Source organism: Vitis riparia, chromosome 11, assembly GCF_004353265.1.
Source record: "Vitis riparia cultivar Riparia Gloire de Montpellier isolate 1030 chromosome 11, EGFV_Vit.rip_1.0, whole genome shotgun sequence".
Lineage (NCBI taxonomy): Eukaryota > Viridiplantae > Streptophyta > Magnoliopsida > Vitales > Vitaceae > Vitis > Vitis riparia.
The window spans coordinates 10,712,182-10,783,996 of NC_048441.1; the positions used below are offsets into that span (position 1 = coordinate 10,712,182).

The 71,815-nt window shown below is 36.8% G+C and overlaps 1 protein-coding gene across 2 annotated transcripts; it reads right to left on the reverse strand.

The window, feature by feature from the left end:
* Window positions 1-4,452: 4,452 nt before the first annotated feature.
* On the reverse strand, window positions 4,453-53,426 carry LOC117925086 (DNA-directed RNA polymerase 3, chloroplastic). 2 transcript variants are annotated; one of them, XM_034843921.1, is made up of 19 exons: window positions 52,542-53,425; window positions 47,211-47,411; window positions 46,964-47,097; window positions 46,439-46,508; window positions 45,884-45,942; window positions 45,458-45,575; window positions 42,053-42,166; window positions 26,049-26,180; window positions 25,287-25,703; window positions 18,525-18,575; window positions 17,894-17,964; window positions 9,819-9,903; window positions 9,528-9,680; window positions 9,185-9,259; window positions 8,977-9,066; window positions 7,722-7,769; window positions 7,517-7,631; window positions 6,003-6,106; window positions 4,453-5,241 (listed from the first exon to the last, which is right to left on the reverse strand). In XM_034843921.1, exons 1-19 carry the CDS (start codon window positions 53,331-53,333, stop codon window positions 5,131-5,133), a joined length of 2,940 nt encoding a protein of 979 aa, XP_034699812.1. In that variant the 5' UTR covers window positions 53,334-53,425; the 3' UTR covers window positions 4,453-5,130. The 2 variants fall into 2 exon arrangements, 1 of the variants encoding a protein (XP_034699812.1); XR_004652939.1 differs by lacking the exons at window positions 7,517-7,631; window positions 7,722-7,769 and having other exon boundaries at window positions 5,153-5,241; window positions 52,542-53,426.
* Between the last annotated feature and the right edge of the window lie 18,389 nt (window positions 53,427-71,815).

The following is a 71,815-nucleotide window of genomic DNA, read 5'->3' on the forward strand; positions in this document are numbered from 1 at the left end:
CCGGATGTGAAATGTTGGCGCACGGAGTTCTTCCCCGGGTGGACTGAGCTATGCTGCGCAAGGGGGACCGTCTGCGTGTGCAAGGTGTAGGGACCCCTCTCCCGGATGACACGGAGTGCGCAAGGCTATCCGGATCAACTCCATCCAGATTTCCCAAGAGGACATGCGCCGCAATGCTATCCGAACTCCCTAAGAGGAAAGGCACACGGCACTCGTGAACATCACACCCGGACATGAGTATATCCTATCCGGATGTGTTGTCCGTATCATGTTCCGTTGCCATCCTGTCCGGACGCCCTATCCGGACATCTTTTACTCCTTGCATTTCAAATTTGCTTATGGCAAAGGACTTCAAAGCCTAGGTTCATCATGTTTCTGAGTTTTCCATTGCTTTGCCATGGATTCCAAAGAACTCTCCTCAATCTCTGATTGCTTTGGTGATCAAAAAGCTATCAAAACACCAAAACTTAACACAATTTGATTAGAATTGATTGCAAGGGTCCTTAATATGTTAATTAGGTTAAAAGGTGATAACTACTACTCAAAAGTGTTTATAAGAGTTAATTACAAGCTATGAAATAGCACTTTTTGAGTAGTAATCATGAGTGGACTTAAGTCGCTTGAGTAGTCCGCTTAAGTAGGCTCTACTGCTCGAGCGAGCTGACCTCGAGTGGGATTAACCGCTTGAGCGGCCCCTACTTCTTTTGAAAAATCATTTTAAAGCATTTTAAGTTTAAAAATGATACCATACCTTTTAATACCTCAAAGGAGCCTAGTATGCCATAAGCCAAACCTTTTTAAACATACTTGTGACTTCCCAGTTGGACGAACAACAACTCTTAATCTTCAATAGAGAGAAAATACTATCTAAAAAGACTTCTATGGTCAAACATAAAAAAGAACAAAATTGTCAACATTTACACAAGACTCAATATCCTAACAATCTTCCCCTTTGACAATTTTGTGACAAAACATTGTTATATAAACCCACCCAAACTCTCATGTTGGAATTTACATAACACACATTAACGCTCAATTAAAACTACACTAAGGGAACACTTTGCATCACTATGTAGTACTTGACTTCCAACCTTGTAAATTGCACACATACAGAAAACTATACCAAAGATAAAGCAGTGTGAGGGATAAAATAATGTCATGAAAGCAAAACAGGATAGTTGGAAGTTTTGCTTGATGCATTGTGAAAACACGAATGAGGAAAAAAACCCTGTAATGATCAAGGCACAAAGCAAAGCTTGAGAGGGAAATAGATATATGCAAATCCACTCAATAGAATAGAAGCTATATAAGATACAATATATCAAAAATAATGCCTACATGTCTATCTCCAACCAAAAAATAAGCGATGAAGATAATGGGAAGAAGCTTCTGTGGCTGAGATTAGTTCTAGAGAGATAGTCAATTCAAACAAAAATATTTTGCAGGAAACATCCGTGTTAGATTTCTCTTTAAACTCTAAAGCCATGCTTACTAAGATTGGTTTGGTTTACTCCAATATCTCTTTAATTTCCTCTGATATTTCAATTAAACTCCCTTAATGAATGAAGTTAAATTAAAAAAAATCAAAAATAAAAAATAACTAATTCCCCTTAAATTAAGGAGTTTCTTTTAAGCCTAAATTCATGCCAATGCTCACCCTATCTCCCTTATTTATAACTTTCCCTTTTTAAGTAAATTAAATATTCCATGATCTCTCCTTTTTTGTAATAAAAATGGCAAAGCAGTAAAAATATAAACACGAGAAAACACACAAGAAATAAAGAGAAATACAAGTATCATATTATGTATTCATAGTATATACTTAAGCATGCTCAAGCCACATTTGCATATGGTTTGAAGATGTAGACAAGGCTCCATTATACGAGCTCGAGAAGTAGAAGCGAAGTTGCATCATAAAGATACCCACATTTCATGAGCTACACTATAACTCAGGATTTGATGCATCATATCAATTCAGTGAGTAAAGAATAAATTCAACTCATCACCAATCAATTTTTGACACTATCAGGTGATATATTCTTGATTTACAACCATAGATCTAATTGTCGAGGTAGAGTTAGAATTTGGATTAGGAAGAAACCATGGAGGAGATGGTTGGGTTCCATCAAGAATATCATCAAACTCTCTTATAATCACCACACTAAACAATTGATTGCACCAAACGAGGAAGTTATAGCGATCGAGTTTGATTATGACAGCTTGACTAAGTGTTGGAAATGATTGATTCCTCATCTGAGAAATATTCAATCCAATAATCGGACCAGATCCAACAATTAGAGTAGCTCCAGAACCTTGCAATAGAGTCCAGTTGACTAACTGATCTTTCATTGTTAGAGGTTCTACCACAATGACAAGCTTGAAAGAAAGATGAAGATAAAGAAAGCAACTAAAATGAAGCAAGAAGTTTCTAGAAAAATCTTCTCAAATTTCACTCATTCTGTGAGAGATGATTCTATATTTATATGTATAAAAGTTTATTACAATTGATAGTTGTATAATAACCTTATAAATAACTAGCTAAGTACAAATTAGTGTTCTAACTAATTTGATTTATTCATAGTTGTCCAGTGCTTAACATACCTAAACTTACATCAATTTGAGTTGTAACAAACTATATGGTGAGCTTTCTCAAAAATGGGGACAATGTGTTAGCTTGACGGCCCTCCAAATCTCCAACAATAATATTTCTGGTAGGATGCCACCTGAGCTCGGAAAGATGATTCAATTATAGGTACTTAACCTTTCCCCAAATAACCTATTTGGGAATATTTCAAAAGAATTTGGTAGGCTGACATCATTATCGAACTTGGCTCTAGATAGCAAGAGACTCTCAGGCAGTGTTCTATTGGAGATGGGAGATGGGAATGTTATCCAAAAGTGGAAGAGCTTAACCTCGCCTCAAACAATTTAAGTGGCTTAATCCCTCAACAACTAGGGGAGTGCCGGAACCTTTTGCACATGAATAATTTAAGCAAGAATAAGTTGGGGATAGCATTCCTTTCGAGATTGGTAATTAATTTGCAGTATCTTCAAAATCTCTATCTCAGTCAAAATTTGCTGATAAAAGAGATAAGCCATAGTGTTTTCATCCCAATCACTTTCAGGGATATGATAAGATTGACATCTATTGATATACCCTACAACCAATAAAAGTTTTCTTTTCCAAACATCACAGCCTTTTGGAAGGCTCCATTAGAGGCATTGATAAGTAACAACAAAGGTTTGTGCGGTAATATCGGTCCTCTTTAGACATGCAAAGTTGGGGGAAAGAAGGGAAGCAAAGTACCGTTATCGATGGAGTCATGATGGGACTTCAACTCCAAACATTGCATTCGAGTGGGAGGATAAGGAACTGTCTAGAAGGCTAAGCTCTTTAGCTGCCAACAGGCTGAGTTGTTGCTGTGAAAAAAGTTCATTCAACCCAAGATGATGAGGAGATGGCTGATTTGAGAACTTTCAAAAGTGGGATTGAAGCTTTAGCAGACGTTGGACACCACCACATTGTGAAGCTTTGTGGTTTATGTTCATGGGTAGACCAGTCATGTTTGGTGTATGAGTTCATGGAAAGAGGAAGCCTGGGAAACATTCTATGCAAGGAAGAAGAAGAACGGAATTGTATTGGAATATGAGGCTAAATGTTGTTGAGGGTGTGGCTTGAGCTTTATCCCATATGCACCATGATTGCTCACCTCCCATAATTCATCCAGACATAAAGCAACAACGTTTTGTTGGATTCTGAGTATGAAGCTCATGTATCTGACTTCGGCACAGCCAGGCTTCTACTAATTGGACTTCATTTGCTGGCACTTTTGGATACACTGCTCCAGGTGATTTTTCTTTTGAGTTTTCCTTCTAAATTCATTATATGGTTGAAAAATGTACGCTATTTTTTTTTTTTTTAGCAGAATAGAGCGTGATCACTCCTTTTTTTGCAGAATTTGCTTAGCAAAGGTGGATAACAAAACTGATGTTTTATAGCTTTGGAGTGGCAACCTTGGAAGCAATAATGGAAGGCATCCTGGTGATCTTATCTATTACTATTGGCATCCGCGTCGTCATCATCCTCATCACCATCAACCCTCACCAGCTTCTGTCATCTGCTGTGGAGCAAGTAGCTGAGGAAGTAGTGCTCGGCATGAAGTTGGCATCTGCTTGCTTGCATGTTAATCCCCAATACTGGCCAGCCATGCAGCAAGCTTCAGGCACTCTCAACACGATGGCCACCATTGTCAAAACCATTTTCGATGATTACGCTGGGAGAACTGCTTGGTCATTAAGGTGAAGATCATCGAAAATGCTGCCTGCATTTTTATTTTGTTAATTTGGATAACCCATCTGCTTAACGTTGCAGTGATACTGCTATAATATAAATGTAAAACAGTTGTTATTGAAGCTAAAAGCATAAACCATCAACATTTGGAGGAGGCTCAATTGCTCAAATTCTATACAAGGATGAATTTATTATCTTGGCCTATTATGGCCAGTGCAATATTGTGCCAATCAACAATATAAATTACAGTCATGTCTTCGCTTTTATGCCCTATTAGATACAAAACCAACTGCCTATAAACGCTAAAAGAATGACTTCATTTGCACCATGAAGAAACAAAAATCTCCATCATGAATTATCAGCTCTTGGATCAAAAAACATTATTAAGCAGTCAAATATATTCAATTTATATGCTCCATCATTGACCTTTCTGAAACTCTCTAATCCAACATAAGCTTCCAAAATTCTGAAATCCTAATCAAAGAATTCGAGAATATATCCTCCTGTGAGTAGTTGAATAGATAGACAGGCCGGATGGTCGTGTTTATAAGGTTGAACCAGCCTTATGGTCTTGACCTTGTTCACCTCATAAAGATGGTTTCCAGAGTCCCCCTAGCATTGCATCCTTGCAGGAAATGCCCATGGCATTAAATTCTTTGCATTCTCCTCACTGGCATTTTTTATGGAAGAAATCTCAATCCACTGCATGCCCCTCACAAACTTTAAAAGTTCAATTATAGTTGAACTTATACTCCTAAAACACCTCAAAGCTTTGTGCGGGCCAAAAACAACAAGGCTTCTGAATAAGGCACATTGATGCTGCTATTGCTTTTGCTCGATCAATTGAAGAAGTATGGAGATTCAAGAACTTCTCTTAGGTCAAAGTTACCTCTATCTGGAAGCGGTGGAAATGTCAATGTTGGATGTGATGTCTGGAAACTTTCCAGCAACTGGGAATCAGAGACAGAAAATTATAAAAGGGTTAACAGACTTGATAAACAAAATCTTCAGACGAATTGAAATTTTGGGTATATAACACCAATCTTTAAGACAAAAAAGGAGTTTGGACTCGACTTCAAGGAAGAGCGACCTCAAGTTATATTTTTTTATGGACATTTTCAAGCTTTCCCTTCGTGAATAAAAATCTCATACTTAAAATAATTTCTATTAGCAAGTAAACATCAATTGGTAAAACCAATAAAAGATTCACATGCAACCTATACAAACAAATCTTACAATTTCAAACTAGGTTTCAGATCAGTCCCTAAAAATTTATAACCAATTTCATTGTCAACTTAATGCATGATAGAAGCAGGCACCAACTACTTTCTAAGAGAAGTTGAACAAGTCATTTTCTAAGTCAACAAAAAAATTATACTAATTAAGTTGCTTTGTGTAAATGTTGTACATTTACCTTCGTATTTGGAAAAAAAAAAAATGAAAATAGACACATTGGACCCAACAAAGCAATTTGTTGCCATTCAAAAACATTTCTTACTGGAGTGACCTTGTTTCTCTTTTTTTTTTTTTTTTTTCCTGGTTTTGCAAGGAATTTAACTTGGAACCTCCCCCATCCTAAGCCTAACCCCTTGCCACTTGAGCCAAGCCTCAAAGGCACACTTCTTCAGGTGCCATTCAACACATCCAAAAGAAATTCTAAATTTACAGGCTCTCACATTAATATAGGGAAAGAAGGTTGCAATACACTTACATTTTCAAGTATTGGCATACTGTAAAGCTCTACAAATTTTTCCCGAAGTATCCGATTCATCTTGTCAACATCACATGCATGTGTCCAGAAGGAGTCATGCACCCCTGCACAGAGATTTTGTAGGACGAGGATGTGAGAATTGTGTTCTAAAAAGTTTAATTTTTCATATAGTCCTGTGCTCGATCTTATCAAGAGAAGAATAAGGAAAGAAACACATAATAAGCAAAATCAAAGTTTCAAAACCGTCCAAGTGAAAACTACAGAGTCTGAAAAATCTCCTTCCTGCTCAAACTGGAGCTATTAATGGTACTTGAATCATATATTTTGTAGTACATTTTCTACCATATGACAGGGTGTCAATGTGCATTTCAAATGTGAATTAAAACTGTGACATTATAAATTGTTTCTATCATAGATATTCTATGTACTTCTACTCTCATTGAAAATAGAAAACTGTCACTATTGTGGGTAACATTTATTATACTTAATCCTGTCAAGAAGACAGATGCAGTTACATCTTTCAAGAGAAGAAAGTTGACTTAAGTCAAGGGAACAACAGCACTCACTGCAACTCTATGACCATATATGACTTAAGTTGGATGCAATCCTGTCAAAACTTCACTAATCTATACCACTATTGAAAATGAGGATAGCTGAAAACATTTGCTTGACAAAATCCAATCCCCATCCCCCCTCCTCTCCCCCAAGCCCCCCTCCCCCCCACCATATCTATGCAAACAAATTTGAAAAGACCCAATACCCAAGGTCCCTCAAAAATGGAGAGTCAAAGGTTCTACTTGCATTTTTGCTACACACCTATTGTCAATATTTCTCCAACTTGCCTATTATAAAAAAAATCCAGATACTCAAGTACTAAAATAAAATTCTGTCCTCTTCAATATGTAAATATAGAATTTTCAAATTTCTACCATTTGGAAACATTTGCATGAATGAGATTAGTTCCATATCAAGATTAGTTGCATAGAGTTGATTTTTGTCCAGCAATTCCTCTCTTCAACTCATCAAATGATGAATTCAAGCTCACTACAACCAATAAACTATTTTCAACACAATCAACTAGGGCTTCAAAAAAAGTTTTGAGTTTCATTGACCACCCATAACACATAAGTAGTAATAAGAAAATTTTAACCAATCATTTGTTTCATATTGTTCTTTTATTATTATCTTTGTTTGTTTCTTTGATCTTAAAAAAAAAAATAATTTAAATTTAAAAAAAAAAAAAAAAAAAAAACTATTGTGCCATCATTGGGCTTGAGAACTTTTACAGAAGTCAAGACAATATGGATCAAATCAAAAAAATAAAGACACCACTCCAACTGCAGAATCTCTGGCAAGCTCACTCCAGAAACAAATATCAATATTTTAACCTGCAATTGAATTGGTTTGTCAAGTTCAACTAAGCTATTATCAAAAGCTAAATCGACTCATCCAAGTTCTGATAATTGTTTCAGTAGTCAAATTGATTTAATCTAATATGGACTGGCAAGACAAACCTGCAAAACACAAACCAGCATCCCTGCAGGCAACAGCGGTCATCATCATGTGTGAACCATCAAGTGAGTGAACAAAATTTGGTGGAAATGCAGTTCTCTGTTTCCTAATCACAACCTGGAGTTGGCATATGAAAGAAAAATTCTAGGTAACTGCAAGTGTTAGAAAAAGACACAAGCTGAATCTAAGACAAAGACGTAAGCTCACCACGCTACCCTCTCGCTGCAAGGCCAAAACTTGTAGAGAAGTTCTTATCTGCAAGGCCAATATGGAAGTAACTACACTGTTACCACACTATTTAATAAGGAAATAGACACAGTGCCAACAGGGTCTAACTCTGATTTAAGTAAGTTTCAGCCTACTGCAAGCTGCTTGCTGAAAAGGCTACAAATAAGTTATGAAATCCTTATCAAGAAAGGGGCTTCTTTGCTTTTATTATTTCTCTTTTTTATTTTATTTTATTTTATTTATTTATACCTTTTGCAAATCACAGTACTCTACAAATATGTAATCTGTGTATGAATCAGGAAACTTATTTCTAACCTATAACAGAATATTTTAAGATGATTGACATATGTAGGAGTACAAATCAAATTATTTTTCTACACAAGTCAGAAAGTTCAGGTTGCTATCATGCTGCGCATTTATTAAATTTTCTAATGGTAGCAGGTTTATCATGCCACTCATCGTGCCTCTACCACACGGCATGTACCCATCCAGATTGGGTTGGACATTGATGCTGATATTCTAGCACTATTGAAAGGTCTGATAGTGGCATCTTATTTTAATATTAGGAACCCCATTGTCAAAGAGGAATCCAGTTGTCATTTCTTGGGCTTATTCAGAGAGTGGATGCCTTTGGTAACTTGACGGTTGGTTGAGGATTCAGGCTCTTTCTAGGGGCATTTTTTTCATCCCATAGTTAGAAGCCTAAATCATATAATCAGGTGATCGCTGGCTCAGGTAAGATAGAGCTATTACCATTGGAGGACTCCTGATCCCCTTGATTTTGAGTTTGTGTTCATTATGTGATTCTTAGTTGGTTTGACTGTAATGTAGCTTGTCTCTCTCTCTTGCTTCATCTTTTCTAGGAAGGATATTTAATCCTTCTTTATGCGTCCTTTTGGATTTTTTTATAATATTGGCTAAGAAAATTTCTCAGTGCAGAAAGGCAAGGATAAAAATGGATTTCAACAGACAATCTCCTATTAAAAACCCAACCATGAAAACTTTTTCATCAACCATTGTCAGTTTCCTTGGCTTGCCAAAAAGAACTTGAAAATACATGACTAATTGTGATCATTAACTGCTAATCTAAAAGTTAAGTGCATAATCACATTATCAGGAAGAATACTAAGAAAGGTTGTTACTCCTCATATCCCACGACCCCATCTCAAGTTGTTAGTTTTATCAGGATGTTTAAATCATGAATCTATCTGTGATAATAAATTCAAACACTCACAAGATGCCGTTCACTTTTGCAGTAGGGTTGAATGACAGGAAGACCTAGAGGAGTTGTCCACTGCACTGGTTGGTTTTCTGAAGCAATAACCTGTAGAATGTCCATATTCCAAAAATTCAATACTTGCATAAAAAGGTTCCACATTGACCAATCATAATAGGACACTCAATTTAATTTATTGCACAATATGCAACAAAAAAAACATTACTTTTGCACATTCACCAAGCCAAGCCATAATGTCACGTGCAGCTTGGAATATCTCTCCAAGAGCAGCCAACGTCACCTATGGAAAAAGGGAAAATTTTGAATGGGAAAAAAAATAAATAAAAGAGAGAGAGAGAAGAAGAAGAAGAAGAAGAAGAAGATTCAAATGTAAAATTACATATGGATACAAATGGTCAAATGGTCAAATGGGAGCATTTTCCAATATATATACTTGGTCATTTAATTCCTGATCCATAACCTAAATATAATCATTTTGATTTTAAAGCAGCTAATACACTGTCAAATCCAATGATCTAATGCTTGTTACCTAGTGGCTTGTCACTTACTTTAGCAGCATAGCAAGCTGCAGTGAATAGAAGCCGCTCATCAGTAATAAGACCCTTCTCCGCCAATCTTCTTTTGATTTGCTCACGTGCACCAATATAGGTAACACCATACACAGAAGTCATCACTGTCTGTTTTACTAATTTCCGATCCACCTGAAAGCTTACCAAACCTTTAATCATCAATGGAGAGAAATTGAAAAGGAAAAAAAACTGTCAAGTTATTAACTAAAATGTTCATTCAATAATGACAAGGTGTGATATTGGACTCCAGAATAACATAGGATAACCAACCTGACCAATTAAAACCTTGGCTAATAAAGCTTTTGGATCAGTTGCAGGGTCCTTGTTGCTATCCCTTTTCATGATTTCATGAACCCTGCCCAAAAATTAAAAAATACAAAATACATTAACAATCCTTTTTTGACTCACTTAGTACAAATGGAGGAGTGGGGAACAGAAAGGGGAAGGACAGAGAGATGGGCTTCTGAGCAGAAAGTCCATCAACTATCAAATAGAATTATGTGTCACAATGTGTGAATTTTACAAATTGACCTGGACATTCATCTTTTTGGACTGATTCACTGAAATGCCCTAAACTTTCAAAAGCCATCTCTTATGCACAACATGGAAACTAAAGTTACTCTTAAGAAAACATAAATCCAAAATAAGGCAAAACAAATAAACAAACAAGTCAATATAAATATAAATAAATAAATATTATATATAGAGAGAGTCAGTTTAAGTTTCATAATAAAACCTTTCTTAGTAAAGAACCTCCAAAAATCCAAAAAGGAAATAAATCCTCCCCATGTTCAAGAGATTTTAAACTTTATCAGGGATATTAGCGTTTGTCCCTTGGACTTCTAGAACTCAACTTCGCTCAACGAAGGGTGATTAACAGGATCTGTTCCATTGACCAGCCTGCCTGTTTAGTTCCTTTTTCCCTGCTATATTTCTCTTTCAGCTGCCTTGGGAGGAAATTTCTAGTTTCATACTATTTCTCCTCCAAACATAATTGTTATTTATTAAAAATATAGACACGAGTAGGAAGAGAAACTAATGTTTGATTTTCCATGTGGAGTTACCTAAATATCAAGAGCACTCAAGTTCTCTTTTAAAAGAAATTCACCTGTTCACTTTTAGGCACTCGTGTTTTCATTGAATAAATAATTTTCTAATTATCAGTGCAAGAAAAGAAAACCAGATACTAGTTTGTCATCAAAGTGATGAGAACATGTGTTATATGGCCCCTTCAAAATGCATCAAGTGTTCATGTAAAAATATGATGAGACACCAGTATGTGTCTTCTAAGTAATGGTATATGTCATACATGCATATTTATATGTGTCTTCTAAGTATGGTATTTGTCATACATGCATATTTGCTTATTGTTAGACCAGTACCACATCAAGAGAAGAGCATGATGCTAATTCACAAAATTTCAATAAAATTTATTCTCAAGATTTTTCTATTTTACATAAACATAAATTTGAAATGTGATATACATTATGAGCCCAAATATTAATAACTCAAGCTTTTATGAAAATTGGTAGTTCAACATAGCGTCAAAGCTTTGGTTAATCGGAGGTCTCGATTTAAACTCCTCCCCAATATTTATTTGTCTAATCATCTGTAATCATAAATTTGTAATATGCCTAGATCTATTTTTGTCTATGCCTTCAATATGCAGACATGGGAGCCGCATATGAGAAGGGTATTGAAGCATGATAAACATTGTGGACCCAAACTCTAATTGCTTAAACTTGTTGGAAAATTGGTAGATCAACAATAAATTCAAGGAAACAACATATTACCCACATTAATAATGCTATGTATCATAAACACGTTTTTTCTCCCCTGGGCATCAAACAAAAGAAAATTGGAAAGATCTTGATTCTCAAGAAAAACTAGACTACACCTCAACATTCCAACAATGTCTTAGCATCCTAATATTCCAGGATTAAAAACAAATCATACCGACAAGTGTTCTACACCATGTAACTTGTCCAGAAAATAGTCATGAATTTCCAGACACTCAATACCTACCTAACTCCAGGAAAAGGTTGTATAAAGTTTGTTCTAAAAAAGAATTTATGACAGCTTGCAAAGTAACTTATACGCTCAAAGCTACAGAAAGTATTAACAGTTCTTACCACTATTGGAGTGTGCACCAGATCCTTAATTTCCTTAATTTTCTCCTATGCTTTCTTACTTCGATCAAGGAAAATCAAGAATACAGGCCAATCATAAATATTTAGGGTTTGTTTAGCAACATTCTCAAAAACAATTCTCAAAATTCAGTTTTTAAAAACAATTCTTTCTCAGTTATTTTCATGAGCAAATTTCTGTTCGTAAACTAAAATAATAAAAAAAACCGTTTTCTCAATCTATTCTTCGTGAAGTCATTGTCCAATCATGTACAATCCAAAAATTTCCAGCCTATTCTCTGTGTTCTAATTACTTCTCAAAACACTATACCAAAAAATACATGAAACCACCTCCAATTTGTTCTTAAAAAAGAATTTATAACAGCTAGCAAAGTAAATGTGCACACTCAAAGCTACAGAAAAGTATTAGCAGTTCTTGCCACTATTAAAGTGTGCACCAGATCCATAATTTCCTTAATTTTCTCCTATGCTTTCTTAATTCGATCAAGGAAAATCAAGAATATAGGCCAATTGTAAATATTAGGGTCCGTTTTGGCAACATTCTTGAAAAAAATTTCAAAAATCAATTTTTATTCTTTCTCAGTTATTTTTAGGAACAAAATTCTGTTTGTAAACTTTTTTTTTTTATGTAAGTAAAATAAAAGTATAGGTATTAGAAGGATGCACCAACACAGCATTCCAAAGTACACATGAAATGTACAACAATCGCCAAAAAGGCACAACCAAGAGAAAAAAGGGACTATAAAGCTGTTTGTAAACTAAAATATGAACAATGGTTTCCTCAACCTATTCTTCGTGTAGTCATTGTGCTTTTCTGTATAATATAAAATTTCCAGCCTATTCTTTGTGTTCTAATTACTTTTAATTACTTCTCAAAACACTATAAAAAATACATGAAGACACCTCCAACTTGTTCTTTGAAATTACCCTGTTTTTAGAATAAATTCTTAAAAAACTATTTTCAGTTAAAATTTACCAAAGATGTTTTAGAAGTTGCAAATCTGTTTCTGTTCTAAAGAATTGAAAACCTTTTTAAAAACAGTTTCCAAATATGTATTTAGTTTCATTTTTTTGTTTATATCCCAAGTTGTATATATTCCTTTCTAATTACCAAAATCAATGAGAATATTTTTCACCCAATTTTCTCCTATATTTTCTTAATTGTGATTTGATGTGCTAATTGTTAATTTTGTACAATATTTTCTAGTTGCCTATTCTATTTAGGAAAGCTTAGATTAAGGAGAATCAAAATATATGTCAATTATAAACATTAAGTTTCCTTTTTCTTTTTGACCCTAAGTTGTATATATTCCTTTGTAATTACCAAAATTAATAAAAATGTTTTTCACCCAATTTCCTCTTGCTCTTGAACAACCACCACAGCAAGGGAAAGATGTGAACCATCATTTAACCAAGTCTGATTTCTACAAAGATGCTAACAAAAGTAGAGCTCAAAGATCAAGTGATTTTTTTTTTTGATAAGTAAAGGATATGCATTAAAAAAGCAAATCGCCGCAAAGCATACAGGAAGTATACAAGGCAGCTAAGGCCTCAAAAAACAAAGACAAAAAGAATCACCTCCCTTTAAGTGGAAGCTATCCACTCTAGGAAGCCTATAAGGGAGAACGCCTCCTCACCTACATACAATTTGGCCCAACTCCACAAATTACAAACAAAAAAATTCTTTAACTTTTGAATGTTCAACATCCCCCCCCCCCCCCCCCCCCCTCTAAATGCTAATCTATTCCTCTCCTTCCACACCGTCCAAAAAATACACAACGGAATGACATCCCATATCTTTTTCCTTTTCTTTCCCACAAACGATCCCCTCCAACTAGCTAAAATCTCCTTTACAGTTTCTAGAAAAACCCATTTCACATCAACTAAACCAAAAACAATATCCCATAAAGCTCTAACCACTGTACAATGTATAAGGATATGATTTACACTTTCTTCCTCACATCCACACAAGAAACAACGATTTGGAAGTTGTAGTCCTCTTCTTTGAAGTCTATCCAAAGTAAGCACCTTCCCCCATGTCGCCTCCCACGCAAAAAAAGCAACTTTAGTTGGCACCCTTGCCACCCAAATGCTTCTTGAAGGAAAACCTATATCATCAGACTTCGTCAACAAACTATAAGCTTCCTTGACCCTAAACTGACCACTTCTTCCTTGCCTCCATAGAACTGAGTCTTCCTCCAAAGAGGGTTTATAACCCCTCAATATGTGGAGAAAATCCCCAACCAAATCCAACTCCCAATCATTGAAGTCCCAAAGATCAAGTGATTTAATGTCAGATGATCATAGACACACAAAAGGGCTATTACCACGAGCACAAAGAGGACATCAATTTATTGTAAGTGATTTCAGATATTTAATATAAATGATCCATTATTAAATCATGACACTCAGTTTTTAGATGTTTTATGATTCGACCTTGGAAGGATAATGTTTATCCCAACTCTTGTCTGCATACAAACTATGCATGTGTGAAGGCACATGTAAAGAAAAACCATCAAGAGATTTTCGAGTGGCTAGTTTCAAACCCAAGGGAGTTAGTTGAGGCATGACAATGCCAAAGTACGGGCTTGAGTATGTAGACCAACAACCAGAAAGCTAGTTGAAGTCATGTGCTTGGTTGATTCTGTTTGATGTGGGGTTTCTTTCCAAGTTGCTGTATAGTCTTTTTCCCAACATTGAAAAGATCTTACACCCCGCCCTAAGAACTCCAAACTAAATCTACAAATTTTTCCTTTCTTTCTTTCCATCTCTTGATAAATAAATAAATAAACAAAGATTATTAATCAAAGACCTCAGAAGTCTTAGTGTAGCAACCATTAGGCCTAAATCATCATAATATTGCAGTTCTCAATTTGTATGCTCCTAGCATCAGGACTATGGAAAGAAAATCCATTGACAATCTTCACTAAGAACAAATCCTCCACTGGAACCAAGAATATCCAATAAAGAAATGCAATTGCCTGAAATGCTTTGATATATGTTTTTGTAGGAAATCTAGGAGATATTTTCTTCTATTCAAATATTTTCATTTCATTTAAGTAATAAATCTGATTATAACAAATTCTAGGAATTAGTAGCTATTTAAAAAAAAAAAAAAATTATTGTTTAGAGTTTAAATTTATTTTATCCTGTTTTTTAGGTGTTAGGTTGTTAGCTGAGTTAGAAAAAGTCTTCTAGGCTCTAGGCAGCAGAATTGTTGGCTATTCTCTAGCTATCTATTTAAATAGTTGTAATCTCCAGCTTTGTAATCAATTTGAATTTCAAAAAGTTGAGAAACCAGTTCGGTTTCATGGTATCAGAGCTCAAATACTTGATCTGAGCAAACCTAATGATGGCTAAGACAGCCATGACTGGTGCAATAGGAGATGACAACTCTGGTGCAATAGGAAACAACACCACCGTTTCTACCCATTTCAGTTTTTCCAGAAACTCCATAAAATAACCCACAACTGCCCAGTTTTGTTCAGCCACCAGTTCTGTGCCTATTTAGCCACCAATTCTACCCAGCATTGTTCAATAGCAACCACCATCCTTGCCTATAGTTCCAGTACCAGTACATCCCATCTTAGGGGGAGATAATAAATCACTAATGGAAGCAACACAACCTCCACATTCAACCGAACTGTATGTCTGGTCCACGAGGCAAAAACTAAAAGAAGTAGATGCCCTCACACTTCCGACACTTGAAACAACGGAACCATTGGCTGTTCCAAACCCAAGTAAATTAGATTCTCAAAAAACCAATGATTTGAATCTTCCTATTACACTTCAAAAAGGAGTTAGAAGCTGTACTTCTCATCCTATTTTTTATTTTGTTTCACTTCACCGATTGTCACCTTCATTCCATGCTTTTACTTCTCCCCTTTCCTATAATAGTATTCCAAAGAATTTACTGGAGGCTATGGCTATCCTGGAATGGAAGAATGTTGTCTTTGAAGAAATGTGAGCTTTGAATCAAAATGAAACATAGGAAATAGAAGATTTTCCGAGAGGAAAGTAGTCTATGGGTTGTACATGGGTGTTTACAATCAAGTATAAGTTTGATGGCTCGATTGATCAATATAAGGTGCTTCTCATGGCAAAAGGTTTCAATCAAACCTATGGCATAGACAACTTGGAGACCTTTAAACCTGTCGCAAAGCTAAACACTATCTGTATCTTACTCTCATTAGAAGCCAATTTGGATAGGCCATTGCAATAGCTAGACATTAAAAATGCATTCTTAAATGGCGATTTGGAGGAAGAAGTGTATATAGATCTACCTCCTAGTTTCAAAGGAAAAAACCCAAACCAAGCGTGTAGGTTGAAGAAGGCTCTCTACAGTCTTAAGCAGTCTTCTAGAGCGTGGTTTAATAGACTTTCCAAAGTTCTAAAATGATATAACTTCCTTTAGAGCCAATTAGATCACACAATGTTCTACAAACACTCAAAAGATGGGAAGGTAACAATTTTGGTAGTGTATGTGGATGACATGATTCTAAAAGGTGATGATGTAGCTGAAATGGAGGCACCAAAGAAGATTCTTGCAAAAGAATTTGAAGTCAAAGATTTTTGATCCTTGAGATCTTTTTTAGGAACGGGGGTTGTTAGAAATAAAAATGACATTTCAATGTCACAAAGGAAGTACGCACTCGACCTACTAAAGAAGACCGAAATGCTCAAATGTAAACCTTGTGAAACCCCAATGGACTCAAATCAGAAGCTAGGAGCAGTAGACAAAGGAGATCCGATTGACAAGGGAAGCTTCCAACGATTGGTAGGGAAGTTGATATACCCTTCACACACACAACCTGATGTTGCTTTTGTCATTAATACTATCAACCAATATGCATTCACCTCGTGAATCTCACTTAGAGGTTGCATATAGAATTCTAAAGGACTTAAAAGGAACTCCTGAAAAGGGAATTTACTTTGGGAATAGTGATGACAAAAGAATCAAAGCATATACAGATGCATATACAGATGTGAACTAGGCTGGTTCAGTAGAAGATAGGCGGTCCACATCTGGCTCTTGTTCATTTGTTTGGGGAAATTTAGTCACTTAGAAGAGTAAAAAACAAAATGTGGTGGCAAGGAGTAGGCGCTGAGGCAGAATTCAGGGCAATAGCTCATGGAATGTGCGAAATCATGTGGATTAAAAAGGTTTTGGAAGAATTGAAGATCTCTGCAAAAGGTCCAGCTATAATGTATAGTGATAACAAGACTGCAATCAGCATCTCGCATAATCCAATTCACCATGATAGAACAAAGCATTTCGAGGTTTATCATCACTTCATTAAAGAAAAGATTGAGTAAGTTGTGATTTGCATGACTTATGTGCCAACTAAAAGCCAAGTAGCTAATGCCTTGACCAAGGGACTGCTGAGAGTCAGCTTTGAGACAAACATAGACAAGCTAGGCATGACAAACATTTATGCACTAGCTTGAGGAGGAGCGTAGGAAATTTAGGAGATATTTTCCATTATTCAAATATTTCTATTTCATTTAAATAATACATCTGATTATATCATATTAAAATAGTTAGGTTTTTTTTTATTTAACTCTAAATAGAACTTTAATGGTTCATGGTGTTAAGTATTAGGTTATTTGTTTTTGTAATATTTTATTTCTAATAAGCATTAAAAAGTAAAGAAAAATCAACATATTGCTTTTCCCATTTAGAAAAAGTCAAATATTTTAGTTTTTCCTATTCAGCAAAAAGTTTATAATAAGTCATAAGAAAGTAGAAAAATAAACAACTTAAAGTTTGAAAGCAAATTGCTTTCAGCAAAAAGCTAAAAAAACAAACACCCTCTTAGTTCCTATTTTTTAAAATTATTGTTTAGAGTTTAAATTTAAATCTTGTATCCTGTTTTTTAGGTGTCAGGTTGTTAGCTGAGTTTGAATAAGTCTCCTAGTTTGTAGGCAGCAGAATTGTCAGGTCGTAACTGAGTTTGAATAAGTCTCCTAGTTTCTAGGCAGTAGAATTGTTAGCTATTCTCTAGCTATCTATTTAAATAGTTGTAATCTCCAGCTTTGTAATCAATTTGAATTCAAAAAATTGAGAAACCAGTTCGGCTTCAGTTTTTTATTAGGTTTATCCATGAAGAAGTTGAAAAGGAAAACAAGTGCTTCAATCACAATTCAAATGGACATGATCACAACGAATGAGTTCCATCCTCACAAAAGAAATTATACCTAGCAGCAATTTCTGAATAAACGTCGGCAGGTTTCTCTCCAGCAACCAAGTTCACAGCGGATGCTTCCAACTGACAAACACAGCCATCAAAAGAAAGAAAACATTAATGTACTCTAAATCCATTGAATATATATATATATATATTGCATTGTTCAAACTCAATAATGTGAAGTTCATACCATTAAGAAACAAATTCCATGAAAAAAAAAAAAAACAAAGTTAAGAAATGAATACATTGCATATTGCATAGTAACTGTGGAAAATAAATCTCACTATATGCACTTTCAGTAAGTATAAAATGAAAATATCAGAGTCAAGTACTTCGAGCTTTTAAAGATCAACTCAAGTTCTATCCTGCAGGTAATTAATTCATGTTAGTTTCAGAGTGTGCCTGCCAGATGGCTAAAGGAAATAACCCCCTACAACATTGCTAGTGCATCAGAGGCTGAGAATATTGCAATATGAAATTTTAACAGACTAAAGGACATTATGTCATAACTGTCACATCAAAAATAGATCCCAGACTATTTTTTCTGAGAAAATATGTAAACAAGAAAATAAAAACAGTAATGATGTGAAGATAAGTCATCCTTCAGAGCAGAAACAAAGAAAAGTAAACAGAGAACATACACTGTTTCTTCCCAGCGCTGCATAGTGCTGTAGGCCATTGCATGAACCATCCTAAAACAGCACAAACTCAACGTTAGAAATAAACAAAGATGGAAAAGGGACACAGATTCATGTATAAACAAGTAAAGAGATCTATAACTAAGCAGAGCAATAAGAGAGAGAGAGAGAGAGAGAGAGAGTGATCGAAAGGGACAGCAATGACGGAGCAATCTCCTGTGTGATTGCAGACCCGATGGTGAAAGGGTACAAATGTTTTGGGAGAAAAAACTAGTGAAGAAATGAGGAACCCCATTGAAAGTTGAGCCTCAACAATGTCTAGAATACTGAGGATTATGAGAAAGTTGAGCTTGAATAATGTCTAGAATATTGAGGATTATGAGATCAAGGAAAGGGATCATATCTAGATTGTTTTTCGAACTCTGGGAATTGGAGGCCTACCAGAGGGAGTTGTTTTCAAGTCTTTGAATAAGTTGTTTTTAAGATTTTGGAGGCCGAGTGTAGGGATTGACTTTGTGGCTTTCAAGGAGCCTTTTCCAAAACAGGAAACTTCTGCTGCCCTTTCTTGGTTGGGCCACAGTCTGATGGTTTTCCTATGTCATTTTGGAAGAATCATTGGTATACTATATCAAGAGGAAAGTTTCATGCCATTTTGGAATAGAGTATAGGTACTTCTAAGAGAAGTCGCATCTTACCATTTTGGTATTAGTCCCCAAGAAGGGGGGACTGGAAAGCATGAAAGATTTTGAATCCATTGGCCAAATCGCCCCCCACCGCCCACCCACCCCCCAACAAACACAGACACAGGTATCTTACTGTTTTGGTATTAGTCCCCACGAGGGGAGGACTGGAAAGCATGAAAGATTTTGAATCCATTGGCCAAATTGGGGGCACACACACACATATATTTATTATAGTAATCCATTCAAGATTTATCAGTATTGATCAAATATATTATGTTTCAAACAAATGGCTATTGAAATAACAAGACATTGTTGGTGAGAGTGCTCTAAGCTGTTTTGTTGGTAGGTAAGGGAGATCTATGAATTTTAGGTTTGAAATATTTAGGCAAAAAGGCCAAAATAATCCTCACTTCGGAACAAGAACCTCTATTTTTAAAAAATTTGTAAATGCTTTAAGTGGTACATCCCTTTGGCTCGCTTTTCAATTTTCTTATTAATAGGATCCCAATAGGTTTCTTCCAAAGTTCTAGAGGCTTGAGACAAGATGACCCTTTTCCCCTTATCTCTTCATTATGGCAATGAAGGTGTTATCTTGCATTCTGAAGAGGCCTAAGGAATGGGGCTTTATTGAGGGATTCTTGACCAATGAAAGAGGAGGAGAACTTACAGAAGTGTCTCATCTTTTACATGTTGATGACTATACGATTCCATCAAGAAGCATATTGTGTGCTTAAGTAGGACTTTCATGTGTGTTGAGACGATCTTGAGTTTAAAAATAAATTTGGAGAAAAGTGAGTTAATTCCAATTGAGGAGGATGTTGATTCTGGGGATTTAGAAAGGGTGTCGAGCTATAGAGCAGGTTCTCTACAAACCACCTATTTAGGACTCCCATTAGGAGCCCCATTCAAATCATTGTGAGTTTAAGATGTGATGGAGGAAAGATTTCAAAAATGCCTCACTATATGTAAGATACAATGCTTATCTAAAGGAGAGAGATTGACTTTGATAAAGAGCATCCTTTCAAGCTCACTCATTTACTTCTTGTCTTTATTTGTCATTCCTCAAAAAATGAATTTAAAATTGGAAAAGATTCAAAAGGATTTCTTTCTGGGGAGGGGGGTGGAAGGAGAGGTTCAGAGAAAGGTTCATCTAGTAAACTAATTGGCAGTCTACATTGAAAAAAAAACAAAGGATTGAGCTTGCATATCAAAAATTTGTCAACTCTAAACAAGGTCCTCCTTGGAAAATGGTGTTAGAGATTCACAATTGATAATGAGACCTCTCGAAACAAGTGATTTAGGAAAGTATAGGGAGGAAGAAGGGGATTGGTGTTCTAGAGCATCAAGGGAAGGATATCTAGTGGGTGAGAGGAGTTTAATAAAACAATGGGAAATGGTAAGAGGGTGAAATTTTGGAAGGACAAGTGGTCTGGTGATAACTCCCCAGAAAAGGCTTTTCCCAAGTTGTCTCTATAGTCTTTGCTAAAGATACCTAGGCAGGCCATTTATGGGAGCAGACTAGGGAAGGTGGCTATTGGAATCCTTTGTTCACAAGACAAAATAATGACTAGGAGCTAAGAGGTAAAAGGTTTTTTTAGGAGTTTTCAAGGGTACACAATTAGAAAGGATGACAAGGACATCATGATTTGGTAAGCATCAAAGAGCAGCAAATTTACAGTTAAATCCTTTTACTCCTCAACAAATTGTGGAATGGAGGCATTTCCATCTTGAATTGTACATAATCTTTCAATTTCGATGAAGGTTAACTTTTTTGTTTCGAAATATTTATGGGAAAAAAAATACTAACTCTGAATCAGCAAAAAAGGAGTTAGAGATTGCCAAGTAGGTTTCATTTATGTAAAGGTGAGGAAAAAATGGTGGATCTTATCTTTCTTCATTGTTCCAAAGCAACCATACTATGGCGGCTAATTTTTGCTTTGTTTAGTGTTTAATGGGTGATACTCTCCTCAATCAATGATGTCCTTCTTAGCTAGCGCAACTCCTTTGTGGGGAAAAAGAGGAAGAAAACGTGGAGAGTAGCTCTTTTGTGTTTATTTTGGACCTTATAGAAGGAGAGAAGTAGGAGAGCTTTTGAAGCGAAAAGTTGGATCAAACAATTAAAAATCTTTTATGTATATGTTTCTAGAATGGGTTAGGGGTGCACATAGGAGATAGTTCCTTGTCATTGTTTGATTTTATTGTTTGGTTGAGATGTAAATAAGGTGAGGGAGTTGTTTTTTGTGTTCCCCTCTGCTTTTTTTGGCCTTTGTCTACTTGTATACATCATGCATGATTTTATATGCCCTTTTAGTTGCCGCTTAATATAATTAATATTACCTATCAAAAAGAAAAAAAAAAAAAAAAAAAAAAAACTCAAATACATAAAAACACTCCCTTTTTCTTCTCATAAAAGTGCTTTGATGTGAAATAGGTATTAAAAATTTAATGGAGGGTATTTTTGTCTGAAAATGATTATTTTCTCTATTTTCAAAATGTGAGACATTTATCTGATTTAAAGAATATTCCATCCCTTTTAATAGATATCCCTTGAGGATTTATGATGAGATTGAGGTGGAGGGAATGTAGAGATTTCTCATTCACTTTTTCCTAGTAGTAACCTTCTCTTTTTCAGTGCTACTTTTCAATAATTGATGTTTTTGAGATAGAGTTTTCTTTGGTTTGCATCAATGTTGGGATGGAATATCAATTTGGAGAAGTTCTTAGTATATATGGAAAAGAGGAGATGCCAAAAACAGTGCCTCAGTGGAAAAGTAGTATACATAGAAGTAGGAAAGCTACCTTCCATATACTTAAATCTCCCTTTCTATGCTTTGTTCAGTTCATCAGTTGTGTAGGATGCAATGAATAGGAGAATCCATGACAGACTTTCTTCTTCACAGTGGCACTAATTGTCTAAGGTTGAAAGATTAACTCTTCTAAATTGTACAGTATCTAACTTACCTATTTATTACATGTCCCTTTTTGTTATCCCTGGAATGGTGTATCTGGGGCTTCAAAAGATTCAGCATGACTTTTTCCAGGTGGTTAGTGCGCTTTAAAAGAAAACTTATTTACCAAACTGTAATTTGTTTGCTTTGATAAAGAAGAGAGAGCTAGGTCTTAAAAATTTGTCTTGCTCAACAACGCCCTACTTGGAAAATGGGTTGGAGATTTACAATCAACCAAGATAGATTTGTGGAGATGTGCTATCCTAGGTAAAATTTGAGAAAAGGATGGATGGTTGATGTACTAAGGAGGGAAGGGGGGAATTTTGAGTGAGGTTGTGGAAAGCAATAAGGAGAGCCCACAATGGATTTTATTAAGGAACCTTCCTAGCAATGAGTAATGACAAGAGAATAAAGTTTTGGAAAGAAGCCTGATTTTGTGATTTCATGTTTGGTGCCTCTTTTCCCTATCACTTCTCCATTTTTTGCCACAAAGATGCATAGCTTGTTCTTCTTGTTTTTAAGTTTGGTGGCTATGGGCATTGAAATATTTTCTTTTTGAGGCATTTTCATGAAAAGTGTAGAATCTTTCCTTAAGCAAATCCAAGAGGTGGTGGTGATTAAGAATTGTAAGAGTAGGTTGGTTTGGAGGGGTGCTCCCCCACACCCCACCTCTCCTACCCCTCCCTCCTCTGACAACAAAACTCCCATGCCAACTCAAGAACATATTGCTTACTGTCGAACCCAAAGCAGCACTGAACCATGACATGGTTACAATAGATGTAGAATTTTAGGTTGTCTGGTAGGGAGCTCCAATTGTTTTTGTTGATATAATGAAGCCTGTAAGATAGGTTTTTCACCATTCTATTTCAGATTTTCTTACTTTATTTTCTTTTCTTGTATACCCATGTGCAATTGCATTGCATCCTCTTCTGGAACTCTTGTGGATTTCTTCAATCATAAAAAATTTCTAAAAATATATCCTAATATATTGAATATCGCAATGGAATTTAGGTCCCTCCACCAATCATGGATCCTTTCTTTCAATATCCACTAAGTGTGTCCTTAAGCATAGGTTGAGGCCTTAGTCTACTCCAAGTCCTTAAAAATCCAAGGTGTCTCAATCCAGATAATATGATGCACAAAGCAACCATATGAATGATTTTTGTCAGAGGGAACCTCAGATATTTTTTCCAAACAGCCAAAAACGCAATAATTGCTTACACCAGATACAATTTTTCAAATGTGATAAGGCTATCAATGGAGTCGATATACACCCTAATAATGGAATCTAGATAATGTTGAAGTTATTGACTTGGACCCATATTCTATATGTCTATGCTATAGTTGCCACAAGTAGTAAGATTGAGATTAGAGAAAATTCAAAGGGATTTTCTTTGGGGTGGGGGTTGGAGAAGAAGCCTTATCTTGTGAAGTGGTCCATTGTTTGTTCAGATAAAAAAAAAAGGGTGGCTTGGTTGTTAGATGCCTCTCTAAACTCAATAAAGCCCTCTTAGGTAAATGGAGTTGGCGTTTTGTGGAAGAAAAGGGGACCCTTTGGAATCAAGTTATTAGCAGGAAGTATGAGGTAGAAGAAGGGGGGTGCGAGAAGTAAGGGAGGGGTATGGTGTGGGGCTTTGGAAGGAAATTAGAAAGGAATGGCCTTTTATGAAAAACAATTTTGTATTTTCTATAGGGGATGGAAGAAGAGTGAGATTTTGGGAGGATAGGTGGTGTGGTGATGAGGCTCTAAGTCATTCTTTCCCTTCTTTGTGTGCTTTGGTGACTTCTAAAGAGGCGTGGGTGGCAGAGGTTTGGGATGCTACGGGGGAGGACGGGGGCTGGAATCCACGCTTTTCTAGGCGTTTTAACGATTGGGAGATGGAGATGGTGGAGAGATTCATATTCTCATTGCAAGGGAAGAGGGGTTATCAATTTGGAGGATAAGATGCGGTGGAAGAAGGCTAAGGATGGTAATTTTTCTGTGAAATCCTTTTATAGAGCCATGGAGGGCAGCAGCACAATCCCGTTCCCAAAAAGCATCATTTGGAGCCCTTGTGTTCCTACTAAGGTCAATTTTTTTTGCTTGGGAAGCCACTTGAGGTAAAGCTCTAATGTTGGACCAGCTAAAAAAGAGGGGCTGGTCTCTTCCAAATAGATGTTACCTTTGTGGTATTGCTGAAGAGACTGTTGATCATCTTCTAATTCATTGCACCAAGGCTAGGGCATTATGGGAGTTGTTATTTAACCTTTTTGGTGTGATGTGGGTTCTTCCATCGTCAATGAAAGAGATCCTTCTTAGGTGGCATGGTGTGTTCGTGGGCAAGAAGTGAGTAAAGGTGTGGAAAGCAGCCTCTTTGTGCCTTTTTTGGACAGTTTGGAAGGAAAGAAATAGGGTTGTTTTTTAAATGAGGATTTTTCGATCCAAATGTTGAAATATTCTTTTGTTTGTAATTTGTGGTATTGATCTAAGGTGGTGTTTGTTTTTTTGGCTTTTTGCTGAAAGCAATTTAGTTTTAGAATTTAGGTTGTTTGTTTTTCTACTTTTTCATGACTTATTATAAACTTTTTACTAAATAGAAAAAGTCAAAATATATAGCTTTTTCTAAATAGAAAAAATAACATATTGGTTTTTTTTACTTTTTAATACTTAATAGAAATAAAATATTACAAAAACAAACAACCTAATATTTAACACTATTAAGCATTAAGGTTCTATTTAGAATTAAGTAAAAAAAAACAAACACCACCTAAGTTGTGTATAGCTGAAGGGCCTAATTCTTTACTTAACTTTTTTGAGTGGTTGGGCTATAGATGAGGGCAGGTCAGTTTTTTGTATCCCTCTTTCTTTTGTTTTCACCTATAGGCGTCTATTGTAAACTTCCTATATGCTTTGGGTTAGCCGTTGGGCGCCATGTTTTTATTAATATACTTTTTTTGTGCCTTTGCCTATCAAAAAAAATAAATAAAAAGGGAAAAAGCACATCTGTACTTGTCCTTAATTCATAACATTTGATATTTTTTCCTGAAAAATAAGAACTCCATCCTTGAAGAAAACCAGACAAGATCCTCAGCATGCATACATGAGAAAATATAATTCTGCCAATCCAATCCAATGCACCTAATTAAACACTTACCTGATGAATTGGCAGGTGGGAGATGACAGTATGGGGTGATGAGCTTCTTAAGGCTTCTGAAAGATTAATACAAGCAGCTAAGCACTGAAAAGGATCTTCAGCAGTTAACCACCAGCGATTTCCATTCAAAGGGTTGTCTGCTGAATCAAATACATCATCCAGATGGTTATCAACAAATGCCAGGCGCCCATCATACGAAAGCTTTTCAACACCACCTGCATAAAGGTTTGCTAATTGTATTTTCAGCCAACGTAACCCAGACTTCCCTAATGGCCTTCCTTCAGCAAACTCAAGAACTCCTCGACAGAGATCAGAACTCAGATGATTCAAATGTGGATGCATTGGGTACGCACGGCCTCGAAAATCAAGATTGTGGGGATAATAAAAGCCTTCTTCATCTTTCATTTTTCGAGCCACCTGTTCAAAATGAGTCTGCTTAGCACTGAAGCTTACAAATGAACAAAGTTCTTCGAGACTTCCAGTCATGGCAATGCATAATCAAATCTGCATTAGGAAATCTGCAGATTACCTAGGTAACCACAACAGCCTTGACTTAACAGAGCCTCTCCAATATTTCATTTGAGCTAATGAATCCTCAAATCCAGGCTTAATCATAAGCTACACATTAATCCATGGTAATTAATCCATGACTTGACAAGTCAATTTACGGATGAACCCATGAGTGAATCAATTCAAGGAGCTTCTCAATGTTTCACTATATGAACAAGCTATAAAATGATCTGAGAGGGAAAGGGATCGTACAGAAAGCTTAATTTCAGTATCACATCGTAGAGAATGCCTCTCCTGGTTAATCTTCTTTGCCTTCCTAGCATTCCATTTCCAGTTCTGAATTTCTGTTAAATCCTCTGTGGATGGCTTCTCTGGTAAAGGAACCTACGATCCATCAGAAAATCAATTAAGGAAGATGATTCATCAAGCAACACATAAACAAAAGCAAAACCTAAAATCTCCAGATACAAAATTAGCCTAATAACAGCAAGTTTAGACTGACAAACCCCAGGAATTCTACCTAGCAAGCAATTGACTGAACCAGTCCAGGCCTATAGCATGCATTTAGATAATATAACATACATTTTAGAGAAAAAAAATTATCAGGTAACATTCAGTGCAGCATAAATAGTATCTAGCAAAGGGTATCTCAGAAGTAAAAGCCATCAAATGGAATGCTCTCTCTTGGGTTCCTTTTTCAACGAGTCAAGCTACAGACTAGATAGCTGAGCAAGGAGTAAAACATTTGGTTTCTTTTATTGGACACTTTTTTCCTCCTTCAGTATGCAGAGCATTTGTAGTGTGGGTATATTGCTTTGTCTACTTATAGTCCCTTTTTATAGGAAAACAACGATTATATTAAAATCGCCCAACAAACAGATGCACAAAAATATACACAGGTACATAAAGGCACAAACAAAAAAGGAGAAAAAAAAAAAAAAAAAACTAGTTCCAAAGTGGCATACAAATGCTTCCCAAAGAACTTATTATTGTACAAGTTCATCTAGACCAACTTATCTTTCCCCTCTATATCAACTGCATTTCCTTGCAACTTTAAAAATAAATCCCCAACTTTATCCACTTCCCAATCATTCAAAGGTCATGAGAAACAAAGGTTCCAATGACTTGTCTCCCCATGCTAAACCCAAAGATTCGCCACCTAAGCCTCTTCTACAACAACAAAGGCATATAAAGAGGGAAAGAAAACGTTCAACAGTTCATCCCCACACCATTTATCCTGCACCCTCCTCCCATTACCCACCACAAAAGAAAAATGACCCAAGTAAGTATTCCATTCCTTCCTAATGGATTTCCAAAGCCTGACTCCATACCCAACTCTAACTTCACCAGTCCACCGCCCACCCTCTTCCTCTCCATATTTGCTACTAATCACTCATGCCCAAAAGGCACCTCTTTCAATGGCATACCTCCAACTCCATTTCCACAAAAGTGCCTCATTTAACAAAGACAAACATCAAATCCCTAGCCCACCCTTACTCTTCTCTAAACACACAGTGCACCACTTCACAAGATGTATCTTTTTCTCCAACCCTCCGCCTCCCCATGGGAAATCCCTATGAATTTTCTCCAACCTTAATATGACTATCCTCGAAATACTTTTTAAAGACAAAATAAATGGGAATGCCAGATAAAGTGTTCCTGATGAGAGTTAGCCTCCCCACTTTACAGATGAGTAGTCATTTCCATAAAAAGAGTCTTCTATGAAACCTCTCTTCCAATCCATCCCAAACTGACACCGATCTAAACGGAGCACCCAAAGGCAATCCTACATAGGTAGAAGGAAGTGTGCCTACTTTGATATTTAGAAGCCTCACAAAAAACAAGAGTATCATCAGCAAACAACAAACAGGACAACTCTTCCCCATCACTATCTCTCCCTTACACCTTCACCCCCAAATAAAAAAACCTTCCCACTAATTTCTATCTTGGTTCTTGAATCCTACTTTAAGCCACATATTTTCAAATCTAAAAGGTTTGTGCCCCTCTTACAAACAAAGCTCCTTAATAATCTTCGAGAAATGCTTCATTGTTGATGAAAATCTCAAAACAATTCCTCCTTTCCCTAGTAAATCTAACACTATTTAAGTCCCCTCCAACACACCAAGAATCATTCCAAAGTCCCTATATAAACCCTAATTCCGCTTAGAATTCCTCTCTCCCCTCTTTGGTCCAGCTCATACATCCCTGAGAACACCTAGACAAAGCTAGCTTGTCGTTTCTAAACCAATGAGAATATTTTTTTAGATAGGTAAACATACAGAAAAATAAATTAGAATAAAGGGAGCCTTAAGGCTAACCCAAAGTATACAGGGGTATACAAGAGGCACCAAAAGCAAGAACAAAAAGAAGAGGGGATACAAAAAATCACCAGCCCTCAACTAGAACCCAACCAATCAAAAAAGCTGATTAAAGTAATAGGTCCTTCATCTACAATCGACTTAGTCCAAAACCAAAAATTACATACAAAAGAATTTTTCATCCTATGAATTGAAAGCTCCTCATTTTCAAAAGCAATTCTATTTATTTCCTTCCAAACCACCCAAAAAAGACATAAGGGGACAGTCATTCACACCTTACTACGCTTCTTGCCCAAGTTGATACCACGCCAACCAAGAAGGTTATCTCTAACCGAATAAGGAAGGACCCACATTATGTCAAAAAGAGCAAACAATAACTCCCATAAAACTCTTGCCTTAGTGCAATGAATTAGAATATGATCAAGAGACTCTTCTTCCACACAACAAAGGAAGCATCTATTAGCTAAAGTCCACCCCCTCTTTTTAAGTTGATCCAAAGTTAACACCTTACCTCAAAAGGCTTCCCAAGCAAAAAAAAAACTCACTTTAGTAGGAACACAAGGGCTCCAAATGATGCTCTTTGGAAACTGAACAGCACTTCTAGAATCTAGAGCACTATAAGAGATTTGACAGAAAAAATCCCGTCCTTAGTCTCTTTCCACAACACCCTATCTTCCAAATTATGATTAAGCCTCCTTCCTTGTATTGTCACAAGAAACCTCTCCATCTCCTCCACCTTCCAATCATTGAAAGGCCTAGAGAACCTAGGGTTCCAAACCCCTTCCTCTCCCGATGAGTCACACAACTCCACTAACCAAGCCTCTTTAGAAGCCGCTAAGGCATACAAGGAGGGGAAAGAATCAGAAAGAGCAAAGTTGCTACACCATTTTTCTTTCCAAAATTTCACTCTTCTTCCATCTCCCACAGAAAATACAACTTTGTTTTGCAAAAGAGCCCCTTCCTTCCTAATTTCCTTCCAAAATCCTACACCAAACCCCTCCCTCACTTCCCTAGTACACCACCCCCCTTCTTCCTCCCCAAACTTCCTACTAATAACATGCTTCCAAAGAGTCTCTCTTTCATTCACAAAGCACCGGTTCCACTTACATAAAAGGGCCTTATTGAAAGTAGAAAGACGTCTAACTCCCAAACCGCCCTTTCTTTTGTCCAAACAGACAGTATCCCACTTTCCAATGAGAAACTAAAAAGACTCTCACTACCATTTCAATTAATTCCAAAACTTTGTTGTCCCAAAACACTAAAATCTCATCCATCATTCCCCTAGCTTCCATAACCACCCATTTCGAGAATCTTTCCACTCCTAAGCTCCTCACCATCTACTCTAACATTTGTTATACCTTTGTTTCTTGCAAACAAATAAGGTCATTTGTGATCTGATCAGGGATTTAACCATGTTTCATTTTTCCCCACTATTGACCTTACATTCCAAGATAGGATTTGTAGTTCCATAGGCAAACATTAGCTAGCTCCCAATTGTTCTTCCCAATCCTCTTTTTCTATGATGAAGACTTATAATTAACTTTCAAATCTCCCTTTTCAATCCAAATCGAGAGACTAGCTTCCTTCTTTTCCTCAAGCTTAACTCTACTTTTTTTTTCTAAACTCCATCTTCCTCATAACGGCTAAAATTTCTCTTCAAAACTATCAACTTGCACTCCCATAAACTTGCTAAAGCATGCCAACTTGTAGAAAAAATATCCCTCAGAGTCGAGCAACAAGGATGAGTCTCCTTTGTTAGGATCATCTCCTTTACTTCCTCACACGAAGGTCTTCTCAAAGCATTTTCTAGAAAGACTGTCGAGTTCCATCTTGCAAAATCATATTCAATGGCCCACTCCGGCTAACAATAAGCGCTCAACCTTAAGCGCTCCTTTTGCTTCTCTCTGGCTAACCATCCACCCCTAAAATTGGATGCTCATCCTTAAGAAGAGAAGAAGAAAGAGCTCCTTGATGCAATCATTAATAGAGAATTGATAGCAAGTTTAAATACTCAAAGGTTTACATGGGAAAAGTTTGTTACTAAATTAGAAGTCAAAAGGCTAGTCATTTTTATTTTTGTTTACTAGAACCATGATAAATGGATGTATAAAAGCTACCAAGACTTTTTTTTTTTTTTTTTGATAGGTAAAGATAATTCATTAAAAAGAGACGCCAAATAAGCGACTCAAGGTATACAGAACTATGCAAGGTATACAAACCTAAACACCCACCACTAAAAAGGCTAAAGAAAAAGAAAGAGACCTAAAATGTCACCTAGCCCAAAAACAACCTTAAGAGGATCCCAACCAATCAATAAAATTAACTATAGTTAGAGGGCAATCAACTATAAACAACTTAGCCTCAGACCAAAGAGAGGAAAGAAAGGAATATTTCAATCTTTGGATTGACAACTCGTCATCCTTAAATGTCAATCTATTTCTCGTCTTCCACACCGTCCAAAATACATGAAGAGGAGCAGCTCTCCACACCTTCTTGCACTTTTTGCCCACAAATGAACCATGCCAGCTAAGAAGAGTCTCTCTAACTGAGGAGGGCAACACCCAAGACACCCCAACCAAGGTAAAGAGTAACTCCCATAAGGCCCTTGTTTTTGACCAGTGAAGAAGCAAATGATCTATGGTCTCCTCATTCTCAAGGCACATAAAGCATCTATTTGCCAAGGACCATCCTCTTTTCTGAACAAGGTCTAGGGTTAAAGCTTTACCCCATGTTGCCTCCCACACAAAGAAACTGATTTTGGGTTGTACCCACCCATTCCAAATACAACTAGAAGGAAACAAAAAAGGGCAGTCCGCTTCTAAAGCGAGGTAGAGAGACTTTGCCGAAAATTTGCCGCTCTTTGTTTCAGTCCAAACCACTATATCCTCTACATCTCCAAGCACTCTCTTCCCGTGAAGATGCTCCAAAAATCCTTCCGCCTCCTCCACCTCCCAATCATTTAGAGCTCTTGAAAAACAGGGGCTCCAACCCCCATCGACCAAGGGATCCCAAACATCCGCCACCCAAGCTTCCTTTTCAGTAGACAAGGCAAAGAGGGAAGGAAAAGACTCACACAAGGGGAAGTCCCCACACCATCTATCCCTCCAAAAGCTCACCCTCCTCCCATTGCCAACTCTAAAAGAGATTCTAGCGCCCACCAACTTCCAATCCATCCTTATTCCTTTCCAAAGCCCCACACCATGTGCCTCTCTCACTTCCCGAGAACTCCAACCCCCTCTATCTTCCCCATACTTTCTTCGAATCACTTGATTCCACAAAGCATCTCTCTCATTTTCGAATCGCCAATTCCATTTGGAAATGAGAGCCTTATTGAGAATGGAAAGACATTTGACCCCTAATCCCCCTTTCTTTTTACTTAAGCACACCACCTTCCATCTTACTAAGTGTGGTTTTCGCTCCAAGTTGCCACCACCCCAAAGGAAGTCTCTTTGGATTTGCTCTAGTCTTCATCTAACTGAACTTGGTAGCTTCAGCAAGGACATAAAGTAAATAGGGAGATTCGACAAAGTACTTCGGATTAGTGTTGCTCTCCCCCCCCCCCCCCCCCCCCTTGATAAGTATTGTCTCTTCCACATGGCCAATCTTTACGGAATCGCTCTTCCACTCCATCCCACACTGATACTGTCTTAAACAGAGCACCCAAGGGCAGGCCCAGATAAGTAGACAGGAGGCTACCCACTCTACAACCAAAGTCCAAGGCAAGATCATCAATATTCTCTACCCTCACTACTAGAATGAGTTCACTCTTCTCCAAGTTAATTCTCAATCCTGAAACAGCCTCAAACCACATAAGCAACCAGCTTAGGTAAGTCAGTTGGTCTTGAGAAGCTTGGCAAAACACCAAGGTGTCATCAGCAAACAGCAAGTGGGAAATCTGAACCCCTTCTCCGTTCCTACCCTTCACTTTACAACCCGGCATAAAATCTCCATCTACAGCCCTTTTAAGAAATGAGCTAAAAACCTCCATGGCTATCACAAAAAGATAAGGCGATAGAAGGTCACCTCGTCTCAATCCCCTTGAGCTTTGGAAGAAACCCTTAGACGTTCCATTAATCAACACAGAGAAACTTACAATGGATATGCACCACTTAATCCACCCTATCCATTTCTCTCCAAAGCCCATTTTCTGCATAACTGTAAAAAGGAAAGACTAGTCCACATTGTCATATGCCTTCTCTATGTCAAGTTTGCACATAAAACCATTCTCATTATTCTTCAGAATCAAGTCAATGGCTTCATTAGCTATTAGCACTGCACCTAGAATTTGTCTACCCTCCACAAAGGCCCCTTGAGCCTTAGAAACTACCTTTCCAACCACTTTTTTAAGTCTATTGGCTAAAACCTTAGCCAACCACTTGTACAGGCTTCCCACTAAGCTTATGGGCCTAAAATCCCTCAAATCTTCAGCCCCCACTTTTTTGGGATTAAAACCAGAAAAGTTATGTTTAGGCTTTTAACAAATTTGTTGTGATCATGGAACTCCCTGAAAAAACTCATCACATCCTCTTTCACAAAGTCCCAAGCAAACTTCTAGAAACCAATCAGGCCCCGGGGCTTTATCCCCACTACAACCCAACAGTGCGCCATGCACCTCCTCCTCCGTGAACTGCGCCTCCAAAGCATCAACATCCAGATTCTGCAATGTTTCGTACTATAGCCCGGATAAAGGAGGGCGCCAGTCCCCTAGAATGGACAGCAAAGATCTAAAGGCATTCACTATTCCTTCGCTAATCCCATTCTCCTCTGAATGCCAAACACCATTAATCCTAATTTGGTCCACATTGTTTCTTCTTCTGTGAGCGTTTGTCATCCTATGGAAAAATCTCGTATTTCTGCCACCCTCTTTCAGCCACACTTCTCTAGATTTTTGTCTCCAAGTCATCTCTTCTAATAAAACCCATTTTTTGTATTCTTTCCTCGCTTCTCTTCTAGCATCCATCTCTTCCAAGGACAATTTGTTAGTCTTCTCCTTTGCATCCCAAAACTACAACTGATCCAAAGCCAAATTCTTCCTATATTCCACCCTTCCAAAGACATCTCTGTTCCACTCCTTCAGTTTAGACTTTCCAACCTCTAGTTTTTCGGCCAGAATAAAGCTTGCAGAACCATTAAAACTGTCCCCCTCCCACCAAGCCTTCAACAGCTCCTTAAACCCCTCCACTTTGAGTCACATATTCTCAAATCTGAAGAGAGATGGTCCTCTTCTCAACCCCCCTCCTTCTAACAGAATTGGGAAGTGGTTAGACATTGGTCTCGGGAGGACACATTGCCTTTGTTAGATAATGTATAGTTATTTAGGTTATTTACTTTTCCTTTTCCTTTTCTTTCCTTACTGTATTGTGGGTCCCACTAGCATGTATATATATACCCAAGTCCAATGTGTATTCTTCACAGTTTTTCAATAACAATAATTAGGGATTCTCCCTTCTTTCTCTCTCTCTTCACATGGTATCAGAGCCAAGGGAGGAAAAAACCCTAATTATTTCCGGTTTATCCGTGAATCCATTCTGGGAAATCTTTTAGTGACCGTGTTTCATTCCGGTCACCCTTCCCATCTCCTAAAGCTTTCCGATCAACCGTATCACCGTCAGAAAACCTTCACCGCTGTCAGAAAACCCTCACCGCCGACCACTTTTTCGGTGACCTTTTTCCGGCAACATCCTTTTCCGACACCGACCATACCATCATGTGCGCAAGGAGGAGGTCTTCAACTTTTCTCAAAGCACCAGAGGAAGAATCCCATCCACGCGCCGGCCACGCGTGTCTCTTCTCCGGCGGCCTGAATCTCACGCGCCGGCGCGTGAGAGCGCGTGGGTCACTTTCCGGCCACACACTTCCACCTCCAGCCTCGCCTGACACCGTCTAGCCACCCTCCATCTTTGCTTGTGTCATTCAAGCCCTGAAAGTGCATTTTTTTGGTTTTTTTGTCTCCGTCGGCCCTCTAAACAGCCTTTCCAGCAACCTCCGGTGACTTCCTCTCCACCCTGAGCCCTGCAGGTGTCTTAAGAAGTCCGCGATAAGCCGTATTAGGGCTCTCTTCGATCCAAACGTATTTCATTCACCAGATAAGTAGATATGGCTACTAAAAGTTCCATCCTTGGATGATGTGTTTGCTCGCCTCCTCCATATCTCCTCCACTCAGACTTTACCATTTGATAACACTTCAGATTCTTCTGTGTTAGTTTCTCAAACTAACTCTCGAGGAGGACGCAGTGGTAACCGAGGTAGAGGCCAACGTCCTCATTGCACCTATTGCAATAAGCTTGGCCACACTCGTGATCGGTGTTATCAGTTACATGGGCGGCCTCCCCACACTGCCCACGTGGCCCAATCATCTGATCCTCAGTCGCCTCAGTCTCCCAGTTCCTCCACATCTCAGGGTATTTTCCTCACTGCAGTGAGTATGACGACTATCTCCGCTATCAGGCCACCAAGTCAGCTTCTGTTGCCCAAACTGGTAATGCTTCTGCTTGTCTTACCCACACATCTTCTTTTGGACCTTGGATTCTAGATTCTGGAGCTTCTGATCACATATCTGGTAATAAGGATCTTTTCTCTTCTATTACTACTACCTCTACCCTACCTACTGTTACTTTAGCTAATGGTTCCCAAACTATGGCTAAAGGTTTTGGTTTCACTCATCCTCTCCCTTCTCTACCTCTCCATTCTGTCTTTTATGCCCCTGAGTGTCCTTTTAATCTTATTTCCATCAGCAAAATAACTCGCACTCTTTACTGTTCTATCACTTTCTCTGATAAATTTGTGACCTTGCAGGACCGGAGTACGAGGAAGACGATTGGCATAGGACGTGAGTCTCAAGGCCTCTATCACCTCACCTCGTCTTCACCTGCAGTTTGCATTTCCACTGATGCTCCCCTCCTCATCCACAGTCGCCCAGGCCACCATAGTCTATCCAAGTTTCAGAAAATGGTCCCTAGTTTTTCATCTTTGTCTTCGCTTGCGTTTGAGTCCTATCGGCTTGGGAAACATACTCATGTCTCGTTCCCAAAGCGTTTGAATAATCGGGCAAAGTCTCCTTCTGAACTTGTCCACACTGATGTTTGGGGTCCTTGTCGGACCGTGTCTACTTTAAGATTTCAATATTTTGTCACTTTCATTGATGACTATTCTTGATGTACTTGGTTATTTTTAATGAAAAATCGAGCTGAGTTATTCTCTATTTTCCAAAAATTTTATGCTGAAATCCAAACCCAGTTCAATATTTCTATTCGTGTGTTGCGCAGTGACAATGCCAGGGAATATTTTTCTGCACCATTTACTTCATTTATGTCCCAACATGGGATCATTCATCAGTCTTCTTGTGCTCATACTCCTCAACAAAATGGGATAGCTGAACGCAAGAATCGACATCTTGTTGAGACAGCTCGTACTCTCCTTCTACATAGTCATGTTCCTTTTCGTTTTTGGGGGGACGCTGTTCTTACAGCATGTTATTTGATTAATCGTATGCCCTCATCTGTATTACACGATCAGATTCCTCATTCCCTTCTTTTCCCTGACCAACCACTTTATTTCCTTCCTCCTCGTGTTTTTGGTTGTACTTGCTTTGTTCATATTCTCACTCCTGGACAGGACAAACTTTCTGCTAGAGCCACAAAATGCATCTTCTAGGATATTCCAGACTTCAAAAGGGTTATCGTTGTTATTCCTCTGAGACTCATCGCTACTTTCTCTCCGTTGATGTCACTTTCTTTGAGGACTCACCGTTCTTCTCCACCTCTGAGTCTCTTCCTGTTTCTAAAGTCGTACCCTTTCCCATTATCTCCCCACCTGATGCAGTGCCTTCTCTCCCACTTCAGGTTCATCTTCGTCGTCATCGTGTCGCTGTTCCTCCTTCTTTGGCCGAGGTACCTGCTAACTCACCTCCTATCCCTTCGGCTTCTTCTGCCCTGGCTCTGCCTCTTTCTGCTGACTTACCCATTGCTCTTCGGAAAGGTAATCGATCTACTCGTAATCCTCATCCCATTTATAATTTTTTGAGTTACCATCGATTATCTTCACCCTATTCTGCATTTGTTTCTGCTATATCTTCTGTTTCTCTTCCCAAGAGCACCCCTAAGGCTCTTTCCCATCCAGGCTGGCGATAGGCAATGGTAAATGAAATGGTTGCTTTACACTCTAATGGCACTTGGGATCTTGTTGTTTTACCCTCTGGTAAATCTACAGTTGGTTGTCGTTGGGTCTACATAGTTAAGGTTGGCCCTGATGGTCAGGTTGATCGCCTTAAGGCCCGCTTAGTTGCTAAAGGCTATACTCAGGTTTATGGTTCTGATTATGGTAACACTTTCTCTCCTGTTGTCAAGATAGCTTTTGTTCGTCTATTGCTCTCCATGGCTGCTATGCGTTCTTGGCCTCTTTATCAGTTAGATATTAAAAATGCTTTCCTTCATGGGGATCTTGCTAAGGAAGTTTATATGGAGCAACCACCTGGTTTTGTTGCTCAGGGGGAGTCTGGTTTAGTGTGCAGGTTACGCCGTTCTCTATATGGCTTGAAACAATCTCCTCGAGCATGGTTTAGCCGTTTTAGTTCTGTTGTTCAAGAGTTTGGCATGTTCCGCAGTACAGCAGACCATTCCGTTTTCTATCATCATAACTCTTCGGGGCAGTGTATTTATCTGGTAGTTTATGTGGACGACATCGTCATTACAGGCAGTGATCAGAATGGTATTCAGAACCTAAAGCAACACCTTTTCACCCACTTTCAGACTAAAGACTTGGGGAAACTCAAGTATTTCTTAGGGATTAAGATAGCTCAATCCAGTTCCGGTGTGGTTCTTTCCCAAAGGAAGTATGCTTTAGACATCTTGGAAGAAACCAGTATGTTAGACTGTAAACCGGTAGACACTCCTATGAATCCAAATGTCAAACTTATACCAGGACAGGGGGAGCCTTTAGAAGATCCTAGGAGATATCGGCGACTTGTAGGTAAACTGAACTACCTCACCATTACTCGTCCAGACATTTCTTTTCCTTTAAGTGTTGTTAGTCAATTCCTACAGTCACCATGTGATAGCCATTGGGATGCTGTAATCCGCATTCTTCGATATATCAAAAGCACACCAAGCCAAAGTGTGTTGTACGATAACAGAGGTCATACCCAAGTTGTTGGTTACACAGATGCAGATTGGGCTGGCTCACCCACAGATAGACGTTCCACTTCCGGGTATTGTGTTTTTATTGGAGGTAACCTAATATCTTGGAAGAGTAAGAAACAAGATGTAGTGGCCAGATCTAGTGCTGAAGCTGAGTATCGAGCTATGGCTCTGGCAACATGTGAACTCATATGGCTGAAACATCTTCTTCGAGAGTTGAGATTTGGAAAGGATGAACAGATGAAGCTCATCTGTGACAACCAAGCCGTTTTGCATATTGCATCCAATCCAGTCTTCCATGAAAGGACCAAACACATTGAAGTTGACTGTCACTTCATTAGAGAGAAGATCGCATCAGGATATATGGCGACTAGTTTTGTCAATTCAAATGATCAACTAGCAGATATTTTTACTAAATCTCTCATAGGTCCTAGAATTAAATACATTTGTAACAAGCTTGGTGCATATAACATATATGCTCTAGCTTGAGGGGGAGTGTTAGATAATGTATAGTTATTTAGGTTATTTACTTTTCCTTTTCCTTTTCTTTCTTTACTGTATTGTGGGTCCCACTAGCATGTATATATATACCCAAGTCCAATGTGTATTTTTCACAGTTTTTCAATAACAATAATTAGGGATTCTCCCTTCTTTCTCTCTCTCTTCACAGCCTTGAACCACTAAAACGGTAATCCCACTCTTCATTGACCAAAAATCGATCTATCCTTGAGAAAGACCGGTTATTCACCCCTCCACTCCAAGTAAAAGGACCCCCTATCAGGGGCAAATCCTTTAGTTGTAAATCTTCTATCACATCTAAGAATCTTCTCATGTCTGAATTTAAGCTCCTTCCTCTACTGCGCCCCCCCTCCTCCTCCTCCTCCAAGATAATTCACAGTCCATTCCAGCTTTCTCAACTCCCTTTCGAACTTTGAAGATTCCAATTTTCTCTTTTTCCTACCTTCCAGCTTCCCCTTCTAAACTTTCCTTTCTTTCATTCTTCTAAGCAGAAACAAGATCTTTCCTTCAAAGCCCTCCGTCGGCATTCCGAGGCATCAGCTAAACTTAGCCAAACAACTCGACTACCAACTCAGCTCACCCCCTTCGTCCCCTTCCTCCATAATCTCATGAGGAGCCCTATCCAAAACAACCTCCGTCCCCTCCTCGGTCCTCTCGTTTGCCAACCCCGACAACCCGGAGACCTCCGCCTCCCTACCATCCGCCAATATCATTCTAAGAGGACCCAACTCTATTCCCCCAACTATTTCTGAACCACAACCCCGACTGCAACCCCCCTCTGTGGCGTCAAACAACCCATTCGGCCCAGAAAGAGAAGAAGAAGAAGAGAAAACTCGCTTCCCCAACGAGAAAAGAGGTCAAGAAAGAGAACCTATGTACCTAGACGCCTTCTCCATCAAAGTTTCGTCGGTGAGCATTTTAGACTTTGGCGTCGGAGGAGACGAACCCTGCTAGAGTCCAAAATCAACCCCGTCTGGACACCCACAGATCTCCTCTCGGCAACCCCCATAAGCCCTAGCCTCAAAAGAGTCTTCAACAGTGGGTTGTCCCACCACAATTGGGCCTTATGAGAGTCCAAAGTGGGTCGGCCCACTTCCACGCAGCTCTTTAAATGCATATTTGGTAATGGGCCTGCTTGGGACAACCCACCATCCTCCAGGGAACCTAAATAGCCCTCCTCAATGGGCCTCCTCTGGAGATTTGTCTCCAGCCTGAATGATATTGGGCTTAAGTGTGATGGCCCACAAACATCTATGCTTCCAAGAAGGCCCTCCACGATGGGCCTCCTCTTCACTACCAACTCCACGTCCCAACCCAAAATTCTCTTAGCTTTAGTTGTAGGCCCAGTTTTTGAATTATTCCCCCAACCAGACTGCTGCCATCTTTTGGACTTGTCTACCTCTACTCCTCTTGTCGACATCAAGTCAGAAAGAGGAGCATCCATGTCTATCCTACAGAGATTTTCACCATCTTCAGATGGCACAGCCACCTTTGCAGGTTGTCCATTTGACTGCATTTGCTTCACCACGCAGCCAGCGCATGAAGTCCCCCCTTCTTCTTCCCTAGCCTCTTGCTCCTTCCCCGACTCATTTCTGATCGCCAAAAGCACTTCGGACACCCTTGGCAGCACCTCCCACCACAGCTGAATAGCAAAACAAGTAGTGCCGATTACCACTTGCAGGGAACTTAGCCATTCCGTCCCCTCCGACTTCACTAGTAATCTAGCCCATTGGAGCTCCTTTAAAGCAACAGTGCTTTCATCCACTGCAACGAAGCCCCCACAGCAGTCTCCAATCTTCTTAAAAACTTCCCGGCTCCAAAGGTGCAATGGTAATCCCATCACTCTCACCCAAACTTCCTTAAGATGTTCACAACTTTGAGAACAACCCACTTTTGGGTCCCACCTTTCCAAGTGCAGAATCGAATCCTTAAAACATCGGAAACCTCTTAATAACACTTGGTCTGCCTCTGATTTATTCTCAAACTCAATCAAAATAAAAGGGCCCCCCATTCTCGCGAACTTTACTCCTTTGAGTTTCCAATGACTTTTTCCCCAGCTTTCTAGATCACACAGGTGTGGAACTGAAACCAAAGCTTCTCCCCATCTCCTAACAAGGCATCGGTCCAGCAGCTCCCTTCCTCTTGACACGTCTTCTTCTCCAAGTTGTAGCCAATGCTGCTTCCCTTAGCCTTCTCACTCTTGAAACTCCTCTTGTATTCACCGCATCAACGTATGATTTTTCTTTCTTCCCCTTCCCCTTCGAATCCCCATCTCTACTCTCAGTCTTAGAGGATTCAGAAACTTCCCTGGGCTCATCACGTGTCGATATTCCAAGTGAGCGAAGTTTATCAGCCAACAAAGCCCAACCTTCCAAGAAACATTTTCCTTATGGGAACACTAAACAATGTCTCTTTGCATCCGAGTCAACCACTGAACACAATAAAAATCTGCCAGCCTCATTTGCTCGACATTCAAGTTTGAACCTCCTACCTCCATCCTCCCAGCTTTTGACGAATCTCTGCCCAAACTCCCCCCTATAGTTAGCCTCCACTCCCTTCAACAGCCAACACAAGCTGGAACTTCCAAACCTTATCCACAAAGTGAATCCTCTGCTTCTTTCCACAATGATCCCCTTTAGTTTCTTCCCAAGCACATCCACAGAAATTTCAAAAGACTTGGAGTCTACTGCAAACCAGCAACTCCCTCCTCTTTTCCCCATCCAAGTGATTTTTTGCTACCAAGTCTATTTTGAATACCATCAAAAGGTAGTTGAGGGCTAGCATTATAAAAGGGAATAATGTACTCATTGTAAGGACTTTTAGTTTACTTTCCTTATGCAAAGGGTTTTCCCTAGATTTCTTCTTAAAGAAATCTTGGCTCTAATGGCATTTGTAGTAACTTGGTTGTAGTCTACCTAAATAGCAATTATGTTAGTTTTTCAATTTCCATCACTTCTCAACAAGGAAAAAAAGGGAAGAGGCATACTTGAATCTAGACACTTTAGCCAAGAGAGCCTCATCCACGATGGACCGTCTCCCCTAAGATGCCTTAACATGCAAACCACTCCCCCACCTCTCAGATTAAGGGTAGAGGACTCCTCAAACAAACAAGGCCCAACCCACTAAATCCTTCCTCTCTTTTAAGGCTTTCAAGACCTAACCTGACAAAGCCCATCTCTCCACTTTAAGCTTGTCCTAGCCCATATCACTTTATAAGCCCCCTTCTCCATCCATAGGCCTACTTCATTATAATCCTCATTTTGGGTAGGGCCATAGTTTTAAAAAACACACCTAGGCTCAAGGTGCCACCACTCCCTAGTTATAGTACCTTGTTTGCCAAGATATGCGCCTTATTGAAAAGGCACGACTTCTCAACTTTACTCTTCCTTTTTAAACACTTTTATTCTTGAAATTTCTAATTATATACTGAAATTATAATTTCATTAATTTTTTATTGAATGCTTCTTTTAAATGTTTTGGACCTTAAATTTTTTATTGATCAAATTAGATTTTAAATCATATTTTACAAAATTGATATGTATCCAAAGTCGTTCACTTCACTCAGACACACACCTTGTGTTGCGCCTTGCACTTAAGCTATAGGAGACTTTTGCACCTTAAATGCGCCTTGTGCCTTTTAAAACTATGGGTAAGGCACATCTTCCTATTAGGCCTACAATCACCCTTTTGACATATTATCTCTCCATTTGCAGCAAGCCATATATAGTTGAGCACCACCAAACCAAACCCAACAAGACCACATCCACACACCTTGTAAAGAGGTCCCATATTATTGAAGACATTCTTCTCCCCAAGCTAAATCCACACAACTTCCCTCACCTTTAGATGGCCCTTTCTCACCACATCTACAAAGGTTTCCCCCATTCTTGAACCCTTACTCCCCTCCCCTTGGTAAAGGGCTTATCCTCTAAAGGTGCCTTGAAAATCCTGAGGTGTGGCACAATTCCTAGGGTCCTCAGTTTTGTAGCAAGGATATTCCATCCCCTAGGCATTACCTTGCCTCCTAGAAACACTAGAGATAAAATGAATATATTTTGTTTTTTAGCAAGCATAAGAAGGATTTTCATCGTTCTTTTGTATTTATTTTTCAATGAAATGAATATATTTTGTTTCAAATTAAAAAACAATCGTTGTTATGGGCAAGATGTCTATGCTAACATACACTATAAATATTGCAAATGTGAATAGGTCATCCTTCTAGAATAGTGAAATGCAAACAATTTTTTTCACAAGGAAAAAAAGTGGAAATTCATAAAGCACTCACATTTTCCCGATCAACCAGACCTCCAAGGTTGCCACCTCTAGCCCATATACTCTCGACCACACTAAGAACCCTTCTATTTATCCTCCATTTGGTGTTTCCTAGAGTATCTAGGGCCTGCAAATGTACAATGTCATAACAGAATTAGATTTTATATAAAATAGCGATGCACAAAAAACAAATTCAAGGCCTCTATAATACAACTCTATCTAGATAAATAGCAATAACATTGGTAAGATAACCAAGCAAATAATAATAGGAAGGATGAAATGATAAAATGGTGCATCACATGCTATGACCAATGTTTCAAAAGGCTAAAGGCAATCTTAAGGCATTTTGCCCAAATGAGATGAAGCGTAAGCCTCAAGATGGAGCAAGGCGTAAGCCTCAACTTAAACAAATAATAATAATAATAATAATAATAATAATAATAATAATAATAATAAAAAGAGAACAAAAATCTCAAAAATCAAGAAAATACTAATAAAATCACATGAAAATTAAATGATAAGAAATCCATACAATTCAATATTTTCTAATTTAGTTCCTCCTTGTCACTTCTAAAATCCAACTTTCCCTCGTGCCTTCACCAAATAAACTTCAAAACTACCATTACTATCATTAACTATATCCAATTGTTCAATTATCCTCTCCATCAATGTTAATTTCAACCCGTTTTTCTTTTTTAATTCATTAATTACAATGATTTTTTCTTCCTTTATCTATCAATAATAAGATACTAATTATGTCCAATCAAAAAATATAATAAGATACTAATTATACATAACCATAGTTACTATAGTGACCAATAAATCCCTTATTTTTTCTTCTTAATCTCTCGTTTTCCTTTCAATTGAAAGGGTTAATCGGTAGTCAACTAAGCCCTTATTTTTTTAAAAGGTTTAAACCTAGCCTTGAATGTAAGACAAAACTTATAAATCTACCAAAACCCCACAAAAGCTCAACTCATTAAAACCAATGAATATTGAGTCTTAATCCTCTTATAAAATGTAAACAAAAAGCCCATAAAGGACCTAAACCCATTGAAACCTTTTGAATATTTGTGGCTTAAGCCTTAATTGCCTCGAGGCTATAACCTGAAGGCTATAAGCCTCAACAAGGTGAGGCTTAAGCCATGATTCCCCTATGCTAAGGCTATAGCTTCAAGGGTAATTTGCATAGCCTCACCATGAGGCTCACCTCAAGACATAAGCCTTAATAGCCTTTTAAAACACTGGCTATGACACACGAAACAATATGTCAAATGATCAAATAACATGCAAAACAATAAGGGTTGAACCACCTATTCTTTGACAATACTCTAATAGGATTTTTCCAAAGTTTTAGGGGGTTGAAACAAGGTGACCCTTTATCCCCTTTTTTTCCTTCATTATAACCATGGAGCGCTCTCCTATATGTTGAATAAGGCAAAGGAAAAGGGCTTTATTGCAAGGTGTTCATTTAGTGAAACAAGAGGAGGGTATGGAGATGTCCCTCCTATTATTTGGTAGTGATACTCTTATTTTATGCAATACTAGTAAGGGGCATACGGAGTACTTGAGTTAGGTTTCATGTGGTTTGAGAGTAAAAAATCAATACAAAGAAAAGTAAGTTGATGGAGTTACTTATGTGAAGGTCTTAGCTAGGGTACCAAGCTTTAGAGTAAGTACCCTCCCTACTAGTTATCTAGGCCTTCTACTACAAGCTCCTTTCAAATCTTCATTGGGATGCAATGGGGAAATTTTCAAAAATGGCTTGCTTTGTGAAAGAGACAATACCTATCAAAAGGAGGATGACTAACTTCAATAAAAATAAATAAATAAAAAATAAAAAAAGCTCCTTCTTTATCTTGCCAATTTAGTTCATGTTATTATTTGTCATACTAAGATAAGTTTTAAGGTTAAAAAAAATCCAAAGGGATTTCCTTCTGGGGGAAGGGAGTTCTTAAGAGAAAGTAAAATATGGTGAATTGATCAGTAGTTTTCATGGATGAGAGGATTGGGGACTTGAGTATTAGAAGTTTATTGATTCTTAACAAGAATATGTTCGATAAATGGTGTTGGAGATTCACAATTGAGAATGAATCCATTTGGAAGCAAGTGATTATAGGGAAGTAGAAATAGGACGAGGAAGAAGGGGGATGGTGCTCTAAAGGAGTGAGGGAAGGATATAGGGTGAGGGTGTGAAAGGCAATCAAAAGTGGGTGAAAAAGTTTTTAACAATAGAATTAAGGCTAGAATAGATCAAAGGGTGAAATTTTTTAAGGATGGATGGTGTGGTGATGTACCCTTAAGAGAGGCTTTTTCTGTGTTGTTCTCAATATTGACCACCAAAGATGCATAGGTAACTAAGATTAGGAGTAGGAAGAGGAAGGAGTTTATTGAAACCTCAACTTAACAAGACAGATTCATGACTAGAGACTCAACGAGGTGTAGGCCTTTTTTAGGAACTTACTAGCACAAATGATTTGTAGGGATATAGAGAATAGAATGGTTTGGCTAAATCCAAAGTGTGGTAAAGTCATAATTAAATCTCTATATTTCTCTTTATCTAATGGAAGTATGAAGGTATTCCTCTCTTGCATTGTTTTAAATATGGGGGTTCCGTTGCAAATTGGCTTTTTCACTTGGGAAGCTATGTGCGGAAGGATATTAACATTAGATCAGCTCAAAAAAGGGGGGTAGAGGATGTCGAACAAACACTATTTGTGCAAAGAAGAAGAAATAGCTAATCACATCCTCTTTCATTACTCCAAAGCACTGATGCCATGATTTTAATTTATGCTCTCTTTGGAAGAGTGGGAGATGCTTCCTCGGTCAAAGATGTCCTTTCAAGTTGTCATGGATTAAGAGCAACTCCTTTATGCTTATTTTAGACTATATGGAAGGAGAGAAATAGGAAAGCACTTGAAAATACCAAAAAAAAAAAACAAATCAAGCAATATATATATATATATATATATATATATATAAAAATCTTTTGGAGTAGATTAAAATGCACATATGAGATTTGCCCATTGTCCATGATAGGCTTTGTTGATTAGCTGACCTCTTAATAAAGTACGGGAGCTGTTTTTGTCTACCCCTCCGTTGTATTTGGCCTTTTGGCACCTTTGTATGCATTGTGTATGCTTTTGTACGCCTTTTTGTCAGACACTACTAATATATTTGATCTTTGCCTATCAAAAAAAAATGGTTTAGATGACAATTGCATGAATTTAAACTTGATCCTTCTTTGTTCTTTCTTTCAAGCAAGTAAAGGTGTTCAAGCTTAGGTTGATGCTTGAAAGCATGTCTATGATGCTTTCCTAACAAAACTTAAACATCTAAGCTAGCCAACATTTCTAGCCTTGACCTACTACCATAAAAAGATTAGGGAAGTAACTGAAAATGGTAACTTAGTTTTTACCTCAAATACTTTCTGCAGTTGTCTCCTTGGAACACTCTTAACTGCATCTTGCTGCTTTCTTGATCCATGAGTGCGCATGATATAAGAAGGTAAGAACAAGTATCCACCTTTGTCGTACCTAGGAGGAGTTGTTTTAGAAGATATTCAAAATACTTGGTAATTAAGTATAGAACATATCACCTTCTCTTTTTTTCACATTTTTATATCATCTTTCACATGGGCAACAAACTATTATTTTATTTTTTGGACTATTATGTTACATTGTTTTTCATTCTTTTGGGAAAGGGGAAGATGTATTCAAAGCATATCAAAGCATTAAGTTGAATAACTTGAATTTTGCTGCAACTCAAGACATAAGCAAAAGAGGAAGCCATATTAAAAGAAACTGCAATGCAATATTATGATCTCTACTATTAAATAGCATACCCTTTCCACTTTTTTGGAGGTATCAACATTGGCACATAAGGAATCACCATATGCTTAGCCTGCATATAAACAAAGAGATACAACATTAGTTATATAAAAGATAGTCAAAACACGGATATCAACCCAATGTTCTTATTGCATAATTTCACTTGTGCACAGGTAGGTAACACAAGTTTGCAGTCACCCACTAGTTATCCAAATAAAATAAAAGAGAGGGAAAAAACACAGTGCAGTGATCTGATGATTTGATGCACAGAAGTTTGAGACACGGTTTAAGATAATACGACCATGTGAAAGATTAAATATTCCATAAAATAACTAAAGATATGAAGATGAAGACATAGAAATGATGTGTTTTCTTAGACACACTGCTTAACATAAATTATAAGAAGAATTAAATTTCAACATAAATATTTAAATATGACTTGGTGTTGTGAATTAATATTGAGTGGGCAAACAAGTAAAATTGGAAAGGAGACACGATGTGGAATTGCAAACTAATTTTAAATGGAAAAAACAGGTAAGATAAGAACAATAATATATCCTTTAACTTACAGTTCTATCGAGTCCAATAAGGACTAGGGGATCACATTCGATAACTCCATACTTCCTCCAATCTTTTTGTCTGTAACGACAAAAAGACAATTAAGAACTAAAATTAAAAGTAGAAAATACAGTAACAGCAAAAACTGGATCATCAATCATCCTCAATGAACCTGCCCCACGGGGATATGCATAGTGCTCACAATGCCTTTACTTCAAACAAATCTACCAGTTGGCAATGACTACCTGGCTGCCCAAACACAATCAACCTAGGAACTTAGCACCAGCCTTTTTTTTCCTGTTAGGCTTCAACTAAAAAAACTATATATTTATTTTTTTATTTCGTTCTTTATTGGGAATAGGTGAACTTTAACATTATAATAGAGCATGGCACATCCATCAAGGAAATTCCCTATTCCATGCCTAAGATTAAATCATATGGGATATAAGTATGGTTTAGTGGACCACAATTAAGTCATCACCAGGTGCAGTTCTTTGAAGATAAATTGCAGAAAGAGAGAAGAAGTAAAGTCTCACCCTGATTCCTTTGTTACAGTTTTAAACGTGTGCCGAAATGCAGGTCGAACATCAGGTGGACAGTCTGCTGACTGGTTAACTGGAGTTTGTACATAAGCTGTTTCTGTCAATAATTCTATCAGACGACTTCCCAGCTGCACATTAAAGAGAAGGGTTTCAAAATCCAGAACATAAACAAAACAGATACGCAGATAGAATTCCATCAATCAGTGATTTTAGAAATAAGAAAATACCAATGGCCACAAACCTTGGCTTGGGTATCTCGACCCCAAGGTGTAATCTCCTCATTTTTCACCAGCTTTTGCACCTCAATTATTTTTTTCTTTCGAATAAAACTTTTAACACGCTTTCTTAGTATCTCCTTCTCTCTTAAACCTTCCTGACTATGACCCACAGTCTTATGTCTTTCGAAATTCTTTGTCTTCTCTAGGAAACTATGAATCCTAACCTGAAATAAAACAAATAACAAATGGATGAATCAGTAATAATAAAACCATGGATAATAAAAATAACATAGCTTCATCTGCAAACAGTTGACACTAATTGACAGATGTTATAAAGGAAAAAAGAAAAAGGCCTGCTTCCTGAACATTGGACTAAAGTACTTCGCTCCACCTCACATGAAGCCTTCTCCCCACTTCCATGGGAACTCAATATATGGAGAAAATAGACATGCAATGAGATTCAAACTCATGACCTCCTGACTAAGACCATGTTAAACTATGAATTTATCCCAAAAACCTAAGTAGCTAGGTAATAGTCCAATAATGTATATAATGCCAGCTTATATTAAGGCTAAACTTGTCACAAATTGGCCCTTGCCTTTTCATGAATTGCATAATTGTCTAAGCAACAACTAATGACAAAAAACAGAAAAAAGAAAATGAAAGATATAATTGAAGCTGATGGCAGCAACCAACATTATTATCAAAGGGAATTTGGCAGTAGCTATCTTGACTACCTTAAGGAGTACAGGTTCTTAATAGGGCAACCACCTAAAGAGAGACATTCATGATAGAAGGGCTTCCATGGACGGTTGCCAAAAGGCGGGCCACTTCCAATTGGCGTTTGGTCTTGCACTTGATTTTGTTACGTTGCTTGCCTCTCTTTGATTTCAAGGGATATTTTACTTTCTAAGCATTCCATTTCTACTTATCAACAAAAGGTTTCCATTTCATATCCAAGAGGGAAAAAATTATGGGGTTAATAGTACCAAAGACCTTCTCATTCACTGTGGAACGGTTAGCACCATATGGTCTATATAATTTTTCCACCTTTGGCACCTTTTGAGTGCAGTGCTGCCTAAAGCACTGAAGGATTCTCTGGCTAGTTGGCAGAGATATATCACCAGAAAGAGAAAAGGGATATAGTACAGAGAACAGCTACATTGAGATATTTTTGTGTTTGTAGAAGAAGCAAAATCGAGGAATTCATTAAGGCTTAGAGTTTGTCAAAGCTGAATCAGAAACATAAGCTTTGCTTGACACAGCTTTTTGCGTTTGGCTTCAACCAAAAGTTGAAGCCATGATTTCAAAAGGGAAACCTTGGTATTACGAAAGTTTCATTAAACAAGAACAACTTAAGACATAAGTTAAAAAGGGCCATATATAAGAAGTGAAATTATCCTAGCATAAGCTATTTTGAAAGATAGAAGCACATCTATTAAAATCACCCAAACAAAGGTAGAAACACTTACTAAGCTTAAAAAGAGCTTTTGGTTTCTAAAATGCTAATCCGAATAGAGCCATGATTTCCTCAAGTCTCTGCTTGGTCAAGGGAATATCTACAAGAAGGGAACTTCTCTTTTTTAGAACTCAATAATAGGTTAGGGACCATAAGGACTTTTTTCCAGCCTTCCATTTGGGCCTTTTTATCTCTTATCTTCCTATTTGTTGGGTATTCCTTGTATTCATCCTGCAGTGATTCCTCTTTCAAGCATTTTCAAAGACATTTCATATTAGGAAACAAAGAGAAAGGGGAAGGCAAAATTGATATGGTTTGAAGCAATAGGAAAGAAGCAGATGACCCATAACAAAGCAAAAAATATGCTCTAGAAAGATGTTAGGATTTAAATAACTAAGCCTATTACTTGACTTAGTTAAGAGTTTTATACCACAAAGGGTGAGAAACTTTTTTCTTTTTTTTTTTATTTTTTGATAGACAAAGACCGATTGAATTAATAAACGCCTAAAAACAAGAGGCGTACCCCATGTATACAGGCAATATACAAACAAAGCCCAACCAGGCTGCAGAAAAGAGAAACAAAACCCACAATAGAGGGGCTAGTCTCCATTAAGGACACACAAAAATTCAAAAAAAAAAAAGAGGGATTGTCTAACCCCAAAACCTGCTGAGACCACTCTAAAAGTGAATGGGTAAAGAGCTTCCTCAGACTTTGGTCAAACATCTCTTCCTCCTGGAAAGTTCTTCGATTTCGTTCTCCCCAAATACACCAAAAAAGACAAATCGGAGCCAATCTCCACACTGGTCTTTTCTTCTTCCTCAGCCCCTTAACTTTCCATTCTAGAAGAAGATTTCTCATTGAATCCAGGAACACCCAAACCAGTCCGAAAAAAGTTAACAACACAGTCCAAGGCATTCTTGTCTCGTCGCAATGAATCAAAATGTGGTCAGCCAACTCCTCACTTTCTTTACAAAGGTTGCACGTATTGGCCATGGACACCATCCCCTCTTCATTAACATGTCTACTGTTAAAATTTTTCCCTAAACTGCTTCCCAAGCAAAAAAAAACGACTTCTAAGAGGAGCACACAAACCCCAAATCTCATTGGCAAGGAATAAAATATTGCTTTCAGCCCTTAATGACTTATAATATGATTTGACACTAAACTTTCCCCTTCCCTCATTCTTCCAAACTAAAGAATCCCCCTCTTCTTGAACCTTTAGCGCAGAAATACATTCTAAAAAACAAGTCGCCTCCTCCAATTCCCAATTTTGGAAAGATCTTCTCAAATGCACCTCCCAACAACCACCTCCATCCCCTTGCCTCCTCAAAAGGTCTGCACTGTAGCAAATTTGTGGGCTGCAATCCTGAATAGAGAAGGAAAATATCCTTCAATTTAGAATCCCCAACCCAATTATCCCACCAAAAACTCGTGTGTCTACCATTTCTAATACGAATACTAGTTCTAAGAATGAACTCTTCTCACCCTTTTCTAATATCTTTCCAAAGGCTCAGCCCGAAAAAATCTCTCACCTCTTTAGTGGTCCAACCCTCCTCCACCTCCCCAAATTTTCCTCTAATGACTTTCCTCCAAAAGCTCTCCCTCTCAAGGGAAAATCTCCACAGCCATTTGCCTAACAAAATTTAATTGAGCTTCTCCAAGTGCCTGAACCCCAGCCCTCCATGCTTCTTATCTTTACAAATAACTGACCAACTTACTTAGTGTATCTTCCTCCTTTCCTCCATATATTGCCCTACAAAAACTCCCTTTGAATTCTTTGTAATCTGATTCTTACTTTCCTTGGAATTACAAGGAACGACATAAAGTAGATCAGGAGGTTTGAAAGAGTGCACTTAGTAAGGGTTAGTCTTCCTCCTTTGGACAAGTATTGTTTCTTCCAAGCAGCCGATTTCCTCCTGAATCTTTCCTCTGTTACGTCCCAAACTCCACATGATCCTTCAACAAACACAACAAACCAAAGAACAGAACAATGGCAAAGAAAGACCTATAGAAAACCAAATAAAAAAACAAACACAGTTCCAAAAAATCAAACATAATAGTAATATCCTCTAACAAACACAACAAACCAGAGAACAGAACAATAGCAAAGCAAGACCTATAGAAAACCAAATAAAAAAAGCAAACATGGTTCCAAAAAATCAAACATAATAATAAAACAAATAAAAAAGAAAACATAGTTCCAAAAATCAAACATAATAATAATAATAAGCAAACATTTTCCAAAAAATCAAACATTTTAAAAACATTAATCAAACATTTTAAATCAAACATAATAATTTTTTTTATAAGAGATTGCATTGAAGAGAGAAAAATGCACAAGAGTTCATCGGGGGCATACAAAGAGCTAAAAAACAAGGACTACAAAAAGGGGGGAAACCAAAAAACAGCCCCCACCCTCAAAAAGGGCCTAACCAATCTACACCATCAATTAAGGACAAAGAATTCTCATGAATGTACACCCGAATCCACAAAGCAATATTGTACAGGAAAAAACTCTTTAAGACTCTAATTTGGCAACTCCTCGTCTTCAAACACTCTTCGATTTCTTTCCTTCCAAATAGTCCAGAAAACACATAAAGGGGCTGCTTGTCGAGCCTTCCTCTGCCTTCTTCTAAAAGGAAAACATAGCCACCCTAGGAGGGTGTCCCGAACTGAGCAGAAATAACCCACTGGATCCCAAATAAAGAGAACACCAACAGCCATAAGACCCTTCCCTTATCACAATAAAGAAGAATGTGGTCAATGGACTTCAACTCCTAGTTGCACGGAGCGCACCTATTGACTAGCAGCAAACCTCTTCTTTGGAGTTGGTCCAAAGTTAACACCTTCCCCCAACAAGCTTCCCAAGCAAAAAACCTCACCTTAGAGGGAACCCAAGGATTCCATATAATCCCTACTGGAAGAGACAGCACAATCTGGTTCCAACGAGTAAAGGCCTCTTATAGAAAACCTTCCTTTACAGCCACCCTTCCAAACAACTTTATCCTTTTGCTCCCTAATTACCGCATGGCCTTGCAATTGCCTAAGGAACCTCTCCACATAATCCAACTCACAATCATTGAGGCTCCTAACAAAATGGAAGTTCCAAACCCTTCCCCCCTCTCTTTGCTCCCACAAATCTGCTACCCATGCCTCTTTAGCCTTAGATTAAACAAACAAGGTAGGGAACAACCTACTCTAAGGAGACTTAATTCTCTAACCAGAAGACCTAATGACATCTCAGCTTATGTCACAATGGGAAGCATATGGCATTGATGAAAGCTGCAATGACAACTCTTCAGAAGGTAATGAGAGATGACAATTTCCCATCAAATTTGTTCACTGAATTGATTGGCAACTTCAAATTGTTTCTATACATCTAAAATAAATGCGTGCTCAATGAACAATAATATCTTTGGGTTAACATATACTCATTGTTTGCCAATTACAGAAATGAACAATAATATATTATTTCGGTGTGTAATATTGTAAGGGCCAACCCCAAGTAGCAGGATTTAAGGCTTCCCTGAATTAGAGTTGAGTAATATATATCTATTTAGTTGTACACGGGAACTTTTACTATATGTTTCTAGGGCATCCAAATACTGTGCCACTAACTCATGGTAAGTAATATTATTTTTAAGGCTTCCCTGAATTAGTGTTGAGTAATATATATCTATTTAGTTGTACATGGGAACTGTTACTATATGTTTCTAGTGCATCCAAGTACTCTGCCACTAACTCATGATAAGTAATATTATTTTTAGTGCATATCTTTTTCTTGTTTTCATTCAATTACACTGCAAAAATAATGGAATTTTTTAAAATCAATGAGCATACCATGAGATTATAGTATCAAAAACTAAACCCACAATTCAAAAACTCAATCCTCACCTCTTGCTCAATTGCCATACCAATCTGCACTGCAGCCTGAACAACCCTAACACACCCTTCCTCATGCCCCATCATTACCAATCCCATCATCTTATGCATAACAATAACGGCCATTTTATCAGCTGGCAACAACTCAATATGTGGTGCATACGCCGCTTTCTGTTTCTTTGTCCTCTGAGCTCTCTGCTCCTTCTCTATCGCCTCCCTCAATGGTTCGAACCACCCCAGAAACAATGCCTTCACGTACGGTAAATTTGGGGCCAACTTCTTCTCACACATCTCCCTCTCTATCTCTCTATACTCCTCCACCATTCTCTCCCACGCTTCCGTCTCCGCTTTCACTTGCCTTCGCCTAAGCAAACCATAGTTCCTCCTCTCGGTTTCTCGAAACTCCAATTTCACATTTTGCCCAGTTCTCCTATTTCTTTCACACCAATCATGGAACAAAAATGAGGAAATCCAAGGTGGGTCTTGGACAAATATTCTTGGGATTGATTCTTTCACCTGGATGTTTGAAGAATCTTGGAGGGTTTCAATAGAATTGTTAGTCGGTGAGAGTGGGAGAGCATGGCATTGGGCTTCGGAGTTTGAAGAGTGTGAAGGAGAGTGGAAATTGTGCCGGAAAGAGGATGAAGAGAGTGAATTTTTGGAGATTGTGGAGGTGTGGAAGTGAGGGGACGGGTTTGAAGTGAAGAGGACAGGGAGGGTTCTGTGGGGTTTATGATGGTCTAGCTTTTTCGGCTTCTGGATTTTAGCATGAGGGATTGGCAAAAATACAGCTGTGGAAGCCATGGCTTTGGGATTAGGGTTTTGATACAAAGAGAGGAAGAGACGAAGAAGACGATGATGATAAAACCATCCTAAAACCCCCTGTTTCTTCTGTTGCGAATCTCCCGTTCAGTCCATTTAACTGAAAAAAAAAAAAAGACAACAACAAAAAAAACAAAAAGGGTTATTTGATTAAAAATGAATTAAAAACTTTTGGAAATCTAACCCAATTTTTTTTTTTTTTTTTTGTCATATTTTTAACAAAAATACCTTCATCTTTCTCATAAAAATAACTCTTTCTTTTAAAATCTAATTGTAAATACTTAAAATAATCAAGATTATTTAAGTCAAAAATAGATTATTTTTTAAATAAATACATAAAAATATGAAATTCATAAATATAGAAATTATTTCACTTCTTTTAACTAATTAATTCTAACGAAAATATCAAGTCTCCTCCGATTGCAAGGCACAATCCCTTCCACTAGAACAAGTTGTTGAATCCCAAAGGTCGGTACAATAATATTTGTTACATTCTCTTAATTTTTACTATAAGTTTAAAAAATAAAATTAAAAATAATTATTCATATGGATGTAAATCTCTCACCAAATATCAAGGAAAAATATACTATTAAAGTAACATTCAATTTCCTTATTAGTATTTTATTTCTTCTTTTATAATTTCTTTTCATCGTATTTTATTTTCTTTTACAATGCATTACCACCACAAGAAGACTCTAACCTATAATTTGAAATATCATTCATTTTTAAAAACAATACAAAAAAAAAAAGATTTTGATGCATGGTTAAAAGCTATGTGATAATTATTATTATTATTATTGGAAAAAGTGGGTTGGACTCACTAATTTTAAAAAATTTAGCAAAAATAGCTCCAAGTTTTATCAATTAGATTTATCTTCATTCATTAAAAAATATTTAAAAATACATGGATTCTTTTATAAGTCAGATATTATATCATGAAATGACTTTTTTATTTATCAAGTTAATAATATCCATTGAATATTTTTTTTATCATGAAAATTGATTTAAGATCAATAAAATAAAAAATTTTAAAATTAAAAATAAAAATACTTTAAAGTTAAAAATATAAAAATATTAACTTTTATTTAGCTAAAGCACACTAATAAGAAATATAGATATGAAGAAAGAGTTGAAAATATAATAAGAGACAATATTTTATTTTTTTATTTTTAAATATTTTTTAGTTGTATTTAATTTTTTGTTTTAATTTTATTTAATTTTTAAATATTTTAGTTTTAGTTATACTTTAATTTTTAAAAATTTCTTATTTTATTGTTGATGTCGCTAGCAAAATTTTTATTTAATTTTATTATAAAAAAAAAGGTGAGAAGATAAGTGGATTTATATAATATAGGACATAACATTGTTATTAATTAGGGAATTATAAAGATTTTATTTATCACTTGAGAATTTTAGAAAAATTTTCCACAATAATTTCTATCTCATATTATATAATAAAAAATTTATAATATATTTATTTGTAAGATACTTTTATCAAATTAAAATGATAATTTAATTTAATATTATCATGTAAAAGGATATTTTAGAAAATAATTATATAATTTGTGAAAAAATATATGTATTTTAAAATATTTTTAAATTGATAAAGATAAGACTAATGTATAAAAGTTCGAGTTCATTTTTCTATATTTTTTCAATCCCCATTTTTTATAAATAGAAGTTATAAAAATAAAAATAATAATGATCTTCATACTAGTTAGTCGAATGGTTGACATTAGGAGTTATGAATATGGTTCATGCTTTTCTTTTGTTTCCACAACTTTTAATTCCACAATGAATGGTTTTTGTTAAATTTTTTTTTTTTTTTTTTTGAAAGGATGATAAATTCATGAATAGTCTTTATTATTTCATTTGGAATGATCTATATCATAGACAGGATTTGGTAAGCTATGGTGTTTATAAGTTACTTCTTCCTTCACATTAAATCAAGAATGATGAATATGCCTTTTTATATTCTACAATGTTAGGGTAAAGAAAGAGTTTGCTTTTGATCTGGTAAAATGTGTTGGTTACTTGTTTGATAAATTAGATATTTGGTTGGTTTTATACCAAATAGCAAAAGTGGAGAGTCCATTATAACGTTCACAATAGTGGAATAGTGGTGATGGACTAATATTAAAAAAAAATTGTAACATGTGTGCTAATTATCTTTAAATGAGGTAACAAATTTTTAGTTGCGTTCTTGAATTGATTAAGAAGTTCATATATGCATTTGGTTATACTTGTGTAGAAGATAGTACCATTAGGATTTATGTTGTATTTGGTTAAGCTTCATCATAATTATAATGATGAAAGCTTGGTTTTCTAGATTTGACTTGGAAATAACAATATTTGAGTTAACTTGACTTATTCCTTTTTATATATTGAAAGAGAATATATATATATATATATATATATATATATATATATATATATATATATATATATATATTATGGTACCAAAGGGATAACTGCATGTCAGGACATAGGTTATGGTATCAGAGCCATCGGGAAGGGAAGTTGGGTCTTGTTTTGGGTGTTCTTGGACTATCTTAGGATAGGTAGCAGTGTGCCTAGGAGCGCGAGCCCTGCCGGTTGAGCCGTTGTTAGCCGGGGATAGGCGTTTGTTAGGCTGTAAGAGGGTTGGGGTGACGTCTCATAAGGTTTGTCAATCTGCTATTAGGCTCTAGTTCAAAAACCCTAAAATGAGTTCAATTTTCCGAACCATGTCTAGGAGATCCAGTGATTCTCAAGATATTGTTGTAAATAGTGAAGAGATCAATTATCCTAAGATCCAAAATGATTTAGATGATTGGAAGTTACCCAAGGTGTCTAATCAAGAAATTTATAAGAAATGAACCTTTAAGTTCTTCACAGACTATACCATCAAGACCTCTGAAATGTCAGTCAGCTTAGAACAAGACGACCAAGTCATAAGACTTCTAGATAACAGATCCATTGATAAGCATAAGAAAGATGGCTATAATTTCATACACTTTGGTATGATTCAAGTAGCAGCTAAGCCTTTGACAAGATTAGGTTTAAACACCTCTATTGTCATGTGTTTAAGGGATAATAGGCATCTCGAATATCGAGATTCTATTATAAGCGCAGTCCAAGCTGGACTGAATGATGGCCCAGTTTATTTCCAGTGCTATCCTAACTTCACAGTTAGAATAAGAGATGCAGACATCTTAGATTCCGTTGTCCTGCATATTAAGACTCATGGCTTTAAGATCAAACTAGGAAACAGTCCTGTTTCCATCATAACCAGGTTTGCCTATAAGAGCATGAACACAAGCGTGGGATCTGGAGCTCTTTGCACCAGTCCTAAAGGTGAGACCACTTACTTTCACTCAGATATGCTAGATAAGTCAGATTTCATCATCCCTAAGAAGATCTTGTGGAAAGATGTTGAGTTTCCTGAAAATTGGCATTTTACTAATGCTGTTCCAGCCATAGCACAGCGTTCTGAAAGTATTGAACAGATTGTTCAATATCCTGATGGAGGAGGAGAACTGGTTTTCTCCAACTCTTTCAGACATTCTAGCAGCCCTAGAGTTTCTGTTTATGAACCCTCTAGAGCTTCAAGCTCTTCCATCCCAGTTAGAACCACTAGGGAAGAAGAAGGTTCCAGCTCAGGAAATCCTAAGAATATTAAGCTAACAGGTGTTAGAAGTCACACCAACGTGGCTAGACCATTTTACATTGAGGAAAATGAGTCTACTCAGGAATCCCAACAGGATGAGTCCCCTGTTATGTCTCCTACCTATTCTCAGATGATTAACACTATAAGCCTAAGCGATGAGGACTTTGAGATCAACAAGGATCTCTTAAGAAAAGACTTCTATTCTGAAGTCAATAAGCAAAGAAATGATTGGTTCTTTAGCACCATTCCTAAGGTCATTAGAACCATTTACCAAGAACAATTCTATGTCTACTTAAGACAAAAAAATAAAAATATTAAGTTTTGGATTTGGTTTGAACTCTTCAAACAAGAAGGATATCCAGATTATCCTTGTAAGTGTAAGAACACTAAGTCCTTTGAATTTTCTGAGGAATTCCAGGAAAATCCCCAAATCAACCAAGCTTTTATTGATAGGATTAATCAGAAGATTAAGGATAATCTTGTTGCCCCTTTGACTGTTCAGCCTCATAAGAGAATCAATATGGTTAAATGAGATATTAGTTCAGAAGAAGAAGCTGATGAACTAATTAAAATGTTTGAGGAACCCCATAATCAAGTTATTCCAAAGGATATTAACAATTTAGAAACCTTTAAGACTAGGAATTACTATCCTAGACCTACGTTTCCTGACATGCAGTTTGAGGAAAGAAATCAGTATACTCAAGCCTCATACACCAGTGGTACTATCTATGAATGGAACATAGACGGTATGACTGAGTATAACATACTCACTAAGCTTCAAGAAATGACCATAGTAAGTACAGCCTATAAATTAAACAATAGACTGCCAGATCGCGCTGTAGCTCAGACCATTGTTGCTGGGTTTACAGGTCAGCTTAAGGGTTGGTGGGATAATTATCTCACTTTTGATGATAGAAATAGTATCCTTAAAGCCTATAGGATTAATGAGAATAGTGAAGTTGTTAAGGACGAAGATGGCCAAGATATAGAGGATGCAGTGGCTACTCTAATCTACTCTATATCCAAGCACTTCATTGGAGATCTTGCAAAAATTAAGGATAAAACTGCAGATCTCTTGACCAACCTTAAGTGTCCTAAGCTACATGATTTTAGGTGGTATAAGGAAGTCTTCCTAACCAAAGTCATGCTAAGGTCAGATTGTAACCAATCTTTTTGGAAAGAAAAATTCATCTCAGGATTGCCAAAGCTTTTCTCTGAGAGAATTAGGATCAAGATAAGGGAACAGTATAATGGTCAAATCCCTTATGATAAGCTAACCTATGGTGAGATTATAAGCATTGTCACAGCTGAAGGGATTAAGTTGTGCAATGACTTCAAGCTTAAGCAACAAATGAAGAATGAACAAAAAATCTACAAGAATGAATTTGGATCATTCTGTAGCCAGTTTGGTTTCATCCAAAAGGAAACTATGCCTCCCTCTAAGCAAAAACCAAGCAGGAAGCCTAGCAAAGATAAGTTTTACCACAATAAGAGAGGTACCTATGACAACTATAGGATGAATGATACTAAGCAGTCACGGCACGTCCAAAGAAGGGTCAACAAGGATACCCAGAAAAAGGTAGAAACTCCTTTAGATGTCAAGCCAATTATCTGTTTTAAATGTGGCAAAGTTGGCTATTATAAAAAAGATTGTAGAGTTAAGCAAAAGATTAATAACTTAAGTGTCTCAGATGACCTAAAAAATATGCTTTGTAAGGTAATGTTAAACTCCACAGATTCTGAATCAAGGACTGATTCAGATAATGAAGATGACATTAATCAACTAGACAGTAGTGGTGAAGTTTCTAGCCAATCTTCTAGTGACCAAGCCGAATGTATTAAAGGTAGTTGTAATTGTCGTCCTAAAACTATAAATGTCATAAGCCAAGATCAGGAATTCATCCTAGATACTTTAAGAAAAGTTGAAGATGAAAAGACTAAGCAAAATCTTTATGAAGTTTTTAAGAAATCTGTTGTTAAGGTAGAAGCCAAGAAGACTGTTAATCCTTATAACCTTAATGATATCTTAAACAGGTTTGACCAACAGTCTCCCAAGGAAGTCAGCATTAAGGAACTTCATGAAGAAGTTAAGCAGCATAAAAAGGAGATTAAGGAGTTAAGACAATTCATAAGTCTAGGTCTCTCTGATCTCCAAGATCAAATCAATAGATTTGTCAACCAAAGAAACCTCATGGATATTCCAGAATCTTCTCATGTTAATGATAATGAGACAAATACTTTTTTGAATACTGTGAGTAGGGTTATCTTCCAAAGGTGGGAAATCTCCCTTACTATAGTAGTCAAAGATAAATTTGTCTTTGATATTATTGCTTTGATTGATTCAGGAGCAGCTGAAAACTGCCTTCAAGAAGGTCTTGTACCTATTCCTTTATGCGAAGAGACTAGTTAGTCTCTATTTGGAGCCAATGGCAAAAGACTTGCCATTAAGTATAAATTAACAGATGTTCATATCCGTAACCATGACATCTGTATTAAGCAAAGTTTTCTCCTTGTTAAGGATCTTAAGGAAAAAGCCCTTCTACCAATACCCTTCTTAAGCTCTATTTATCCCTTGTGGGTAGATAACCAAGGTATAAGAACAAAGCTTTTTGATAAGGAAATTCTTTTTGAATTTGCTAATCCTGTTGAAAACATCACTCTTTGTGATAAAGATATTAATCTGGTTAGAATTGGAGATCCACCTAAGATATTAGGTACCCAATTCATTCATAATCTCATTATAAATAATATTTTAAGCATTCCTTTATGCATTTCAAAATTTCAAATTGATATTTTGAATCAAGGAATTTTAAAAGTTGTTTTCACATCTGAGAAAACAATTAAGTATATAGCTTTTAAGTATAATTCAACTGATTGGATTATTTTAAACCCTAATTTTCAAATTAAGTATATTAAAGGAGAATGTAACTCAATCCCTGATTTCCTAATCCGTGAATTTTTGCAGGATTCACACAAGAACATGGCCCCCAAGAAAAATAAAGAACCTCTTAGGTCCATTAAACCTACAAACTCTAAGATTTCCCATTCAACTCCTTTTGAAAAATTCATGCCACTTTATTCTGAAGTAGTAGGTTCTTCCAGCCACTTCAATCATCACATTCCTTCAGCATCCCCTAGTAGGGATATAGATTCAAGCTCGGAATCTCTTCCTTTTGTGGAAGATTCCTTCCCCACAAATCCATCTTTTAACAATACTAACACTTTATCTGATTATATCAATTGTATTTTTGAATGGCAGAGAAGGTATGAGATTCTTGAAAGGAAACTTGAATTAGTTGACTTTCATAAGCTCATGTTAAAAGCTCAAGCCTCATTTTCCCCACTGGAAAATGGTGAGAATAAGCATTCTACCCCACTGGTGAATGATAAATTGAGTGAGGAAGAGTTGGGTTACCGTATGCTAAGAATGTATCATCTTAAGACTGAGAATCTATATTCTCTTCAGCCAGAACTTCGTCTCCTAATTTTGGAAAAGGCTAAGTCCTCAGCTGAAGAAAAACAGATCTTCATCTCTTCATACCTCCAGGATCTTCATCTCTATCTTTCTACCGATATTGGTCTTAAGGTCCCAGGTTTAAGCTTGGTTACTGATAAGGAAGCTGATGATTCTAAAGTTTGCAGAATGATTGAAGAACCTTTCCAGTGCCAAAAAGGTATCAAGAAAATGATTTGCAATTGCAACAGAAATTTCACAATCAGTCGGGTTTGCTTGGACTTGCAATACTATTCACCAATCAGCATCAAATTCAAGGGTGAAGATTTATTATTAACTCCAGAAAAGCTTCTGGACCATGGTCTGGTCCATCAAATCATATGTTCTGATCCCAGTCAAGTATCTCAGTTTGGAAGAAAAATTGTTCTTGGTCTAACCCAAGGATTCAAATTGAACAAGAAATTTGCAAACGCCATCATCATCAGCAAAGCTCCAGAGTGGGTTTCTAGTGGCAAGCTTGTTCCAGCCCAGCACATTGTTTCTCTTCACTATCAAAATAGAAGACCTACTCAATCGTCTTACCCTCTGCTATTTTCTGATATCTGTGCTGAACCCATTATTAAGCAAATCAAACATTGGAGAGCCAGAACTATTAGCAGGGATTTTGAGGCCTTTCCAAGAAATATGGGTTATCTCATTGCTGCAGATTCTTGTCATCAGATTTTCTGTAGCAAGAGATTGGACCCTCTTCCAGCCAAGTCTTTTAATAGTGATGAAAAGACTCTTGAAAAGCATCATAAGGATTACTATCTACCCTAAGCATTCTCATCAACCTTATGATTTTCAACAAGAATATTTCAAGCTTTGCAGTTTCTGCACCAAAAGCAGCAAGCATGTGTCCACATAGTTTAAAGAAGCCTGTCAGCAGTCTTTTCAGCCGAAAGCAAGTTTCCGGGTTAATAGTCAAAAGTTCTACAGTTCCATGTTACTGTTCACTTTTACTATTCAAGCACTATTCAAGCACGGGTCTACTGTTCATTTTTACTATTCAAGATTCCTTTTTGCCTATTTAAGGAGGCTCGGTCCTCATTTAGAAAAAACTTAAATTTTCTCTTCCAAGCCTTTGCTCTCCCTTCTCTCTTCTTTCTCTCTCATCATGTAATCCCTTCAAGTCTTCAAGCTTTCTTCAAGCTTTCCTACCCTTGTCCATTGTAAGATATTTCTCCTTATGTATAATATAACTATGTTTTGATTACCTCCTATATGGATGGTTTTTAATTATGCTTTGATTTTAATTTTATGTTTTTTATTTTGTACCGCCTACATGGTCGGTTTTATGTTTTTTATTTTATACCGCCTACATGGTCGGTTTTAAGCTTATCATGAACTAACAAGTTTTTTGGTTCCTTCTCTTTAAATTTCTGGTTGGATATCTTTTGTATTTTCTAACCCTCTTCTTTGTTTTGAATCATTGGCATAATTCATGTTTTCATTGCATATGACCTTGTCCTGGGTGTCTATGGTATATATATATATATATATATATATATATATATATATATATATATATATATATTATAATTAACATATTCCTTGATAAAATATAGTATCAACTAACCATATGTCATGGGTTTCTTATAAATAGATAAATTATCCATAGTCAGTTTATAAATTTGAATAATCAATAGAGAATATAGTGCACCTCCTTCTAATTTGAGAAATGACTTGTCTTGGCTGACGAGATGGGTTTCTTATGATAAGTGCACTAGTATATGTAATGCATATTGGATAAGACTTACGGTAAATCATGACCCAAATGTATCAATTTTCATGATTCACTAAGCTACTATACTACATAAACTCTTAACTTTTAGAGGATATTGAGTCTATGCCAAAATCAATAAAAAAACTTTAACTTATGGGTGAAACCCTAAAGTGGTCATATATATTTGTAGATTGGGTCATTGTTGATAGAGACGGGTGACAACAAGTATTCTTAATAAAAACACCCTAGTATCTCATGAGATTGAGACAATATGTCTCCTTAAGTGATCCAAATGACATGTGATCATGAAATCTATAGTCACGGTAATTCCTTTAGTGGAATTTGACATATGCTCCTTGAGGGTAGGGTATGCTAGTTGATCACATAATAAGTGAGATCTATAACTCAAGGATTGGAAAGATAATCTTAATCAATGATAGCACTACTGTATTGGATTACGGATATCAGTTCATAGAGAGTCTACATATAGTGATAGTAGGTCATGGACCCGAGTTTCGTCTCATTGTTATTTACATAAGGTATTAGAGTGTAGTTGATTCTCTTTAGTGGAATATTGAATCAACTTCAGAATTGGATTTTGAGAGAACCAATAATCCTATAGGTCCCAATGGTCCTTACTCTGAGTTTATATATCATGATGACACAACTTATTAGGGTTAGATGAACTCTTAGTTTATTCTTGTGCATGAAGGTGTTTTAGTAATTATGCAAGGTTGCATAGGGAATAATGAACAAGGTATTTAGATTGAGTTAATTGATTACTTAGATAGCCCTATGTGGTTAATTAATCAATTAGGACCTGTTTTGGGCTAGATTAAGTGACTCAAGCCTTGATAGGCTTAAGTCACTTTAGCCCAATGAGTAACCCTATAAATACTCTAGTTAAAGTTTCCTAATAACTTTCAGTTAGTCATTTTTCACTTTTAGAGAAAGAGAGTCAAAACTTCCACATTTTCATTACCCACACTTTGGAGTGCCAAGATTGTGGTTCGACGAAAGATCTTGAGTGTACAAGACCTTTAAATTTTTTAGGCATGTTCTTAATTAGATGAATTTTGATTTGGGAACATTTAGATCCCAAATACAAGTTTTAAATCTCTATATCTTTATTTTAAAATGGTTTTAAGGCTTCTTTTTTTCATTGCATTAGATCTAAAGACCAATAAGAATAAATGCATGCACCTTACAAGATCTAGGGCATGAGAATAGGGTTCTAACAACTAACAAAAAACTCTATTTCGTTTTTTTCTTTTCTAATAATGTTTTTGAAAAACAAACTGTGGACCCCGCATTTCGGCTCATGCCTTTCCCACTCGAAGGCGAGCTCAATTTTAATTAAAAAAAATGATTTTATTTATAAAATCAGAAATGACTTGGAGTCGCCACTTATTTTTGTTTTATTTTTAAAAGGGTAAACACAATAAGAAAGAAAAACCCTAAGTGTGACTCTTTATTTTGGAAAATGCGGTCTGCGAAAAACCGGATCGGGTTCGGGGGTCAGGTTACTTATCGGGAAGGTACGGTAAAGACCGTAGTGCCCCTCTAAGTCCCTAAAGTCGGGTCTCTACTAATAAAGCGGAGCAATCATGGCAATGGACGAGTAAAACAGTGAATACCCAGAACTATCATGCACATGTGAAAATCAAAACATGCATATAGAAATACCAGAATGGGAATAGATATGTACCCGGGGCGACGAGCCACAATGCGCTATCAAGAAGTGAGGTTAGTGCACAATTAAAGAATAATTTCAAACATGTCATAGGGCAGAATAGAAACAATCATGCATGGTAACTAAATCAATCAATCAATCAATTATAAAGTCACATATGTCGGGCTCTCACCAAAACCCATTTATTTTGCATGAATTAATATCACAGATTCCATTATTCCGGAATTATGAAGAAAACATTCATGCCTATTAAAATCAAGAGGAGCAGAAGATTGCGGGAGGAAATGGATCCGGCGAATCACGAGTGTCTAACGAGCCAATCTATCCGGGGAATCTAAATTGTCGGCTGCGGATGCTCTCCAGGTAAGCGTTATCAGAGGATCCGGACATGTCTGACCAGGGAAGTTGAATCGCCCCTCTCCCACCCGGTGTCAAGCGCCGGATGCGAAATATTTGGAGAAGGTGGAACGTCGTCCAGACAGAATTCCGGATGTGAGGCATCTGGAGAAGGTGGGATGTTGGTCGGATAGGATTCCGGATGTGAGACATCCGGAGAAGGTGGAACGTTGGCCGAATAGGATTCTGGATGTGAGACATCCGGAGAAAGTGGGATGTTGGCCGGATAGGATTCCGGGTGTGAGACATCCGGAGAAGGTGCAACGTTGGCCAGATAGGATTCCGGATGTGAGACATCCGGAGAAAGTGGGGTGTCGGTGGATAGAATTCCGGATGTAAGGCATCGAAAGAAGGTGAAACGTTGGCCGGATAGGATTCCGGATGTGAGACATCCGGAGAAAGTGGGGTGTCGGCGAACAAAATTCTGGATGTGAGGCATCCGGAGAAGGTGGGATGTTGGTCGGATAGGATTCCGGATGTGAGACATCCGGAGAAGGTGGAACGTTGGCCTGACAGAATTCTTCCCCGGGTGGAATGAGCTATGTCGCGCGTCGCAGGGGGGGAGAGCCACGTGACATTTTTTTAGGGAGGATCCCGTAGGTAGATGAAGGTTTAGAGAGAGAAACAGATTTGGTGGTATGATTAAATGGGTGTACACACGGGTATGGTAGAACATGGTTATGAGTAGTATGAAGGATAGGTATGGGTTGTATGGATAGGGAAGCTTGGGTGAGTGGTTTTAATGGGTATGTGAAGGAGTGAAGGACAGCATACACCCGTGAGACTCCATGTAAGTGAGGGAGCGGGGTGGAGAATGAATGAGAGGAAAATGGGTGTGGTGGAGGATGCTTGATTCCTGCAAGCTTGAGTGAGGAAATAGGTATGACGACCTAGAGAGAGAGGTGGATAGACGAACAATGGGTATGGTGGATAAGAGAAAAAACATGGGGATGAGATGACAACACGCCTGTATGAGAATAGGGATAGGGGTCATGCAGAGTGAAGACATGTGCATTGACATAAACACAATGGGCAGGCCACCAGCATATGTGCCTCCACGTCTAGCCGACGAATATGCCTGGTAGTATGCGACCTTGGGTATTTGCTGACTGTGAAAGCTTGGAGAGAACTGAAAAGGCCTATTCTCATCGTCACTGAAAACCCAGATTCTAGCCATAAGGAGGCCATGGCTTGAAGCTTCACGGAAAGCAGCTGAGACTTTGGAGCCTTGAGTATGCACTCAGGGAGGAAAAGAAAACAAAGAGATAATAGGATAGCAACAAGAAGAAGAACATGAAGACTTTAACCAGCATATCGAACCCATTTCATCATTTCATCCATGGGTCCAACATCCAATGAGTTAAGACGGAAAAATACTTGTCAGAATAGGGCATAAAACACAGCAAACTCTTCCAATATTTAATCAATAATCACCAAAACAGAACAACCTAACAAGCAGAAATGAAAAATCACTGAGAATCAGACCTCAACAGTCTGAAAAAAATGGAAAATATACAAAAAAAAAACAAATGGTCATACTTGGAGCTCTCCCTTTTCAGTTCTGTGTCCTGGACTCCCCAACAATCCCACGCTCCTCCATTCTTAGCTTCCTCTTCAAGTTCCCACCAATAATCTTTCCCTCTCGAACTCCAAAAAAAAAAACTCCTCCTCCTTTCCTACCATGTTGTCACCTCCAGAAAAGCAAAACCCTCTGCCCCTCTACCATGCTATCACCTTCAACGATCTCTACAACAGCCACCTTTCCTGCACCACTACAATGCTGTCACCTCCAACGATCTCTACAGCAGCCACCTTTCCTGTACCACTCCTTCTGCAACCACCTTTCCCTCTCTCTCATCCCCGCCCCCTAATGGCCTACGAGACCCCCTTCCAGAAAGTTCCTCCACGTGTCAAAGTCCTATTGCAACTTCAAAAAGCGAGGTTGATTCCTTATGGCCACTAAGGATGTGGCACGTGACCCGTTGGGATAGTGACACCTGGCTAAAAATGTGATATGCAAAAACAAATAGAGAAAAAGTGAACCATGCCTAAATGGGGGTCTACACAAACTTTATTGATTGATTCAGAACATCTACTCCTCGATAGTATCTATTGATCCTCTCAAAGTTTGAAGAAAGAAGGAATCACTCAAATTTCTGGATGACATAGCATATTCCATAGATTAGATAAGATACCATACAAATCCTTTCTATACTAATAGATCATTTATTTATTTGAGTATCTAATCAAAGTTGATTTTTTTTTTTTTATATATATAACTTCATTGAAGAAGTTCTATTTAAGAAGTTTTATTTTATTATTATTATTATTATTACCACCCAGACAATACCTTTAACATGATTTAGAGCCTATTTGGTTGCTATTTTCAAGAACTGTTTTCTGTTTTCGAAAACAAAAAACACTAAAAACTTGTTTGATAGATAAAGTTATTTTTGTTTTTCTTGTTCTCCGTATTCTCAAAATGGCACTTTTTAGATACAAAAAAAAGGTTGTTTTCCTCGTTTTTTTACTGTTTACAAAACAAAAAAAGACATAAGAGAACAACTGTTTTTCGTGTTTTTTTTCTCCTCATTCTCACATTTCTTTTCCTCTAGCATAGTGACGACATCTCTAGCAACACGAAACAAAGGTAACTCCACCAACACATCTGTGCTTTCCTTTTATTTCCGCATATGTTGAAGTTATTTTTGGTAGATCTAGTAAAATAGGCTTATTTTGGTAACATTTGTTGAGAAAAATGTTAGATCTGGGTAAAGAGATATATATATATATATTTTTTGGTATTGTAGAAGCTATTTTGTTTGTTTTGAAATCTATTTTTGTTTGGAATGGGATTGTTTCTCAGTTCTGTTATTTGAAAGAGATCTGAGTTTTTTTTTTTTTTTATCATGTGTTTTTAGCTTTTTTATTTTCCCCGTTTGTATTTTCCCGTTTGGATGTTGAGAAAAGTGGGGAACAAGAAAGAAAAAAAAAAATCCTGATTTTTCTCGTTTCTCAGTTCTGATTTTTCTTGAGTTGTTTTGTTTAAGAAAAACAAAAAACCTACTTAAGGACATGGAAGAGAATGAAAACGAGTTGCTGGAAAATTCATATTTATTGAGAGGGTTTTGCAGGTGAATTTTTTTTCAATTTTCAAGAAGATGAGAGACGAGAAAGAGAAGAGATAGTAATATGTAAATAAAAAGGTAATATTGGGTAAAACTTTTTTCAAAATTGGCATGGTTAGAGAGATTTTTAAGGGACATGAGGGTCATTTGTATGGATAAAATGGTTGGTAAAATAAAATTCATAAATAAAGAGAAAATACATATATTGGTCAAAACATCTTCAAACTTCAAACTTCACAAATAAGAACACCATCTTGAGCCATGTGTGGGAATCCCTTGGAAAGTGACATCATCTTCAAACTTCACTTTACTTATAACTCAAAAAATAATGAACAAAGTGTCATTGTAAACAATTATTGGCCAAAGCAAATTTATTAAAATAACAACTCCGCTACTTTGACTTCAATCATCCAAATAAAAATTATATTTAGATTAATTACTAAAAATAAAATTTAGAATAAAAATTTTGTTTATATGAAAACTAAAACTTATTTTGATGGTTTCTTTGCATTCTTTTTTCTACATCTCAAATGGACATATTTGCATTTATTTTCATGTCCTATATATTCTATTTACAAGCTTGTTGGGTCAAAATTAGTTGTAAAAATTAAATTAATTCTTTTTAAAGCTTTTTATCTCATCTTAATAGAATATACTATAATTTTTAATAAAATTAAAGATTAAATCAAGAAAAAAATGTTAATAAAAATGATTCTATCATGTTTGATTTATTTTTAAAAAATATAAAAAATATTTTTATTTTAAGTTAATCAAACTATTATCATTTTTATTTACTTTTCTTTCATTTTTTTTTCCGCAATTTTTGTTTCAAATTTTATAAAAACTAAAAAAAGGTATTTATGATCTAATTAATATCAAATCTTTTTTTATTTTTTTAGTTTTTCTTTTAGATTTTTATACACTATATGTCAACAATCGTAATTCTCATTCAAACATACCCTTAAGTTCTATTGGTGATTCTAAAAGTTGTCTTCTCATAGAGTTTTTATTTGTGATGGGATTGTATAGATGACAATTGAGATAACAGATGTTGAGGATGCAGGAACATGGAGAGGTAATATAAAGAAAATCATTATTGACATCATGATAAATGAAGTTAATAAAGGTAACATGGATAGTGGTACATTTAGTGCCAACACATGGAGAAGGATCTTACTTAAGGTCAATAGTCAAGGGAAAAGAAATTTCAATTTGAAGCAGCTTAAACAAAAGTTTAATAGACTACATGCAATGCACCGTGAGTTCTCTGATCTTTTAAAGCATACAGGATTTGGTTAGGATGCTGAAACTAACACGGTGCATGCTTTAGAGGAAACCTAATAAAATTACATTCAAGTAAAAATAACTTTTAAGCTAATTACTTTTTAATTTAAATAGTTGGCATACACTAAGAGTGGGTTTTTTCCCTTCTATTAGGCACACCCAAATGCAAAAGGATTTCGCTCAAAGGAATTGATGTCCAAACTACAACTTGTTGGGATTGATCTTTAATCTATCAACAACAACCGGTGCCCTCCACTACTCTTCCACCCAAGATCCACCAAACATTGATGATGATGAGATGGATGACAATTTGGAACATGGTGGAGTGCATGTGGATGTGGATACTGAGATCCTTGATGATCCTCTATGAACAGAGATGGTACGAGGAGTGATCACCCGTTCTGGAAAGCGTGCAACTAATTCTCTATTAGAGCGTAGAGATAAGAAAGAGTCCAGATTAAGTCAAATGGGAGATGCTTTGAAAGCTTGGGCCGAGGCATCAAAGGCTAGAACAGAAACATCTAGAGCTAGAACTGAGGCATTATTGGCTAGAGTGGAAAGATATAAAAGTGGAACTAGTAGTGAAGCTACTAGTGTAGGTACTAATGATTTTAGCGTAATAAGGTGCATGATAGCCTTACAAACCATTGAATTGTTGGATACTGACAAATATTTAAAAGTTGTTGAGAAATTCACAATGCTGGAGTGGAAAAAGATATTTATCAATATGCCTGATGAGAGGAAAAGGGCATGGCTTGATAGGCTTTAAATGTGAATGTTTGGATGAATAACTATTATGCTGACATTGTAATATGTACTATTTCTCTTTTGGTTAGAATCTTTTACCATGCTCTTTAGTTTTTCATTGAATGGATGTTATTTATGGTTATGAAACTTACATTATAGCTACTTTAATGTTCATTTCGTGCTATTTTATATTGTGAGTTAATTTGTTTTGTGTAGTAACCAATGATGATAATAGCACAAACAGTGGTTCACTATATAAGTCAACTTTATCTTATGAAGAGAACGATGATTTAGATGAAATTTTTACTGTCCACATAATGAATGAGTATGAAGAAATATTTTTATGCAAGACACCTCAAAGGACATCAATGTTAAATGGTGCACAATTTGTAAGAGATATGATAGAAGGTCATCCTCAAACATGCTATGAACTATTTCGGATGGATAAAGAAACATTTATGAACCTTTGTGATCATCTTAAAAGACATGAAAACTTACAAGATACACGATTAGTCATAGTTGAAGAGGCAATTGTTATGTTCTTACTAATCGTAGGACATAATGTGAGAATGAGGGTTGTAGCAGACCATTTTCAACACTCCACGGAGATTGTCACTCGACACTTTAAAGAAGTTAGATGTGCATTATTTTGATTAGGCAAAATTCTCATACGTCCTAACAATATGACCAATGAGGTGTCTTCATATGTTGCTAGTAATCTTAAATATTTTCCATGGTTTAAGGTAAGAGTTTATAAAAAAATATTTATAAATGTGAATTTTATGTACATAAATAGTTTTCATGACCATTATTTGATTTATTACCTTTATAATAATAAATGTTTGTTGTTGTAGGACTACATTGGTGTAATTGATGGCACTCATATTAGTTCATGGGTCCTAACTGATAGACAAATCAATTTTAGGGGTAGAAAAACAGTTAAAACATAAAATGTTATGTGTGCATGTGATTTTGATATGATGTTTACATTTGTTTATGCTGGTTGGGAAGGAATAGCAAACAATGCACGTGTCTTTTTGGATGCATTGACTAGACCAGAAGTCAATTTTCCTTGGCTAAGTGAAGGAAAATATTATGTAGTTGATTCTAGTTATCCTTGTATATTTGGATTTTTGCCACCATATTGAGGTGAGCGATATCATTTACAAGAATATCGGGGTAAATGTAATCAACCTATCAGGTATAAAGAACTTTTTAATTGTAGACATTCATCTCTTTGGAATATTATTAAAAGATGTTTTGGTGTTTTGAAGACCTAATTTTCAATATTAAGGATGATGCCTTGTTATAAGCCAAGTAGGCAACCATCAATTGTTGTTGCATGTTGTACCCTTCATAATTGGATTCGTTTATCAACTCGGAATGATAAATTATTTAGAGAATATGAGGTAGAATACTTTTATGTCCAAGGTGAAAAAGAGAGCACAAGTAGCATGCTACAAGAAATAGGATTTTAAGTGACGGTCACCAACAAATGGTCATACATGATTTCTCGCTTCTACATAAGACAATTATTGCAACGAATACAAGGACATGAGAGCATTTCTTTTCTAGGTGCATTGCTAAAGGTAAAGTTTAAGAACTCCAAAACTCCTTTATGATATTCACTACTTACTCTTGACTTTTGCATCCAACTCTTATCTATTGGTATTTTTCTCATACTTCCGCAAATTAAACCCTTCAATCACATAACAATGAATCTTCATATCAACTTATAATGAATGTGATATGTTATTTATCATCTCAAATTCCTATATTTGGTAGTGGTTCTTATCCCATTTAGAAATACATAATCCTTACAAATCAATCACTAACATTCTTAGTTTCATTTTGATAAAATTTCGGTAGCATTTCCCCATAGTTTTCCAAGTACATATATTGGCTAAGGTATAAACATACTATTAGTTAGCTTAACCAAGCTGCTAACAATATGTCACCTTATCCAAATATGCACCTAGAGAACAAGGGGAATCATTGTCAAAACTTATCAATGTGCTAAAGTATAAGTGTGTGATTTCATAGATATTATGTATTTCCAAACTGTCCAAACGAACAATTCAAGCATCATTTGCAGACAATTCTACCAATCATATACAAAACATATAGGTTGAAAACTTGAATATGACCACAATAAATAATCATATCCACACTTCTACAACTTATATGTTTTTAGTACATGATAAAATTTGTTTTCTAAATACAGATAAATTAAAAATAAATACTTTTTTTAAAATATGAATAATAATATTATAATAAAATAATAAATTTTATTTTTTCTATAAAAAAAATATACTATTCTAATATATGTTAAAAAAAAATATGGATAT

What these genes read in the sequence shown, in the direction of transcription:
- LOC117925086 (XM_034843921.1), bottom strand. Translation starts at nt 53,333, where the DNA reads ATGGCTTCCACAGCTGTATTTTTGCCAATCCCTCATGCTAAAATCCAG. An exon ending in GTCGAGATACCCAAGCCAAG is followed by an intron (nt 47,098 to 47,210) that starts GTTTGTGGCCAT and finishes TTTAATGTGCAG; the next exon opens with CTGGGAAGTCGTCTGATAGA. An exon ending in ATACTGAAATTAAGCTTTCT is followed by an intron (nt 25,704 to 26,048) that starts GTACGATCCCTT and finishes CATTTTGAACAG; the next exon opens with GTGGCTCGAAAAATGAAAGA.